The sequence below is a fragment of the Octopus sinensis genome, linkage group LG2 (assembly GCF_006345805.1).
Source record: "Octopus sinensis linkage group LG2, ASM634580v1, whole genome shotgun sequence".
In the NCBI taxonomy this organism is placed as follows: domain Eukaryota; kingdom Metazoa; phylum Mollusca; class Cephalopoda; order Octopoda; family Octopodidae; genus Octopus; species Octopus sinensis.
This window is the reverse complement of record NC_042998.1, coordinates 168,196,886-168,249,322: the sequence shown is the minus strand read 5'-3', so window position 1 is coordinate 168,249,322 and position 52,437 is coordinate 168,196,886. Positions and strand designations below refer to the sequence as shown.

Genomic DNA, 52,437 nt, shown 5'->3' with positions numbered 1-52,437 from the left:
AGACAAGGAGGAAGGGAAGGTCAAGCAAAGGGTTATAGAGTTTCGTGTCATAATTATATATAAAAACTTACTTGGAGGAGACGAAACGAAACGACGCGAGGGCGCTCAGTCATAGAATAGTGTAATAAATAAAATATATATGTGTGTGTGTATGTGTGTGTGTGTGTGTGTGTGTCCCGCCCCCCACCAACATCGCTGGACAGTGGATCCTGGTGTGCTTACGTCGCCGTAACTCAGCGGTTTGGCAAAAGAGGACGATAGAATAAGTACTAGGCTTACAAATAATAAGTCCTGGGGTCGATTTGCTCGACTAAAGGCGGTGCTCCAGCATGGCCGCATTCAAATGACTGAAACAAATAAAAGAATGAAGGAATAACAGAATATAACAAAAGTGAACTACCAGCAATAACTCAGAACGGCCAGGGGTATGAATTTGGACAAGAAAGACCTGTGAAATGCCATACATGGCGAATTCATGATTTCTTGACAATATTTCTGCTTCCAGGGAAGGTAAAAATGCCTGGTGGCAACTGCGACCGACTCCGGATGAAAAGATAATTTCAAGAATGAGAAATTCTTCGGAATTGATATGCCATTAAAAAAAACTGTCGTTTTGTCATTTTTTTTTAAAGAACACTGCATTTGACCCGTGTTTCTGCCTCAATAGACGTCATCGGCACAATATTAACAATAGGAATGGTGAATAATATGTCAAATACACGCAGAGTTGAGTCTCTTAAATGTAATATAGTTAATTATAAAACTTCGATTAACAAAAATGATCCTTTCAGTTAAAGAACAAAAACTCCCAGTAGGGTTATTTAAACTTTAAATACAACAAACATGAGATAACTAATAATGATTTCAAATTTTGACACAAGCCAGCAAATTTAGTGGGAGCTGGTAAGTCGACGACATCGCGCCCAGTGTTTAATTCGTATTTATTTTATCGATCCTCGAAAGGACAAAATGCAAAGTCCACCTCGGCAGCATTTGACCTTTGAACGTAAAACCGTAAAAATGCCATTACGCATTTTCTCGAAATGTACAAACGATTCATCCAGCTCGCCTAATTAGGTAACTCTGATAATATCAGCTATTTCGATTTTGAAGAAAATATAAATAGCACGCTGAGCAGCCGAGTCTGCTGTAAAAGCCGACTGATAAAAGCTAAAAGCCAGGTAGACATAGATTCATTACTTAAATACATGCGCTCGGCTATGTGTACACACATACGCGATGATTCTACGATAAGGACAAGACTTAAAATTTAGGAGAGAGAGGCTATTCGATCACATCGATCCTAGTGCTAATTTTATCGACTCCGATAGACAAATATATATATATTTAAAAAGAATCGATCTCGACGGAATTTGATTTCAGAACATAAAGACAGACGAAATGTCTGTAAACTTTTTATCCGGCGTTTTAAAGATTCTACCAGCTCACCGTCTGACGTCCATACGTAATAAAGCAAGTTAATGCAAATACATTGTATTCTACACTATACAAAGATAACATACGCTTACAAACGGGACCACAAATAAACACTTAGGAAACGTATTTCGCGTCAATTTGCTTTGTCCTTTCAAAAAAAGAACAGGGCGCCCGTTTACTAACCGTTTAAATGTAAAAAGAAGGCTCTCAGGTAAAACAGGCCCTAACGATTTTTTTTCTCTCTTTCAGCTTTTTCTTTCTTCTTTCCGAAACATGATTTAACTAGTAGGATGGATGCAGGACTGAATGAGCAACAGGACTCCTATTTTAACGACAGAAAATAAATGACGTCTGTTGAAAGTTTTGTGATGATGACAGGTGAAAGAGTGGTGATGGGAGGTGGTGGAGAGGGCATGAAGGGTTGTTGGATATCGAGGCTAATAACACTTGGCAAGGCTGGTGGCGGACCGAATTTTCGTTAGGAGAGGGAGGATACAAAGAACAAAGGGGCAAGTTCAATGGGCTCCTCAGGCAGCTCGTCATGCTGAGATGCTGACACGTGTCTTATTCTAAATGTTGTTTCCGAATTTTATGGGGTTGAAGTGAACATATATATATATATATATATATATATATATATATATATATATATATATACATGTATTATCAAAGAAAAATAAAAAGAAGTCTACAAAACTGTGTGAGTGTATAAATGTGTATGTATGATGTTTTGTGTGTGTGTGCGTGTGTGTGTGTGGTGTGTGTGTGTGATAATGTATGTATGTATGTTGTATGCTTTATGTATGAATATATATATATATATATATGTATATATATGTATATATATATATATATTATATATATATATATATATATATGTATATATAATATTATATATATAATATATATATATATATATATATATATATATATATATATATTATATAATATATATATATTACAATCTTTATGTGCATGTGCGTGTATATATATATATATATATATATATATATATAATATAATATATATATATATATATATAATATATGCATATATATACATATATTTACACACGCGCGCACACATACACATTTACATACACGGACATATACATATATACATATGTACTAACATACTTCGCTACATATCGAAACCTACACACGCTCAGACATACACAAAAAAGAACCAGCAACTAAAAAAGCTAAAAACATATGATCACATTATGTGTAGTATTTTCTTGACTTTTTGATCTATTATCATCTTGACACCTTCTATAACCCTTCTCCCTCTTTCACTAGATTTTGTTGTTAATGGGCTGTTGTCGCTGCTAGATAGAATCTACTATCGCTATTGTTTGCTACTTAAATATTAATGTATTAAAATTATATTATTATCAACAATTAAGCGTTGTGCATAAATTAAATGTGTTAGGGCGTCACTCTATGGGACGCGAACCGATGGTAAATGTATTTGAGCAATAATCGATTTCTTTTTCTTCGCTTTTGTTTTGTCTCATCAAGTATACATTTGTAATTTTTAAAATTCTACATATTAGCTTCCCAACAACATGGTTCCAAACTACATGGGATCCTAATCGACCAAAAACCTTGTGAGTGGCTTTGGTATACGACAACTGGAAATTGCACGTCGTATAATATATATATATATTTTATTTACTTGTTTCAGTCATTTGACTGCGGCCATGCTGGAACACTGCCTTTCGTTGGGCAAATCGACCCCAGGACTTATTCTTTGTAAGCATAATACTTATTCTATCGGTCGCTTTTGCCGAACCGCTAAGTTATGGGGACGTAAACACACCAGCATCGGTTGTCAAGCGATGTTGGGGGAGACAAACACAGACACACAAACACACACACACACACACAACACACACACACACACACACACACACACACACACACACACATATATATATATATACGAGACATACAAATACGACGGATTTCTTTCAGTTTCCGTCTACCAAATCCACTCACGAAGCTTTGGTCGGCCTGAGTCTATAGTAGAAGACACTTGCCCAAGGGTTCAGTGGGACTGAACCCGGAACCATGTGGCTGGAAAGCAAACTACTTACCACATAGCCACGCCTACGTCTCTATATATATACAATTGAATAAAGTTACAAAAGGGTCTGGTTTTCATGTTTTTTATTATTGAATTTTAAAAGATTTTTTACAATGTTGAAGTGTGTTAAATATTAAAATATATTTAGTAATGTTCATAAGGTTCAATTAGAGCTTTCATACGCTCGTAGTAATCATCAGATTTCAAAATGTATTAACTGACAGTACTTGAGTGTTTGACAATTGTAGTAAAATGACTGTCTTCCTTTTTATACCTTTTAGAAGGCTCCGAATGCAGTTTTGACCAATCAGTATGTAGCTTAAACGTCACGGTTTGCCAGGTACACCGATATTACTGGAATAGATCCCGCCTTTATTTTGACCAATTAGCTTGCAGTTTACATGTAATGTTTTTTATGAGAGAGCAAAATTAGTTGGTCTCAATCGTTTTTTTTTATTTCAGTTGGTGGGAGTCTTCTGTAATTTGCTTATATTCATATGTTAAAGATATTTTTTAATCCGCATCATCAACTGGTTGTTATATTATTGTTGTTATTCCCGCACAGAACAGGTTTGAACATTTTAATAAAACGTTTTTTCTTTTATCTTTCTTCCAACCTCACTTATGTCATGTAGTTTGTGGAAAGGAAAAATTAGAAACATTTTCTGACCGTCTGTTTGTTCTATGGAATATGGAATTTGGAGAACATTGGTGTTCCGGGTTTGTTGTCTGTGAACTCGTGAGCGTTCCGATAATACATTCCTTGTCTCGCCAATATATAGTCCCCCGAAATTAGGGCATTTAATGCAGTAGATCAAATTTCTGCTTTTGTGAAAATCTGCCCATTTTTTGTTCTAATGGATCTACCAGTATGCATCTATTGACACGTTCCACATCTGTTATCATTGGATACTGTGAATGTTTTATCCTGTTTGTTCGTGTTGAATTTTGCATTTGTTAATTCTTTTTTTAGCTTATGTGGTTGCTTGTGTTTAAGATAAGTGCTTGATTAGTTAAGTTTTTTAATTTTTAACTTTTTTTCGTGACTGGCAAACTTGTTTTGATGATGTTAAAACTGTTTTGGTGATGCGGATTGTGTGTTTCTAGAAATGGTATTGTGTTCCGTTGACGGGTTCGTCTTTCTCGTGTTGCCCTAAGTTGTTCTATAGGTATCTGTTTTGCTCGTTGTATGCTATTTTCTATAAGTAGGAGTGGGTATTTTTGCATGAGCAGAAATACTTTGAGTTCTCTAAGTCGTATGTTCCTAGTATTTGGATCATCTACTATGAACGGAGATAAAAACAATAATATAACAACCAGTTAATGATGTGGATTAAAAAATGTTTAACATATGAATATAAACAAATTACGGAAAACTTTTATTAATATTTAGCAGAACCAAGCGGCGAGCAGGCAGATTTGTTAGCACGCTGGACAAAATGCTTAGCGGTGTTTCATCCGTCTCTACGTTCTGAGTTCAAATTCCACCGACGTCGACTTGACCTTTCATCCAGTTGTTCATCGGGGTCGATATAATCGACTAGCCCCTTTCCCCAAATAAATTTCAGGGTGTATCCGTATAGTAGAAATATCTAAGGTCACCACAGAATTCTAGCTATTAGTTCACTGCTTCTCTGACAGCAACAGTGGCAGGAGAGTGTCTATAACTAGATGCAGATAATATTTACGTATTCGGAAAATTAAGCAGTTTCGTAGGATTACAATTATGACAGACCCATTACTTCTTTGAATACATTCTGAGATCTGAGAATGTCTTCAATGTTTATTGCAGAATAGCTTGTTGCTCGGTAATTGTCAAAGTTTCAATTATAAACTTCATTCTCATGCAACTTCAGCGAAAATGAGTTTTACGTATCAGTTACTTTTAATTCTATATAAAGAAGATTCCCATTTTAAAATAAGTGTCTGCATCTCAAAAAAAGGATCTTGATTCTGCGAATAATTTCCCTGTTCAAAGAAATGTTTTGGTCTTCGATTTGTTTAAGTTGTCAGACTACGGCTTTGTTGTGAAAACGTCTTGGAAGGTTTTAGTAAAAGAAATCGATCTCAGTATTTATTTTTGGGACTCATTGACCAAACCGCTAGATTACAAGGATTATAAGTAAACTAATATTGGTTGTCAAGCGGTGGAGACAGCAACACAAAGACACACACACATATCGGCGTTAGTCTTCTACATAGTTTCCTTCTCCCAAATTCTCTCACATTACATTAGTCAACGTGGAGCAATAGTAAACACTTACTGAGGGGCAGTGCTGTGGGACTGAACCCGAAACCACGTGGCTGAAAGCAAGCTTCTTAACCACACAACTATGCATGTACCTATATATTTTCATTTATAATGAAAATTTAATTCCCTTTTCGAATTTTATGTTTATTTCTTAAGGTTTTGTATTTTCTTTGAAAGTGAGACTTCTGACTTATGATTGTTTCTATATTTGAGTGGATGTATTGAAATAGTGAGTTTACGTATCTGTTGTATCAAGCCGTTATTTTTCAAGTTACTGAGTTTTATAAAACTCCTTAACATTTAGTCAGACATTTGCTTCTGCACTTCTGAGACAATAATCTGAGCTGTTGCTGTTGTTATTGCTTCGCCAAAGATGAGCCCTGAATAAACAGATATATATATATATATACATATATATATAAACATTCCAGCTATGAATCCACGTTTTGTCATGTATGATATATCTAAGACTACCTTATCAAATATTTCTACCCGTTTTTAAGCTGCTTACTGAATCTGAATGTACGTTCTTGGTCTGAATTGTGAATTTTGCCAGAATTAATTGAAACTCGTGTCAAACATCAGCTTAATTGTATAATAGGGAAAATTATGTGGAAGGTACGCACTCGTGATTTGGAATGCATTTGCCAGGAGTTCGGTATATAACCATAGAGTTAGTTTGACTTACACACTCAATAGAACAGATATCAATTTCTATAGCAAGCCATGGTGAATAGAAATCTATTATTTCACAAAATTGTATGAATCAGTATCGATATATTAGAATCAGCATATTTTCTTTCTATTCTATTTTTCATTTCAAAGCTTATGGGTTTTTACCCAGTACTAAACTGACACGGAGCCCTGTATTATTTTCTATTCAATGTTCAGTCTAAAAATTTGCGAAATACATATGATTTAATAAACAATACTATTTTTGTATTATAAATATATAGACTGAAAAAAAAAAAGAAGAATGGCGAGGCCGATGCTTAGTCACATGATCGAGTGCTTACTCATTGTTGTTATTGTCATATTTGTCGTCATAGAATACATGGCAGTAGTGAAAGATATCTCGTTGGTGGTGGAAGCTTACGCGGAGGAAGTTCACGAGGCATGTACCATTGAATACTAGCGTTACTATTCAGCCGGAATTAGAATAAGAACTTCGATTCAATATAGTTAAGCAAAGATGAGTGAGTTCTCTGAGTTGAGACAAAGAAATGGAATGGATTTTCAGGCTCATTAGAGTATTTACACTCAACAAAATACTCATGTATTAAGTAGTGTTCGTTTTCTGAAGTACATACTGTTTAAAACTGTTTCGGTGTAAATATTTACACTTAGGTGTATTAAAATACCCTTATACCTTTATATAATATATTAGAAGAAAGCGATAAAAAAGCTAAATGCCAAGAAAACAAGAAAAAAGAAAAGAAAATGAACAACACTAGCAGTAACAAAATCAACAACAATAACAGTAACAGCAGCAGCAATAACAACAATAGCAACAATAACAGTTTTGAACTGCGTGACTTTATGCGAGCTTAACTCGACAAATTCGAGAAAACGGTTGAAGTTTGTATATTTAAATGATATACGCTACACGCAAACATTAACGTATACACATAGGTTTTCTCAGTCAGAACTAACCTAAGGTCAGGTCATATTCTACGATTAGGTTAACCTCGACAGCCGTCTCGAGTGTAGTATTGATCCATGTAGTCCATTAGTCCATAGTTTTATACAAATGAATCACTTAAAGAAAATAAACGCCAGTGCTCGTAGCAGTTCACACAATTCATTGTTAGATCATAAACACTTCATAGTTTTCGACACTGACTAAATCTTGCTTCGATCAAATGATTTCTTGACGTATAAAGTATTTGGGTTCCGACAGGATAGAGAATCGAAGTATTTCCACTGAAGCATTAAACTCGAACTTGTAGTTATCTACACTCTCGAACTGGAGTATTGAGGCAGATTGAAATTCCTGGCTCATTATCAGTAAATCTAATGTATGCGCTTACGAAGAGCTATATAGAATCGAAATAAGAAGACTAATAAAGGCTTTAGCACATCTCTATTACTAGTTACAGCTGTTTCGTTACCCCTCCGTCTTTAATGTCACTGCATGCAAATGATTTCATTTGAAGAGTTGTATAATATTTGTGGCTGATTCTATTAGAGTAGTACTTCATCAAACATACATCTAAAGGTGCACTCTTACACATAAAGTAGAAAGAAAAAAATCTATCGACTATGTACTTACGAGTTGCAAGAATTTGGGAAAATCATTAATGAGTATAAATAAGAAAGATAGTGATGCTGAAGTTTTGTGCTGTAAACTTAGTAATGGTTCGAAAACTTCAAATATTTTTTGCTATCAAAGGGAGTTCTCTTCATATTACAAAAGAAACGTTTGGCTCGTGTGCCTGTTTTCTTAGCACTAAAGTTCTTCCTCACACTGTTGGTATCAGCAGGATGTTGCGAACATAGTTTTTCAAAGCTCAAACTTATAAAACTTTATGCATGCTCGATAATGTTGCAAAAGAAAACAGTTGACTTCGAAGCGATATCAACTGAACATGATCCAAGTAAAAGCACTTAATCTAATTGAATTGGTGACAAAATTTGCAAAGGAGAAAACACGCAAATGAGAATTTTATTAACCTAAACACGAAACTTTTATGAGACTTGAATTTTAACAACACCATTAACAAGATTAGTGCTTCCGACATGCAGATAACCAGATAAAGTAGAGGCCTTTCTCTTCTTATGTTACTATGTTCAAACTGTTTTTAAAGCAAGACGGTTTTGTTACAGAAAGTACTCTTAAAGCTTATATGCCCTTGGGTGCAAAATAAGAACCTTTCATGCCGCGTTGCTCATGGTGAACGGTGCAGTCCACCGGATACCCTTCACCTGAAACTAATTTTACGCCAAAGTATTTTCTTTTGTATCACAGAAAGATAATCAAAGATTGATGTATTAGTATTTATTCTAGAAAATTTAGTTTGAAATTCGTGGTTTCCAGTTCTGTAGAGTTTTTTCTTCTATAAAACATTTATTTTTTAAAATCGACGACGGCAGTTTTGTTTGAAAGGTGGAGCTGCAAGTAAATACTCACTCATAGGGACTAAAATAGTCTCGTAACAGCTTTCTATCTCAGGGAATAAATCAGCAACGTCAACAACAACTGACTCCGGGAAGACGGTTAGCTGGCAGAATCGTTAGCGCGTCGGATAAAATGCTTAGCGACATTTCTTCTGGCTTTACGTTCTTAGTTCAAATTCCACTGTGGTCGACTTTGCTTCTCATCTTTACGGAATCGATAAAATAAGTACCCGTTAAGCACTGGGGTGAATGTAATCGATTACTTACTCTCAACCTGAATCTCAGGCTTTATACCTGTTGTAGAAAGAAAAACAAAACAAAAATAAAAATAAAAATAGAAACAATTGATAGACATAGATGAATATTTATACATAAACAAGAAATGTTCATATGCGTGCACGCATGTGTATATGCATGTGGTCATTGTGTGTGTGTGTGTGTATATATATATATATATATATATATATATAAACACACACACACACACAGACACATACATATATATATATATATACACATGAACACAACGGACGAAAACCCGCCCAGATATTCTGCAGGGTCAAATAACACATACAATAAGCTAAATATTTTATCAAACGACTAATTAAACTAATGATGTAATACTTTTTTTGTTTTGAATTTGTAATTTGATAGATTGATATATGAATAGCAAAGAATGAAAACAATAGACTTCAACAAGTTGCTATAATTCTTGTTTCAGAAGCACTTGTTTCCCCAACGTCAGTCTTATTGTTAGAAAAATAAGTACTTGAAATTTATTAGGGGCGTTTGGTGGCATAATCGGTACAACATCGGATGAAATATTTTGTGGTATTCGGTTACATGTCTTATATTGTGAGTTAAAATCTCGTTGGGTTTGACGTCGCTTTTCATAAGGTCGATTCACTCGATTACACCACACCCCTGAAGTTTGTGGCCTTGTGCCAGCGTTAAGAAAATCTTTATTCTGAAATTTAGCGCTTGTATGATCATGAGCTTTTGTTTCCCATTGTTCAGCTGTACCTAAACACTGTGTATCTCATAGTCATAACTTCACTTAACCAGATAAAGTAGTCACCTTAACATTCCGCAAAAGAATAATGTGCAGATTTTGCACTGGCTGTAAACAAGTCAAGACACTCAGGTTAATCGGTACGTAATACGAATTGAAAGTTTAGTCATACATATGTTTGATAATTGTATTATAATAATAAGAAAAAATACAAAAGGTATTGAGATCGACCTGAGCGAACGATGAAGAAACGAGTACGTTTATCCATAACAATATGTTTTAGATGCTCTGGCCTAAAGGACTTTTACAAAACTTGGTTAGCTATATCATGAACGTGTAGGGAGGACTAAGTGCAAATATAAAAATAGATCTACCAGTGACTATAAAGGAAATTATGTCATTGTGATATGACAAACTTACACGCGCGCGAGCTTATATGCTCGAAAGCGCACTTACATTCACATACACATGCGCGCGCGCTGACTTACAGCGCTTATAATGTTCTGCTTGACTATAGGTATGTATGCATACACACACACACGTACACACACACATACACAAACCTATTTGGAAATGGATACGTCGCGTTCAATTAAATAATAATAATAAATAATATATATACACGCATATATAACAATAAAAGACAGAAGATGGAATATGCGAGAATATATTATTAATCACAACAATTGTTTCGACGCATCCAGCATCGACTCCTCATGTGGGACACACAAAAAACTGGTACAGGAGCATCCGGCGGTGCAGACGTATCTCGTCGGGTGATATATATATATATATATATATATATATATATATATGTGCATATATGGGTACAGGATATCATCAACGGTACAAACAACATGAATTACATAAACAAACGAGTTAAATACGTAAACGAGAGAAAAAAATGAAAAAATGACGACACAGAGAAAGGACCCTTCATCAGTTGTCGGCCGTCTATCTACGCCTCATTTCGAGCATTCATACATTTACATATATAAATGCACATGTATATATACATGTGCATATATACATACATGCACACATAATACATACATATATATATATACATAGATACATGTATACACACAAACACACACACATATATATATATATATATATATATATATATATATATTATATATATATATATATATATACACGCACACACATATAAATACATACAAATATGATTACATATGTGTTGATATATATCTGTGCGTACATGTGTGTATGCGTGCGTCTGTGTGTGTGTGAGTGTGTGAGTGTGTGAGTGTGTGTATAAGCTTGTGTATTAGAATGGTTTTAATTTAGGCGCAAGGCCTGAGAATTGGGGGAAGGGTTAATCGATGATATCGACGTCAGTACCTAGACGTTACTTTATTTTATCGATCCAGAGGGGCGAAAGGCAGGGTTGAATCGACGTCATTTGAGTTCAGAACCTAATAATTCGTAACTAAATAACACATACATTTTGCCCGACACGTACCACAAATTAAATAAGGAGTCAATGCTTAATGCAGTGGCGTGTAAAATATTTTTTTTATTAAGTATGCGACAAGTGTAAGAGTGGCTTTCGTTATTGAATAGAACTTTTCAGTCGGCTGAAGAGAAAAGGAACGTGTATATATGCGGGCATATATACATACATACATACATACATACATACATACATACATACATACATACATACATACAAACATACATACATGCATGTAATCATAAATACACACACATGTGTGTGTGCGTGTGTGTGCGTGTGTGTATGTGTGTGTGTGTGTTCATACATATATAGGGATATTATCAACTACTGTGGAGAAAGGTGAGTAGTTAGGATTAGAGAATGGGTAGAGTAAAATCAGGTTGGTGGAGTGAGTATTAGAGAAAGGCGGTTACATAACAATTTTGAATGAAGCGACATGTAATAATAATTAGTATAGTACTGGATTGTAAAAGGAGATAACTTTTTGCATCTAAAATATGCAGCTTTTCACAAATAAACGATTGTGAAAATAGAAGGCGAATAAAGTTTATTTAGTTTATCTTTAAGAAAAAAAATTGGTATAATAAGGACGCATTAGGATTAATTTAAAAGAAATATATTCCTAAGAGAAGAAATTGGAATTAAAATAAGATATTAAAAGATACGAGGACGTTATATATATATATATATATATATATATATATATGCACACACACACACATATATATATATATACACACACACTCTCACACACACATACATAAACACACACACACACACATGAGCCTGACCACCTCTTGTACCTACACCTTAGATTCATCAAAGGGTCTGATGTGGCTTTTTAAACCAGGCAATGTATTGAAAAGACACCCACATAGATTGCATATTTGATTTGGACCACCAAGGGCTGCAGTTAAGTTCTGATCTTTGTGTATCATAAAAGGCCTCCGTTAGAATTGCAAACCTTATGGCATACACGTCATGGAAAGGTGTGCGCAGATATACAGGCAGAATAGTTGTTGGAGAGGTTTGAGCCCTGTAAAAGAAAGGCATGGGCTGTCACAAACTGTGCACACAAAAATGTCACTGAAATTCACCTTCTCGATCGCAACACTCTTCTTTAAATCTCTCTTGAATCTTGCATGAGTTATCCTGGCCTCCTCAAACGATTTTACTCGATTCCACACTTTTATTTGCTATCCAGCTCGATCCGAAGCAAGGGTTTCTATGGCCTTTGGATTCATTCCAAGTGACTCCATGGTAATATTTATCCGGTCCTTAAACCTCTTTTTAGATTTACACCAATTGCATTTCCCCTCTGCAAGTTCGCTATAAAACAGCAGTTTGGGTGTGCGTTCATCCGTCATTCGAACAATATGGCCAAACTATCTCATTTGATTTAATTGAATCATTGATTTAATTAAAGACGCAAAGACATCTGTGTCTGGAGTAAAAAAAAAAACATTTAATGTTTTAAATGCGGCAAATGCATTTTTGGTAGAATAATTTGAAATGTCTTTCATATCAATTCCATGTTTCAAAAGAATACAACAGGGATGGTAAGACAAATGATTTGTAAAGAGCCAATTTTGTGTTTTATTACGCCAAACACGTAACTCTAAATCAACAAATGCTCAGGCTGGCCTTTGAATTCGCAGGCGTATTTCTGTATCCAGATTTCCATCATTTTGTACAGATCATCCAAGGCAAATGAAAGATTCGACAACCTCAAGTAACTTACCCTTAACGAAAATCTTAGGTGGGGTTGCAAACAGGACTACGTGCAGATTGAAACATTACAAATGTTTTTTTTTTCAACTTGATGGTCAAGACACTAGCTGTGTGAAATGCAGATACATGAGATTGCAGGCCCGTTACAGAGTGAGTGACTAGATCGAAAATCACATTGTAACTTAGACACTATATTCGGAACTATGAAGGAGGTTAAACATTCTAACAGAATACGGGCAAGTAACCTTCCAACTACAGAAAAGTGAAATCAGACGAAAATTACCGCACAGATCCTTTAGTCCCGATGTCATCATAATGAGACTTTATTGGTGCATAAATACTGCCAACGGTAAGAAACTTAGCTTTTGTCAGTTTTATACGGCATGGTATATCGTTCAGATATATTACTTGAAAAATCTGCAATGGAGGATACTAATGAATTCTTGAGAGCAAACCCAACACCAGATTCTCTACACTGACCCTCAGGTAAGCTTCTCCAGAAGATAATATATCCATAAGTAGGGTCATTTATTTGACCCTCATCGGAGAAACAAGTTTCAGAGACCGCAGCTATATCAAGGTAATATTTTTTAAGCTCACATGCAATAAGTACAGTACGTCCTTCTGGCCTCTTGTTGAAATTATCCTCTAGAAGTGTACGCACTTTCAGAAGGTTTGGACCACCAAGAGCTGTAGTTAAATATGGATCTTTGAGGGTCTTAAAATGTCTTTTGTGGCCTTACGGCACACCACAGGGCATTGACAGGTATGCGCATATAAGCAAAGTAATATATATATATATATATATATATATTATATATATATATATATACTTTATTTAAAGCAGCAGAAAATTCTACAAAGCCTGTTACTCTGAGTTTCGCGTTGCCGTTCATCGGACAGTTTTTGCTAGCAAAAACTGTCCGATGAACGGAAAATTATAAGCGCTGAGCAGCAACTAAGAATAAGAGAATTAGTTATATACATTTGGAGATGAGCTCTGTACCAATATGATTCGTCGTCCCGAGCTCGAATTCATTGCATGACACATTAAGCATCGTCCTTACTAATATCGTGTGAAAGGAATTCGCTTGAAGAAAACTGTGCAGTATCCCGTAATAAATATATTTTCCTAGTTGTATTCTAGAGCACTCCCTTCATTGCAAAATTCGATCATGACAACTCTCAGTAGCTGTTTCAGGTTGGCATTTATTTTAGTTTTCCGAAATTGGATTTTTCATGAACTTTTCATTTTACAGTGTCTTACGAAAAAATACTGAAACTTTGAAAGCTATTTCCACTAGTTTAACTCTTCTTTTGAAAGCGTTTATTTTTATTTTGTAGACATCTTTAGATTTTTTTCAATTTTTTTAATGCTATACATCCTACCTTTCACGCTGGTTGCAAAATAGCAGGAAATTTGGTGGATGTCAAAATGATTTTAAGAACGACGATGTTTTTTTTGTTTTTTATTTTGTTGAACATGTTAAATGTGCATGCTTGATAGTTAATATGAGTCATAAAAGCTGTGCAATTGAATATAAAGAAGATGTGATGATTAACTTCAATTTTCCCCAGTAGCGTATACCGAAGATATTGTAACCAAGTCTGCCGATTTAGTTTTCCATCCTCAGTTTCTTCGGTGTTTTGACTGTCTTAGTATCATTACCCCCGCCTTAGCGAAGGCGGGGGTATTGTTTTTAGTTGTATTTGTTTGTTTGTCTGTGGACAGGATATCTCAAGAACCGCTGAATGGATTTGGATGAAACTTTCAGGGATGTTTGGCCTCGTGACTGGCACGAACTGATTATATTTTAAAATCGATCCGGTACCGGACAAGGATTCTGGATTATTTGTTATATTTACTTTACGTGATTACGATCTTACGTTAACTTTCAAATCTTTCTCAATTATCTCCCTTTAGGTTGGAACTATTTTGAATGGCGAATTTGTTAACTTTGGCTTGTATTAGATAAGGATAAACTATTTATTACTGTTACTAAATTTTCTACAGCCACAGTTACATTCCCTGACTACCATTGAGATCGATCCGGTACCGGACAAGGATTCTGGATTATTTTTCTGGTTTTTGTTACTTAATTTTTGAAAGCAGTCGGGTTCATTTTTAGCATTCTCGTTTGTGGGAACAGTCGAGTTTATTTCAGATGTTCTCATTTTAAAAATTCACCTCTGGCTAATCGTCGAGAGGACGTTGGTGTTGCCTTGGCGGAGGTTTGCGCTTTCTGAGTGCTCTTGTTTACTATTTAGACCACTTGATTTTAGATATACATTTCCGATACTATTATCATCATTATTTATCATAATCAGACAAGTATACAATGTAATTATCGTAATATATTGAGATTTTTGTACTTTTCTACGGCTCTTTAGGTTTATTTTATCCGGTAGGATTAGTAATTTATTTATACTTCTTAATAGAAATTTAACTGTATCCATTGGTCAGAATGTAGCATCACGAGTGAAATAGTTGGTAATTCATGCGTGTAAGGCAGTATTTTCTCAATATGATATAAGTTTTTACCTGTTATTTCGAAATTATTTCATTGAGATGTCAAAGGAATTTCTTGTGAATACAAAATATCATCGGATTTGAAAGAAAACAAGTAAAAATGATAGATCGAAGCATTTGTAGTAGGTAACTATTTTATCTTTGAAAAATAAGAACATGGTGAAAGGAAATTCTTTTCTAACTATTCACGAAATTTGGTAACTGATACATTAGAAATATTGAAAATGCTACAAGCTTTTAACATGGAAGCTTTATATTTAATTAGATATACCAATTTATGAGGCAATTTGTAAAGCAAGGCATTAAGTAGACAGGAAAACAAAAAGAGGAAATTGGGAAGAAATGGAAGTAGAGATAATCCAGAAAGTTTTCGAAGAAATATCAAAGAGTAAGTATGAAAATAATCCTTTCTACTATAGGTACAAGTCCAAACATTTGTGAGAGGGGACTAGTCGATTACACCGACTCTAGTGTTTCAATAGTACTCAATATATCGACTCCGAAAGGCAAACTCGACCTGGGCGAGATTTGAACTTAATACGTTATGAAATAGAGTTAAGCATTTCGTCCGGCATGCTAACAATTCTGCCAGCTCACCGCTTTCAGTAAGCATGAAAATAATACAAACAAAATGTATTAGAGGAAAGTAATAGAAAAATAATAGGAAGCGAAAATTTGCAAAAATGAAAAATTAAAAATAAAGAAAAATCGTGAAAAAGAATATTGAAAATACAAAACTCGCGGAAATATGAATAAGAGAAAACATGAACATGTAAGAAAAACACTTAGATAAAAATAGGTTGTTGGGTGGGAAATGGGAGACTGGAAGGAAAACATGAGAATAGATTAAAGCAAAGTAGAAATGGAAACTTAGTGTTTAAATAAAAGCATCTTAAATAAACGTTTCCCTTACACTGATTGTTTGGAAGTGAAACTTTCATAGCTAAATCTCGGTGGATTTCTTTAAATGATTTTAATATTACTTATAGGAACTAGATACACTTTTAATGTATGAAAGATTTTAGGCATTAAAAGATAAGGAGCTTCAGTCTAATGGGTCTGAAAATTTTTACGGAAATTATGTTTCCTGGGTCTAATTTCTCGTTTTAAGTGCAAATGAAATATCAAATACAAATCAACTTCCGCGTAATACATTTGTTCACTTTATTTCTATATTTGTTTTTTCTTTCTTTTCTTTATTTCTCTCTTTTTCTTTCTCCTATTTCTATGTTCAATCTCATTCTCTATTTCCCTCACTTTGGAACTGATTATATCAATGTCTCTCCTTATACATATCTCTTACACATACATATATGCATTCTCCTTCAAACAATATTATTATTATTATTATTATTATTATCATTATTATTATTATTTAGGTCACTGCCTGGAATCGAACTCGGAATCTTGGGGTTGGTAGCCCGCGCTCTTAACCACTACGCCATATGCGCGGGGTACCAACCCCAAGATTCCGAGTTCGATTCCAGGCAGTGACCTGAATAATAATAATAATAATAATAATAATAATAATAATAATAATAATAACATCGAAAAAATTTATACTTTCATTTGTCACAGTCTTTTATTTCACACTCTTTATATATATATATTTATATATATATACCATATGTTATATAAATGTTTGTTTTTAGGTTATCTATATATATAAAACTGTAGTTGTGTGAGTGTCTGTCTCCTACGATTTAGATTCCTAACTACTCCCACATTTTGCAGTGCAGTTTAACCAAAACCGGGTATCTTATAGTCGTGATTCATATCGAGCCCGTCTGAGTATTAGCGCGCGTCTACGATGAGTCTACAATTTTAAAAATAATTTAACATCATTTTTTATTCCATTTTAATGCATAATTTTTCGTGTGTCGATGGCGGCGGAGTTGGCGTCCATGGTCACACCTGCACCTGTTTGCTTCTCCCCCTTCTTCCCTCCCTCGTGAAGCTGTGGGGAAGGGAGTGTAAGGAAATCAACGTCGTAAAGCGTTGTCAAGGAGACCAGCGTTCTTTTAGAACAACGACTTCATGGCTTGAAGACACCAAAACAGAAAATGTCTACGATGAGTCAACGATTTAAAAAAAAATTTACCATAATTTTTTTTCCATTTTTAATGCATTTTCTTTTTGCTATTTTTTGGCTATAACTCTCTAAAAATGCTTATATAGTTATTTCCCTTACAAACCCGAGCAACGCCGGGCGATACTGCTAGTGTTATCATAAAACAATTTTACATTAAACAGAAGTATTACTCAATATATTTGTAGAGTACAAGTTTATTATTCATTGACAATAATAATAGTATTGACAATGACATCAAAGTTTCAGCGGCCAATCTGATTTTGGTTTAGCTGGCCGAAACTTGGAAGACACTGTCAATACTATTCGTGTGAAAGAACAACAACAATATATATATATATATATATATATATATATATATATATATATATATATATATATACAGGGGTTGGACAAAATAATGGAAACACCTAGCATCATAGCATCGGGATTTTGAAACCGTCAAAAGCTTGTTTACTTTTATGTTTTTATCATTTATCATCTACGTTGCTTAATATGTTTTGCTAAAATTGCTGTTTCTTTTCAGATATCATCAGAAAAGGATAGTTTAAATCCATTGAAATGATAGATCTATCGGATTTTCAAAGATGTTAAATTGTTGGTGCTCGTATGGCAGGTGCTAGCATAACGAAAACAGCTGAAATGTTTGGTGTATCAAGAAGTACTGTCTCGAAAGTACTGACAGCCTTTGAGAAAGAGGGAAAAAACCTCCTCGTCAAAACAAAACACCGTAAGAATACCAAAAGTTTCAGATAGGGACCGTCGGACTCTTACGCGAATTGTTAGAAAGGATCCCAAAAGTACAGCTCCCAAATTTACTGCAGAGCTTAATGACCATTTCGAGAACTCAGTTTCCTGAAAAACTCTTCGCCGGAAGCAGCTCAAAGTCGGATTTCACGGGAGGGCTGCAATCAGAAAAAAACTACTTTCAAAAACTAAGATTTACAAAGCGTTTAGAATGGAGTAAAAACCTACAAAATTGGTCCCTAGAGCAGTGGAAGAATGTTATATTCTCGGGTGAGTCATTCTTTACGTTATTTCCAACCATCGGCCGAGTATAGGTGTGGAGACAGCCAAAAGAAGCATTTGACCTAGACTGCCTTCTTCTAACTGTTAAACATGGAGGAGGATCTGTAATGATCTTGGAAATCCGCCGGCCCAATTGTTTCACTTCATGGCGGAATTAATAGTCAAGACTATTTAAGCATTTTATGTAATCAAATTCATCCTATAGAGGGAAACGTAATCTTTCAGGGTGATAATGCACCAATCCACACAGCTAAAGTTGTTACTGAATGGCACGAGGAAATTCTAGTGAAGTTGAACATCTTACATACATACATACATACATACATACATACATACATACATACATACATACATACATACATACATATATATTTAATGTAGGATAAAATTTTTTCGAAAGAAAAAAATTTTATCAATGGCTAGCATATTAAAAAATACCTTTAACGGTTAAAATTATAAACAACTTATAAATAAGGGCCAACGAAAAAGTTTCTAATGCCAAATATGCCGAAAAATTGGACATATTGTCCATTACCATATAATTTTTCACAATACGCACGCTACTCGAAAAAAAAAAGCCGACAGAAATTTCTAAAAAATTCCATTATTACCATATCGGACCGATTTCAGGGTTAGTTCGTAAGAACCCTCCCTTCGTCAGTGATACATGTGGCAAAGAAATAAATGAAATACTTACTCATACCCATGGAAGAAGCAAAATACTAAGTCATGAGCACAATTAAGTACCCCAAATACATCCAAAATAGAAATACTTTTCGTTTGCCCTTATTTATAAGTTGTTTATAATTTTAACCGTTAAAGGTATTTTTTTAATATGCTGGCCATTGATAAAATTTTTTTCTTTCGAAAAAAATTTTTCCTACATTAAATATAAATTTAAGTGCTCACTTCCGGACTCTCTCACTCTGTGAGAACCTCAGTTCAAATCGCACGTGTCTTGAATGGGCAGGAGTATTTCTATTTTGGATGTATTTGGGGTACTTAATTGTGCTCATGACTTAGTATTTTGCTTCTTCCATGGGTATGAGTAAGTATTTCATTTATTTCTTTGCCACATGTATTTTGCTTCTTCCGTGGGTATGAGTAAGTATTTCATTTATTTCTATGCCACATGTATCACTGACGAAGGGAGGGTTCTTACGAACTAACCCTGAAATCGGTCCGATATGGTAATGATGGAACTTTTTAGAAATTTCTGTCGGCTTTTTTTTTTCGAGTAGCGTGCGTATTGTGAAAAATTATATGGTAAAGGACAATATGTCCAATTTTTCGGCATATTTGGCATTAGAAATAAATACATACATATATATATATATGTACTTACATATAAGAAACCAAAGTGTACGTACGCCGCTATATGTTTTTATATATAATACAAAATGGGACAAGAACGCAAAACATCCAGGCAGTTAGGTGATACAAAAAAGGGACAACAAAACATCCAGACAGACGATACAAAGAAAACAAGGACGGGTCATTCGGAGTTTTATTCCGTCAGTCCAGTTCCAGATTATCTTTGCAATTGCGGCTGATATATATATATGTGTGTGTGTGTGTGTGTGTGTGTGTGTACATAGAGAGAGAGAGAGGTTGTGACGCACAACACGTAAACAAAGTTCTGGCTCAGTTGTAGGTCCTACATTCCACTCCTATATCCAGTGAAATATAACGCGGGACGTCAAACGAGGGGATAGGCTAGTGTGCAGGATACTAGCTACATAATAAGTATTAATAAAATACACTATTTTATGCTTATTAAAACATATACACGCTCGGCAGAATATTTGAAGGATTGCATGATTGCGTGATGTAACCTCATGTAATCTTACCAAATTAACACTTTAGTGTTAAAAATACCATATTTGTTTTTGCATTCTCTTACTACTACTACTACTACTACTACTACTATACACACATATATACACACACATACATACACACACACATACATACACACACACATACACACACACATACATATCACCACATATTTTGTCCATATTTGCGCCTTACCCTTCAGTCCAAATTATCCAAATTCAAAGTCTCTCTTTCTAGTTCTTTAATAACTATTGTTGATATATTTTTTTAATATATTCTTTTATTACTCGCATCTTGGTCATTATTTCTAATTTTGCTTTTACTCGAACAAATTGACCCCAAGACTTATTCTTTGTAAGCACATTTAGCGATCCATCACGAATTGTTTCAACAGTGGAGGCATTGTATGAAGCATTTGGTTTAAAATCAGTATCATCATTACCGGGAAAAGCTAAACGTGAAAGTACCCGAATGGAAGACTTTGACGAAGCAGCTAAAAAACGACTAGTGAAACTAACCAGTACCATAATGAAAAAAGTATGCTCTATCATTAGTGCGTATGATGCCGAAGGCCTTATGAAAGAGGTTGTTATAAACGAAGGAGAAGGTGTCATCGACGAAGGCAAATTAGCGGAAAATATCATTAAAGTACGAGATGCATTGCCGAGAAATGTTATACAAGCTGATGCTGTTACAGCTCCATTAGCGGTATCCTTAGTTCCAAGTGTTTTGAAAGATCGTTTTGGTATTGGTATGAAGAAAGTAGCTTCATTAAGACGAAAGTATAAGCATATGGCAAGTGGAAAGCAGCTTACACCTTCAAATAGATTAATTATACGATACGATCGTGATCAAATGGAAGCTGCAGTGGAGTTTGTTTTGTCGGATGCTAATGTATGCCGAATCCCATGGGGTACCTAAACAGTTACGATTAATGGCGACGAAATACATCTCCTTAAGCTGATTAGGAAAAAGAATACAACTATAATGCTACGTGATTACAAAGAAACCATACCTAAAAATAGGAAATTAGGCTCTACATCATTCCGGAAGATAGTCAAAACGTTAACTATCAAGGATCAAATAATTAAACAAGCGGTCGATTATTTTTGCACGATTGAAGACTGTTGTTGCTACCAGTGCCGAATCAGAATCTTTGAATTCTATTGTGAATGGTTTAGAAGCTTACATTAAGACAACCTATGAAGGGACACATTTCTACATGTAGTGTCACGAATAAAGAGGTTACTTTATCCATCTCTGGAGCGGAAATGAAATAATGTGGTGTTTGTTGCTTCTTCAACCATGTAATACAATACATTAAGCAGCATGTGAGCCCAGAACATGAAATTCTATTGAATGATGCTATGGAAAAATTATGTCTTTCATTTGGTCATCGTGTAAGAGTACTTAAGCAACGCAATAGGATTGATGAAATAATGTTCAATTTACGTTTAGAAGATGCTACGGTTGTTATGGATTTCAAAATGAAATTCGAAGCTATATACTATAGGGAAAAACTACAGATTTTACGGTAAGAAATTGTCATTGTGGCATGGAATCATGATGTATACAAGATACACCGATGAAGAACGGCGTAATCTGAACGATCGAAGTACTGGGGAAATGAAAATGCGTTTACAAGAATAATCGTTTGAATTTAAAAGCCAACGAACAGTTGAAGTTGAAATTTAAGAACGAGTACCATTGCAAATAATGATCATTTAACAACAGCGATCATAAACATCAATCTGCAAGATATCGAGACAGTAGACAGTAGACAGTATACACGCTTGGCAAAATATTTGAAGGATTGCATGATTGCGTAATGTAACCTCATGTAATCTTACCAAATTAACACTTTAGTGTTAAAAATACCATATTTGTTTTTGCATTCTCTTACTACTACTACTACTACTACTACTACTACTACTACTACTACTACTACACACATACATACACATACATACACACACATACACACACACACATACATATCACCACATATTTTGTCCATATTTGCGCCTTATCCTTCAGTCCAAATTATCCAAATTCAAGGTCTCTCTTTCTAGTTCTTTAATAACTATTGTTGATATCAATAATAAATCTCTGAACGAAGTAACAATGAGGATATTGAGTCCAACGTCAACCATTGAACTGGCAAAGCTGCGGTGGTATTCCAGAAAATGTGCGTTTTCTGGTCCTCCAACACCATAGGCTTACATACAAGAATTTGGCTCTTCAATAGAATAGTTCAACCAACAGAACAGTACTACCATTTGAGGAGGAAGAGAAACCGACAAAAAATACTTAAACGGACGCATATGACTGCTTCTTACTGATATTGGTTTCGATTTATTTTTCGGAGGCGGGGGTTAGTCGATTACATCAGTGACCAACTAGTACTTATTTTATCGAGCCCGAAAATGATGACAGGCAAAGTCGACCTCGACGAAATGGGGACTCTGAACGTAAAGATGGACGAAATGCCGCTCAGCATTTTGCTCGGCGTGCTAACGAGTCTATAAGCTCGTTGATCTCTGCTTCTTACAAATATTGAACCGGATGTGGGAAGTTTTAGTTACACAGCATCAGGCCCTTCCTTCATATCAATACACAACTAAAAATAATTTTAGATACTTTTGTAAAATTATACTTGTAGTAATACGATTTATTAAAATTTACTTGCCAATGAATCATCTTGGAGTGTACTGAGGCGTTAAGAGAAAAAGGGAAGTAGCTTGAAAATATTTGGGAAATACTGCCTTAGAATTTACGAAAGAAATATTTGACTGAAGGCAAGATTACAAATTCCGTTAAGACTTAGAAATGATAATTTGAAGTTTTTATTTCTCTATTTTAGCATACGATGTACTGAGGAACGGTGCAGGAAAAAACAACAACGTACAAAGGAGAAAAGCTCGTCAGTTTTCTACCAACACGCTCAATAATTTGAAGTTTCAATGAATATTAAATCAAGCAACAGCTAATATGGATTGAAATGGATTCAATATTTCCAGTGTTTTGCTAAGGAAGAGGAAAAGAATATAAGACCGAGTAAAATTTATTTACAGCTGAAAATTGTGATGATGAAAATAATAATAACAACAACAACAACAATTACAATATTTGAACTCAGAGCGGAATTTGAACTCAGAGCGTAAAGACGGACGAAATACCGCAAAGTATTTCGCCCATCGTGCTAACGATTTCGTCAGCTCACCACCTTAATAATAAGAATAATAAGAAAGAATAATAAGAAACAAGAAGAAGAAAAGTAGTAGTAGTAGTAGTAGTAGTAGTAGTAGTAGTAGTAGTAGTAGTAAAACGAGAACGAAGGAAGAAACAGCAACAAGAGGAGAGGCACTAGAACAAAGAAGTCAACCTATGTATATACATATACACACTCATGTCACGCACACATACACTCTCAAATACAGCGATGCGTGCGCATGTGTACACACAGGCACGCATCTGCGCACGCATGCACGCACGCACACGCACACACACGCGCGCGCACACACAGAAGCATACAAAGGGGGATTAGTTTTCCGTTCGGTGCGAAGGTAATCGTATGCCCAGGTAAAGACAGCTTTGTTGAAGTGTGTCTGGGCGCGTGCTTAGCAAAACGGCTTCTTCCGTTTAAGTTGAGGTATTTCGTGTCGATTAACACCTGTGGTAAATGTCACTTGACTTATCTAGGTGAAGTGTTATGGGTGGGGGTAAATGATGATGATGATGATGGTGACGATGAATAGGAGGAGGATGAAGAAAAAGAGCACCACCACTACCGCCACCACCATCAACTAATTCTTCTTCTGACCACTGGACACGAGTGAAAGGTAGTTAAGTGTGTTCATGCATGTAAAGCGTAGATAGATTGCGCTTGTGAAATGTGTTTCAATACGTCTATGTGCGTATATATTTGTGCACATGTATGTATGCATGAACAAAAGTATATATATATATATATATATATATATATATATATGAGTGTGTGTGTGTGTGTGTGTGTGCGTATATACATGAATATACATGCGTCCATTACACGTATATATATACATACATAAATACGTACGTACATACATACAAACATGCATATATACATATGTATATATACATATACATATATACATGCATATATATATATATATATATATACATGCATATATATATATATATATATATATATATATATATATATATATATACATACAACTTATAAATAAGGGCTAAAGAAAATTATTTCTATGCCAATATGCTGATAACAGATAACTGATAGCAGCATATTGGCATAGAAATAATTTTCTTTAGCCCTTATTTATAAGTTGTTTATAATTTTAACCTTAAAGGTTAATATGCTGCCACATTTTTTTGATGGAATTTTTTTCTGTGAAAAAACTTCATCTTATATTAGTAGTATCTATCTATCTATCTATCTATCTATCTATCTATCTATCTATCTATCTATCTATCTATCTATCTATCTATCTATATATATATATATATATATATATATTTGAATAATTGAATGAATTATCTTATTAAGGATAATTCGAAAGATAACCGATACCTGGGTAGCAAATTCACATCAGAAAGAACACGGTTGAAGCTACGTCCCTAGGGCTTAGACTACGTGTCTTCTTGCGGAAATTTGTATGTTTATTTATAAATGAAACACTCATTATCGCCATGGGCTCCTTGAGAGCGGTCAGCTAAAAGTTTTTTGTGCATTTTGATGTCGACATAAGTTCCTTGATTTTCCTAATGAGAAATATATACATATATATATATATATATATATATATATATATATAATATATATATACATGTATGTATGTATATATACATACAGAGAGAGAGGGAGAGATATTGAGAGATGTATAAAAGTATATTCACACATTCTGATTATATGCAGGTACGTATTTGCTTGCGGATGCTTGAGTGAATGTGCATGCATGCGCGCGCGCGCGCGTGTGTGTGTGTGTGTGTGTGAGTCAGTCAGTTAAAAAATAAGATCGGGGGGGGCCCCCCTTCGGTCACGACACTGACCATGGGATTGCACCTAGAAAGTTACCCTTCTAGTCACAAGTCTGGGCAAGGTTTATGGAAGACCAGCAGTCGCCCATGCATACCGGCCTCCCCTCTACACGCCACCAGTGTTATCCAAGGGAAAGGCAAAGGCCTACACCGCTTGGCACCCGTGACGTCGCAACTCATTTCTACAGCTGAGTGAACTAGAGCAACGTGAAATAAAGTGTCTTGCTCAAGAACACAACACGCAGCCATGTCCGGGATTTGAGCTCACAACCTCACGACCGTAAGCTCGACGCTCTAACCACTGAGCCATGCGCCTTCACTAAAAAAAATAAAATAAAAAAATAATAATAAGATAGACTGAAGGAAATTACTAAGTGTGAGGATGAATGTCCATATGTGTCTTTGTGCGTCGTGTAAATGCGCTTATGTGGCCGCATATATACGTGTGCGTGCGTGCGTACGTGTGTGTGTGTTTGTGTACATGCATACATACATACACGTGCGCGCACAAACTCACACACATATATAACTGCTATATATTTTTAGGAGAAACTTTTCATATGCTTGCACACGAAAATATTTTTAGTCTCTGATTAATTAACTTTTGTATAGCAAGAGTGTAGTATCCAATATAGTCTGCAACTTCTTTTATAAACTGTTCACTCTTATAAGTCAACAATTTCCCGTCAACAATTATAGACTTTCCAATAAGAACAATGTTAAGGTTAGCCACAGGTGCTTCATATCGCATCTTAAATAGCAAACTACATCAGAAGTCCCACAAACAGATATACAAACCCTAGCTACTCGAATGCAATTTCAGAAGCACCTTACATAGGTGTTTTTGCACATAACAATGAAATCAGTTCCTGATGGATCCGTAATGAACTATATTGGTATTACAGAAATTATATTTAAAACCATATAATATAAACTGAGTTTTCTGACTCACTACGTTCTATATGCAGGGTTCTATAATTTATTCACAACGCCCATTCCTTGAAGCTAGAATACATATATTCCGGATAACAAAAACTTATCAGCACCACCTGGTACTGACCTCTTTTCCATCAGCTGTCGCATCCGCTGGGTCAAAAATGAGGGAAACGGGATGGCGTTCATGCCTACAATATGTTTAATAAAGATTTAACTTGTTATTCTGTAAAATTTATTTTGTAACAGTTCACATTTTACGTAGAAAATAATATATATCCATCGTAACTCGTGACACCATTGTCCTCTTTCTTATATCCAAACTCAAACGTTATCTATCCGTCTTATTCTCTCCCCTCATTGCATTTTCTGATCGCTGCAATCACATTATCTCAACGTACAATGCAGTTTTCCGAAACCTTTGAAATAACAACAGCCTTAGCATCGAACGTGCTATACTTCTAATAAATTTAAAACCACTATATAAATGATTAACATACCTCCTCCAAAGTATGATCTCTTTCAAAGCCTTACACCTACAATCATACAACTGCTCAAGCGCTTTATACAAAATGGTTTTGTTGTTCGGTGAGTACAGCGCACATATTTCAACCACTGAAAGAAGTCATTAGCCGTCAGCAACTGAGAGGGGTTGCTCCACTGTCGCAAAGCCTAAAGTTATCCCTCAAGAAAACAAGGAATGTCTCCGTACATTGCTCGCTCAGGAAGCTTTCGTTTCCCCCAAATTGCAAGAGGAATTTTGATACCTTTCCAAGAAGGCCCTTCTAATAATGGAAGCCTTCTTCTTGGCGTTATTTAAATAACATGCACACTATGTAGCTAAAATTACCGCATTTGTGCACAGTAAACAAAACCAATGAACTTCAACTTCTTTACCACCTTATGTATATTTTCACCAGGTGTAAATCTTAACCACTGACCTCCTGCTTAACTAATCTAAAATAATAAAATGAAAGATCTGCAGCAAGATCCAATTCTCACAGATCTTACTACTACATGCTCAATCACCTTTAAATCAACAAATATATGTACGACACCCATAAATACAATCCTAGCATAATCCTAAAAATGCATTAGACAAATATTAAAATTATATACTGAAAAAAGGGCAGTAGTAACAATAATATATGCAAAGGGATAGGATAGTATCTGATGTACTCGGACCGAGTTCAAACTGTGCGCTTCCCCTAAGTTCGTAATCTATAATCACTCAGAGAGATATTTGCCAACCAAGAAAAGAAAATTCAACATGTTCTGAACGGTTGCTGAATTATCCGTGGATGTCGATGATGAGTATTCAATTGTTCACTAACTGAATTCCTGTTCTTTGCACCTTGAAAGAAGTCTTTGGCTAAATCAGCGTGACACAGTGTTACGAGGCTGATCCTTTGATTTACGGGAGAGAGAGAGAGAGAGAGAGAGAGAGAGAGAGAGAGAGAGAGAGAAGAGAGAGAGAGAGAGAGAGAGAGAGAGAGAGTGGGGGGAATCGAATCCATTGTTGAATTGGGACTTTATCTCGATTCCGAAGAGATTTAAAGCAAAGTTGACTGTGACGGGATTTGAACACAGAATACAGAATGCCGGAATGAATATCGCAAAGCATTTGATCCAACATTCGAGTTATTCTGCGGATTCGCCGCTTTTTCAAACTTCTACACTGTATCCCATACACTTAACCACTGTTTGTTAATCAGAATGTGGAGCACGGTCGGCAACTAGACCTAGAATATGACATATACACGTGAATAAACCCGTGGATCACAACTAGTTGTTCGATCGACTATTTATGTCAGCTCGATCAAGGCTGATCTAGGGACACATATATATCCAGCAACAACTTCTTTGATACATGCAGACCATTTGCCTATATTGAACTCAATCAACCCGCTACAATACATGCTTCTATAATAATAAAAATTTTGCTTCTTTACATGACTATCGCAACCAACAAAAATAAGTGTCAGACAAGTGAGTCATAGCTTTAAATAAAATCAAACTCTTTGACCCTGTCAACTACCGACTTTGTGACCTAAATTCCAACGTTTCAAAAGTAATGGAGACAGTCGTAAAGATTTCTTACTCGATCACCTTGAGTCTCTGACCCTTCATAACAACCACCAGTACGTTTTCGTTGGAGCCCAGATATACCGGAAATCTGCTTCTATATATCACACATCAATGAATTTCATGACCAATATTCTATTGATTTAGATTTTAATTATTCCTCCTACATTTTCTTCTGTACATTTATGAACTGATTGTTATCTTATTGAATTGAACCACTCACAGTCTTATGCAAATTGTACAACCTTGCAGTCTTCCATAAACTGTTGCACGTAAGTACCCCTTATATGATTTGCACTGTTTCTACGAACAACGAGTGAAATTGATTAAATCCTCAAATACGAAAATGACGACTTAGCACTTCAACAGGTGCTTATAAAAGAAGTAATCATGAAATACAAGATCCTTCCAACTCATGAACAACGCACAAGTCGCTAATACAATGGCTCACAATTGCTGACGACATTTTGCGAGAAACATCAGCCAAACCGCCCTCAAATACTACCCTTTCAATTTTAACCCTTTGCTTCTTCCGTGCATCACTCGTGATACATACGACATATTTTCTGGCGTCCACGCATAATATATAATACATTTTACCACTTTTTTTAATCACCAGAGTAACTTGGGACGTATGAAAGGAAAGTTTTATATTACTAAGAACGTACAAAACAGAGGCTAACTGAAAGCCTGGAAACAAGCCACAACGTTTTGGAGAATATCATGGAAATGCTTTGGACAGGTAAAGGGTTAAAAAAAGCTTATACGCAAATACTCGACCTGCTAGAAATAGCAGCTAAATCCTTAACAAACTATATAACATTGCCTTCTCTTCAATTAGAGAAGACACATTGGGTAATATAACCAATGTAACTTAATGAAAGGTGGCTGAAATGATTTTCACTATGGGCTTTTTTGTAGTGTGAGTGATCCAGAACTAAAAAGTAGCAAAATAAAAACAAACACGCAAAAAGGAATACATGACATGAACAAAAACAAAACAAGTACTTCAAAAACAAAAGCATTTGATGAGTCATAGAAAGAACAAAAACTAGTAATGACAGTGCTCAGACAAAACTAGCAAAAGACCTACAAAGATTGACAAGTATTCAACCGGTGACTGCCGTTCGCTGACGAGACTCTCGAGTAATTAGACTGTGAAATTTCCCTCTACATATTACACCCATTATATAATATGTACTATAATATAACACACACACACACAAATACACATACACGCACGCGTAAGCACAAACAAACACGCATAAACACGCATAAACACGAACACACATATATGTATATGTATATAATTACAGGGGAAGAATTATTAAAAAATGGTAATTTTTTACTAGTGGTCAGCATGCGTAATTAAAAATCAGAAGACATGAATATTTCTATATAATAGTACATAAGATTTTATACACAAAGAGAGATTAACTATGTGGATTTCTTACATGCTAGAAAGGGCAGTCAAGAACCATATCACGAAAAGAAAGATTCTTCTTTAAAGGCATGTTATTTGTAGGCGGGCGGGATATTTAAATGAATGAAAAAATCAGTTAAGGTTCGCAAACTTTCATCAGAACTCCAACTGTTTTTCGCACAACTGTTTTTGGACACCTGTAAAAAATTGGAAAAGTCAAGAAAACGGATAGGTTTGTTCCACATCAACTGAACAAAAACAGACGCCTCGAAGTGTGCTCCTTATTGCTTTCTCGACTGGAAAAATACCATTTTTGCATCAAATCATTACTTGTGATGAGAAATGGATACTCTTTGACAGCAGCAGGAAAACAGGACAGTGATTAGATGCGGGAGAGTCACCTAAACACTACCCAAACCCACCATTGCATCCTAAAAAGTTAGTGTCACTCTACGGTGGTCTGCGAAGGGAATTATTCATTATTCATTTTTGCAACAAGGAAAAACGGTAACTGCAATATCGTATAGCCAGAAAGTTGATTGTATGCATGAGAATTTGAAAAAGAAGCAACACAGGCTAGTGAATAGAGATGGCCCAATTTTGCTCCACGACAATGCACGTCCTCACACTCCTCAAGCTACGGTCCTAAAGTTGCAAAGCCTGACTTATGGGATTTTGCAACATCCTCCCTATATATCTCTCCTACTGATCATCACTTATTTAAGCATTTTGAGCTTTTTATAAGCAATAAATCATTCTTAAATAGCGAAAAGTTAATTGAAGCATTCGGACAGTTTATCACAGCAAAAGATGAATTTATTTTTAAAGTGGAATATATGACATAGAAAAACGTTGAGCAAACGTCATAAATGAACATGGATCATACTTTGATTAAATAAGACAGTTCTCTAACACTTCTGAAACATTTTATTGTTACCTTTCAAATACGACATTTCATGTAAAGCAACGTAATATTTATATGCATACATACATATACATCTGTATGTGTATGTATGCATCTATATACATACTAACATATATAACTGAATTATATTCACAGGAAAAAGACAAAATGGTTGCAACTAGAATACAATTCCTCTTAGGCTCACTCGATCATGGTTCACATGAGTCAAAGCAACAACACCAGTAACAAACACGTACACGAAGGCATATACAACATACACAAATATATCACACTATAACGTAAAATATTCATACAAAGGTCAGAGGAGAAAAGAAAGAACGCACGGCAGTTCTCGGGGCTTTCGTGACTTCTAGTGGTATTGGCTAATTATTTTCAGGCTAGAATAAACGATCCAATTGTTTGCGATAGAGTAGACACTGTTAAGGCATCCCTGTACCGGGTGTCGTCACTACAGCTGGAGAGGGATTAAGTCTTTCTTTTTTGTTGTTTTGGTTTGATCTGGAGATAACAGCTGTGGTTTAACGGATATGTTAGACTATAGCAGGAAAGAATCACAAATTGGATTCTTCAAACAGCCAATCGGCAGGAGACCTAGAAGTATACAGAGAACGAGTTGGTTGGATAATATCCATAGTCTCCGTTCGTCACGCTTGGGAATCAAGCCGGAAAGTGTTAAGACGATTGCTTCCGATAAGAATCTGCAGAGGAGGTTCCTAAAGACACTATCCCTATGACCTTATCAGAAATAGTTTGCGGAGAAAATGGATGGATAAAATGATCTAGGGGAAAGTTGCTGAGCACCTTGCCTTTGCAGACCCTTTAAAATCGCTGAGATAAAGATTTGTCTTCCATAGCTGTTGATTGCTGCAGTAGAAAAAAAACATGGGCATGAAGGGGATCCTTGAAGATTGATATCTTTAGGGCACAAAAAATAATTAAAAAAAAGGTTTCATATTTTTGCACAAGGCCAGCGGATTTGGGGAAGTGGTTAAGTCAATTACATCGATTCCAGTTTGCAACTGGTACCTATTTTATCGACACCGAGAAGGGATTAAGTCGATTAGTTCGACCCCAGTGCGTAACTGGTACTTATTTAATCAGGCTGAAAGGATAAAAAAAGTAAAGTTGACCTCGGTGGAATTTGAACTTAGAACGTAACGACAGACGAAATAGCACTAAACATTTCGCCCAGTGTGCTACCGATTCTGCCAGCTCGTAGCCTTCAACAGCAACAATAATAATAATAATTTCAGATTTTGGCACAAGGCCAGCAAGATCGTGGTGAATAAATTACATCAACTCCGAAAGGATGAAAGGAAAAGTCAACTTCGGAGGAATTTGAACTCAGAACGTAAAGACAGACGGAATGCCGCTGAGGAATTTGCTACAGCATGCTAACGATTCTACCAGCTCGTCGCAAACATCAACCGGAGAGTGTAATACAGAATGACCAGTATAAGGTCTTACGGTATTTAATGTACAGACTAATCACGAACTTCATTCAAGAACCAGATTTTATTGTTCTGGGCAAGGGGGAAAAATGCATCATCATAGATGCAGCTATATCTGCGAACATGAATGTAGTGGTCAAAGAACAAGAGAAAATAGGACAATAATAGGATTATGCTCGGGAAATGCGAAGACCATGGAGAGATTCTACAAAAGTAATGCCAGTTATAGTTGCCCGAGATTGTGTCACCAACAGACTTGGCAGTTTTCTCATGTGATTAGTGGGGCGACGAAAGTTGCATTAATTCAGAAATCTGGTCTATTGGGAAGAACAAGGATTGTAAGAAAGAACGTCGACATCTAAGGAAGCTGATTGTGACTCCGTATCAAGAACATTGGTTCCGAAAGTAAAACGTTTGTGCACACCATGAAGGACGATGATGATGATGATATGTATGTGTGTGTGTGTGTGTGTGTGTGTGTGTGTGTGTGTGTGTGTGTGTGTGTGTGTGTGTGTGCATATATATATAGAGAGAGAGAGAAAGAGAAAGAGAGAGAGAGAGATATTAATTCATAATTGAATATGAGGATAAAAATCACGTTAATGGTTTTTATCAGGTAGTCAGAATGCTATAAAAATTTATAGGCAATTTATACATTAAATTATAATAATATACATATGTATATAATTATATTAAGCAAGTGAAGGCGAAAATGACCTATCTCCAGCATGCATCAAGTGTAGATACCTTCAAAACACTACCAAAAACTCCAGATAAATATAAACATGGCTGAATGAAAGAATATTAAAAATACCTCACGTTAATTGTGAATTGGTTTCTATTTCTGGATTAAAGGCAAAAATAGGCTTTATTCCTTCGTCAAAACAATTCACAATGAACGTGAAGTCTTTTTAATATTCATTCACTAGCCCACTTTCAGCCATGTGTATATTTATCTGGAGTTTTTGTTAGTTTCTTTTTAAGGTATCGGCACTTCAAGAATGCTGGAGATAGGTCGTTTTCGCTTTTGCTCCCTTAATATATTTATATGTGGAGGCGCAATGGCTCAGTAGTTAGGGCAGCGGACTCGCGGTCGTAGGATCGCGGTTTCGATTCCCAGACTGGGCGTTGTGAGTGTTTATTGAGCGAAAACACCTAAAAGCTCAACGAGGCTCTGGCAGGGGGTGGTGATCCCTGCTGTACTCTTTCACCACTCTTTCTTCTGTTGGCCTGCTCGCTTAGCCAGCGGGGCGGCGTCATTCGAAGGCTAAAACAATGCGAACACATTGTGACCAGCGATGTGTAACTACATCTGATGGACTGGTCGGTCACGTGATCACGTGAATATATTTATATACATATGTATATTATTATTAATTTAATATACATATATACATATATATATATATATGTGTGTGTGTGTGTGTGTGTGTGTGTGGTGTGTGTGTGTGTGTGTGTGTGTGTGTGTGTGTGTGTGCATATATATATAGAGAGAGAGAGAAAGAGAAAGAGAGAGAGAGAGATATTAATTCATAATTGAATATGAGGATAAAAATCACGTTAATGGTTTTTATCAGGTAGTCAGAATGCTATAAAAATTTATAGGCAATTTATACATTAAATTAATAATAATATACATATGTATATAATTATATTAAGCAAGTGAAGGCGAAAATGACCTATCTCCAGCATGCATCAAGTGTAGATACCTTCAAAACACTACCAAAAACTCCAGATAAATATAAACATGGCTGAATGAAAGAATATTAAAAATACCTCACGTTAATTGTGAATTGGTTTCTATTTCTGGATTAAAGGCAAAAATAGGCTTTATTCCTTCGTCAAAACAATTCACAATGAACGTGAAGTCTTTTTAATATTCATTCACTAGCCCACTTTCAGCCATGTGTATATTTATCTGGAGTTTTTGTTAGTTTCTTTTTAAGGTATCGGCACTTCAAGAATGCTGGAGATAGGTCGTTTTCGCTTTTGCTCCCTTAATATATTTATATGTGGAGGCGCAATGGCTCAGTAGTTAGGGCAGCGGACTCGCGGTCGTAGGATCGCGGTTTCGATTCCCAGACTGGGCGTTGTGAGTGTTTATTGAGCGAAAACACCTAAAAGCTCAACGAGGCTCTGGCAGGGGGTGGTGATCCCTGCTGTACTCTTTCACCACTCTTTCTTCTGTTGGCCTGCTCGCTTAGCCAGCGGGGCGGCGTCATTCGAAGGCTAAAACAATGCGAACACATTGTGACCAGCGATGTGTAACTACATCTGATGGACTGGTCGGTCACGTGATCACGTGAATATATTTATATACATATGTATATTATTATTAATTTAATATACATATATACATATATATATATATATGTGTGTGTGTGTGTGTGTGTGTGTGTGTGGTGTGTGTGTGTGTGTGTGTGTGTGTGTGTGTGTGCATAGGTGCGTGTGAGTGAATTGAAACACACCCACAGACACTAAATATGCACGCGTACACACAGCAAGCGTGCACGCAAGTATACTGTAATATAATATCTCAGAACAAAATAACATAAGCATAACACACACACACACACACACACACACACACAGGTGCAGACTCCTGAACTCGTGCACGTGTCTGTGAAAAGTGACCCGGGCCTGATTCAGCGTACGTGTGATAATTAACCCAGCTATGTTCCCCACACTCTACTCATCTATAAAGGGGAATGGCCGGTTCTAGCATGTGCTGAGTTTCGGTTCCCATACTCTGTGTTCTTCTAGCGTTCAATCAAAGGTGCCAGTCAAACTATTATTTGCACTAAAAGCTACTACATCCACAATTACAGCGCAGACAGCCCTACTTAAATTCTCTCGTTTCCATTGACAGCGTTAATAATTCGACGACACGAAGGAGTCTTTTCTTAAAATATTTTTTAGATTATTATTTCTTAAAATTATTCTCCCATTCCCATTTTGTCTTTCTTTTCCTTCTATTGTCATTGCTGAATTTTATAATTATCATCATTATTAAAATCACAATATTTTAACCTCCTTTTCCCCCTCACACATACCTTTTCTTCTGTTATAACAATATTTTTTAGATACACAAAAACGAAAAATGAATTTCCCAGTGTCTGTTCCCAGCCAAGCCACGTTTCTTATTTAAGATTTCCAATTTAAAAATCAAGGCAGTTAGGTTGTGTGGGAGTTAGAGAAATAGGTAGGTCGGTTAGGTGGACAGGTAGGTAAGGTAGAGGGATTAGACAGGTAGATACACTATTCAAATGATATACTCCCTCCTTACTTATTTGAATATTTTGTTTGTGGCAGGTGATCATGTGAAGTTCTTTGTCAACATGACAAATCAGCAATGCAAACTTGTAGAGACAAAGGAGATTTTTGTTGGGCGTGTAAGATGAGAGAGACTAAGAAATATTCTGAAATTCATCTCAGCGGCACACGCCAAGGAAAAAATTAATTTCTATGTTGTATACCATAGCGTGTGCCTGCAATCTATCTAAAAGTCATTTCTCTCCTATCTCTTATAAATATATGCAACCCTACACGGCTTCAACACGTACACGAACTCAGTCACACGCTGAAACACACACACACACATTATATATATATGCGTGTGCGTGTATGTGTTAACTAATTCATCAAAATTAACTAATTCATCAAATTAACTAATTCCTCAATTAACTAATTCATCAAAAAATACACTATGTAGGATGTGACACCCTAAATGACACAAGGTGGCGGAGGCATGCATGCATTTTTACATCTCTTTACGCTTATTCGTTTTCGATCACTTGTTCGTATGTAAATTCAGAACCATGCACATTCCCACGGACACATTCACATATATACAGGTGAACATTTTGAACTCAACGTAAGCGTGCGCATTCTGATATATATATGTGTATATGAGAATGTATGTGTAAGAATATATATATATATGTATATATGTATTTGTGTATAAGTGTGTGGGTGTGCAATATATATATATATATATATATGCAAGAATATACATATATATTCATTTATTCATTTATCTATTTATTTATTTATAGAGAGGTGGTTGCATTGTCTGTATTTATGAGATATATTGTTTTCGCATTTCTATCATTCGTGAATTCATGGGAAATTTGGTTACCCACAGATGATGAGAATTTTTGCAAACTTATTGTGGTGGTTAGTGCAAATTGAACGACTTGCGTATTTCTAAAATTTCTGTGAAAGATTAAATTTCTACGAACCAGTAGTTCTTGGAATGACGGACTTCATATTTAAATAGGTGCTTTAGGATAGACAAATAAAATAGCTTTCACAAAGCATGAAGTGAGTATAAATAATTTCGAGATGGAGGTTAGCGTTTTCGAGAATTCATTAGTTAAAATACAGATAAGACGGAAACCACAAATTTATATTATATCCTGTGGGTGAGATTAGGCAGAAGTTAACTTAAAGCTACATTTTGCTAAATGACTTTGCCAGTATCACATGCAAAAGATTTGTTTCACGATGGCTTTCTTGGATCAATCCTGAGACAACGAGTATAGATGAGAGAGACGTGAACAAACTACCTGACGTGCATTACTTGAGAAGTAAATGCACAACATAGCGTCTGTGTGAGTGTAGTGTAAGCATGTATGTGTGTGTGTGTATAAGTGAGTGTGTAATATATGATGCTTGTATATATATATATATATATATATATATATTTCTTTATTGCCCACAAGGGGCTAAACATAGAGGAGACAAACAAAGGGATTAAGTCGATTACATCGACCCCAGTGCGAAACTGGTACTTTATTTATCGACCCCGAAAGGATGAAAGGCAAAGTCGACCTCGGCGGAATTTGAACTATATATATATATATATCATGAAGTGAAGGCGCATGGCTCAGTTTTTAGAGTGTAGAACTTAAAAAAGTGAGGTTGTGAGTTCGATTCCCTGACCGGGCTGTGTGTTGTGTTCTTGAGCAAGTCCCTTTATTTCACATTGCTCCAGTTTACTCTGCTGTAGAAATGAGTTGCGATATCACTGGTGCCAAGCTGTATCGGCCTTTGCCTTTTCCTTGGAAAACATCAGTGGTGTGGAGAGGAGAGGCTGGTACGCATGGGCGGCAATCCCACGGTCATTCATGACCGAAGGGGGTCTCTTTCTCCTATTATCATGAAGAAGAGGAAAAAAAAAGAAAGAAAAAACCTACAGAAAAAAATCTGTCGTTAGTTGTTCGATGGAACCCAGATCTATGGTAACTTCTTACCATACACCCATGTCAGCGTCTTTGTTACACACCTAGAACAAGTTAAGCTTTTTAAAACGTATAGATGCATAGTAAATTACACACTGCCGCCTTTAGTTGAAGCGTCAAGGTGGTTAGAAACAAAAGTAGAAAAAAGATTATGTATGTTCATAGACAGGCATAACATTAACAGAACACGTAGAAATAAATTTTCAGATCAATTGGAACACTAAATTGCTAAAAGATACATATTTCATGACCGAAGGGGGTCTCTTTCTCCTATTATCATGAAGAAGAGGAAAAAAAAAGAAAGAAAAAACCTACAGAAAAAAATCTGTCGTTAGTTGTTCGATGGAACCCAGATCTAAAAGTACACGTCGCAAAAAAATATGTTTCTCTAATAATCACTCAACAAGGATTATTAAAAGGATGAAAAAGGAATTAATTGCAAATAAATAAAATTGTAGATTTTCATATAGTTAAGAGTAATGAATTTTTTCTCATGGTTATCGTTTCTAAAGCACAACAAACCTTTTGACATTTTACAGAATTTAAAATGACTGCAAACATTTTACCAGACATCATGTCTCTATCAAATGAAATAAATGTCTATTCATGTTGCTAACCATAGCCATTTTGAGAGAGACGTGATGAACACACCGCCTGACGTGCATTGCTTGTGAGGTGAATGTACAACATAGCGTGTGTGTGAGTGCAAGTGTGTGCATGTATGTATGTGTGTAAAACTGAGTGTGTGATATATGATATATATATTATATATATATATATATATATATATATATATATATATATATATATATATATATATATATGTATATATAATATTACACACACACACAAACATACTGATCTTTCCCTAACGGTTTGACTGTTTTTGTATAAACTGTTCGTCATATATGTGTGCGTGTGCACATATACATATATATATATATAAACATATACAGCATGTGTATAATATATTGTGTATATGCGCATACAATATATATGTATATACATACATACACACGCACACACACACACACACACACATATATAAGGATAAGATCGTTATTTAAAATACCGATCATATCAAGCGGTCAGCATGGGAATAAAAACCTGATAGGTAATAATTATTATTAAAATTATAATTAAAGGTATCTAAAAGCTACCACCATAAATATATATATATATATATATATATATATGTATGTATGTATGTATATATTGTATGTGCATAAATATATTGCTACACATGCATACGTAAATGTATGTGTGTGTTTTCATGCATGAAAGCTTGTGTTTAATCAAGGACAAAATACCAGATTGTTCCTTTTCAAAATGAAACTATTATTATTATATTACAAAGCTCAGGTTTGGTCTTATTCTTGGTAGGATTTATGTGGTACCGGGTTACTACATGTAACTTTAGGTATCCACACATTTTCGTCAGTCTTTCAAGTGCTTAGAACCCTCTTAATAATCCTTGCTGTCCCTAAGAGGCAAACTTTCAGTTGGACCTCTACCGGGTATTCTGTTTCAATCTCCTCCAGTTATTTGTCTATATCTTGTCTTACTCCTCCCAACGCACCAGTTATTATAGGCACGACCTTTACTGTTCGCATGCTCCACAATCATCCTATGTCAGATTTTAAAGGATTGTATTTTCTTTGTTTTTCTTCCACTTTCTTTACGATCCTGGAATCAAACGGGCATGATGAGTCGATAAGCAAGCAACTTTGCTTTTCCTGTCTATGATTGTAATATCTGGTCTATTATTTGCTAACTTCTTGCCCGTTTGAAGAAGAAAGTTCCACAAAATCTTACATTTCTCCGACTGTAGCACTCTTTCGACTCGATGAATTTACCATGTGTTCCCTGCTTCAAATCCCTATTTCTGGCACAAAACTGTTACAACCTGGTCGTGTCTCCATTTCTTTTTTTTTTCCTGTGCCAAGTTGTGACATTCTCTCATAATGTGTGCCACTGTCTCGTTCCAAGTTCCACAGGCTCTACAGTTTTCGGACACATTCTCTCCCTATATATATTTTCTCAAGTTGTTTGTTTTAATTGCTAGATCTTGGACTGCTTCAATTAGGCTCTCTCTTTCATTTTTTAATTGCCCCTTTTTTATAAACCAGGCCCAGGATTTTGTTCCACATACGTCTTCAGTGTCTCTCCAAAATTGACCATGCAAAAGCTTCTCTTCGATCTGCCTGATGTCGTCCTCTTCTTCTTCTTCTTCTTCTTCTTCTTCTTCTTATTATTATTATTTTAACTTAGGTTTTGTTGGAACTCCTGGAGTCTCGCATGACTAAGTGGCTTGCTACCAGCAACCTACGGTACAACGCTATTCGTTCTCTTCAAGTACCTAATATTTTCCTGCTGATTCTAGCCGTGTCATGGGGACAAATTTTTTGCAACAGCTTTAGTGGCATTCTTCCACTTCCTTTTTATTCCTCTCAATGCAAAATGACGAAGTAAGTAACAAACTTAAACCAAGTAATAGAGTTTATGTGATTGAGTAAACCCTTTCAGAAGGTGCCGTGGTTTTAGTGCAGCCCAATGACCAAATACTGAATGCTACAATATCAAAAGAACATAACTCGAAATTAGGAAATATTTAAAGAAATATGGCCTTAAAAACATTTATTTACAGTTATAAGGGGAGTTTATTCGAGAATCATTGTAACATATATATATATATTTTTTTCAAGGCAGCTTAACTTAGATCATTAATCTTAATGCAGATGTAGGACAATGTAGCTCGAGATGCATAATCTACGTTTCATGTTAGTTGTGATCTGAGGCAGATTTATTTACTATTTCTATGAGGCCAAATGACTTTATGGATGCTTTTATACGTTTGTGTATGTGTTGATATAGAGTTAGTACCGTTGCTAAAAATTTCTTTGTATTGATGTTATTTATTGTGTAGAAAGTTGATTATGATTCTTTCCTGCCAACTCCTTAATTTTTTATTTCTTGTTTCAGTCATTAGACTGCGGCCCTAATGGGGCACCGCCTTGATGAATTTTTAGTGGAATGAATCGACCTCAGTACTTAATTTTTGTTAGGTGTAGTACATATTCTATCAGCCTCCTTTTGCTGAACCGCGAAGTTACACACCAAAACAGGTTGTGAAGCAGAGGTGGTGGACGAACACATAGACAAAGACGCGCGTGCACACACACACACACACACACACACACACACATATACGGCAGGCTTCTTTTAGTTTCCGTCCACCAAATCCACTCACAAGGATTTGGTCGGCTCGAAGACATAGTAAAAAACACTTACCCAATATGCCACGCAGAGAGACTGAACCACGTGGTTAGGAAGCAAGTTTCCTACCAATCAGCCACGCCTTGGGACATATTTTTTTCTTATTCTTACGGCTTTCTTATCGAAAGTAATTTTGCATTTGAATGAATTGAGAAGATTTTAAGGTTTCCTGTTATAAGTGTATTGAGAAAAACATGGATATTAGGCCTATGTTGCGTTTCCATAATTTTAATTTGACACGTACAATTTGATGAGTAAATAAACAGGTACTTGACTTATATGTTTTGGTAATAGATATAAAGTTAAAACCTATATTCGTGAAGTACATAATTTTTTTTAGGTACATGCGTGGCTATGTGGTTAAGAAGCTTGCTTTGTAAACACGTGTTTCGGGTTCAGTTCTATTTCACAGCACCTTAGGCACGAATCTTCTACTTTATCCAGAGCAGACAAAAACTTGTGAGAAAATTTGGTAGACGAAAACTGTGTTGAAACTTGTCATATAAATACATGTGTATGTTAGTGTGTGTGCGTGTGTGTCAATCAGTGATGTTTGATTACATCCCTTTAGTAAAGAGACCGATAGAATAATTATCAGACATAAGAAAATAAATTATTTGTGATTGATTTGTTCGTCTAAAAACTTCAAGGCGGCGACCCAGCATGGTAAGAGTCCAATAATAAAACAAATAAAAGGAAAAAAATCTCCCACCGGTTATTGCAAGTTATTTATTGTATACAATTGTTTAAGCTTGTTTCATGAGCCTCTCTATAACTCATTTTCATAACTAGTCGGCCTAAGTTTTTTGTGTATTACTTTCATCATGATTGTTTTTCTTCCTTTTCTTTTTTGCTTAATATTGTTATGGAAATTAGAGTCAAGCTATTATGTTTGTATGTGTATTTTAGTATTTGCCCAAGTGAACGCATGTATGTGTGTGTGTGTGTGTGTGTGTGTGTGTGTGTGTGTGTGTGTGTGTGTGTGCGCGTGCGTGCGTGTGTGTGTGTGTATTTTTGTACAAAGATAGCCACGCACATATTCTACTGTTCTCATTCAGTCAATAATCATTTTTTTCTTTCAATTATAAGCACAGGAGGCTAGTCGATTACATCGACTCTTGTACTAACCTGATGCTTATTTTATCGACCCCGAAAAGGATAAAAGTCGATCTTAGCGTTTTGCCAGGCATGCTAACCCTCTAATAATAATAATAATAATAATAATAATAATAATAATAATAATAATAATATTCTGAAAGAGAGCAAAATCACTCTTTTCTGAAAGAGAGCAAAAAAATCACTAATGATTTCTTAGATACCTACCAGATTGATCAGGTTGAAGGAAATGCGCCAACTGCTACTGCAAAGAAAAGAAAATTAATTGCAAAGACAAAAGCAGGATGCTAAAACTTGTTGAAGAACATGAAAGACCGAAAAAACTTCACTCTATTCTGAAAGAGAGCAAAAAAATCGCTACTGATCTCTTAGATACCTACCAGATTGATCAGGTTGAAGGAAATGCGCCAACTGCTGCTGCAAAGAAAATAAAATTAATTACAAAGACAAAAGCACATGAAAAATTAGCTAGCAGATGGAAACAGAAACCTCTGCATGGCAAGTATGTGGCCCATAGCAAACAAACTGATGTCGACCAGAAACACACGCACCAATGGTTACGAAGCTCAGGGCTAAAAGCAGAGAGTGAAGGTTTCCTATTAGCTGCTCAAGACCAAAGCTTATTAACCCGGAACTACCAAGCCAATGTGATAAAAAATGGAGCTGACCCAAAATGCCGATTCTGTAATGATGAGATTGAAACTATAGACCACCTAATCTCAGGGTGTAGTGTCTTAGCACCTGCAGAATATAAAGCAAGACATGACAGAGTTGGCCAGTATTTACATTGGACAATATGACGGCATCATAAAATCAAAACCGCTGACAAATGGTATAACCACCATCCTGAAGCTGTGACTGAGGGAGAAAATGTGTCGATTCTCTGGGACTTTCTCGTACATACCGACAAAACTATAGAAGCTAATAAACCGGATATTATTATAAAAGATCAGATAAAAAATGTGTATTTATTAATTGACATGAGTATTCATTGCCATCACAAAATAGCGGCGAAAGAATTTGACAAGATTAGTAAATATAAAGACTTGCTAATAGAAATGTGGCATCTCAGAGTGACTACAGTACCAGTGATTGTATTATCTCTATGAAAAATAATAAAAAAAAGGTACTGAAACCTATTTGAAAATGATACCAGGCTTACCATCTCTTCAGGAAGTGCAAAAAATCGTGTTAACTGGAACGACTCATGTACTGAGAAGAGCATTATCGCTATGAAAACAACATACATTCATGAATTTATTAATTTTTTAAATACATATTTTACCTGTGAATTTGCGTGTGTAATCTGGGAATGCATACAATGAGCTTCTCTGCCCTAGGTGTATAGAAAACACTCGACGAGAAATGGAAGAAAATTTGAAGAAACAAGGAAAAAAACAATAATAATAATCCCGGCTATGGAAAATGTAGAAGGTGAAGATAGTGCCAGTTATTGTTGGTTCCTTGGGAACAGTATCATTAGGCATCAAAGGGAATATTAAGGAATCGGAATAGAGTGCCCAGTAGAACTGTTACATAAGGTTTACCTCCTTGGCACAGTCAGAATAATCAGGAAAGTATTAGATACCTGAAAAGAATGACTAGCATAGTACCGTAGGCTGCAGGTAGCAAACCCAATATGCATGTAAGACTCCAGAAGCTCTAACAAAACCTGTGATAAAGAGAAACAATAATAACAATCCTTTCTACCAAAGGCACAACGCCTGAAATTTGGAATGAGGGGATTAGTCGATTACATCGACTCCAGTACTCAACGGGTATTTATTTTATCGACAACAACAACAACAACAATAATAATAATAATAATAATAATAATAATAATAATAATAATAATAATAATAATAATAAAATTTTCTTAATTTCTTTTATTAGCTACAGGGTCATAGATGAAGGGGCGCAATTATAACAAATTCTGACATAGGCTTAAAATCAGTAATTTTAGTGGCAGGACCTTTCTAATACATCCCCCTTGGTACTTCATTGACACTTACTTTATTAATACAGGAATTTAAAAATGGTCAAATCGAACTCAATAGGATTTGAACTCAGAACGTAATTAAATATCACAAACTACATTAGTGTTTCATTAATACCTAGTACTAAATAAAAGAGAGACAAACACAGAATTAAACCTGTTTGAGAATACGCACACACACACACACACACACACACACATACACACAGCGGGGTGGGGGTGTACTGAAAAGTTCGTGGTTTTGAGTTAAAGAAAATAGAGGAGGATCAATTAGTTATGATTTTATTCAACATATTCCTCTTTCAGATGCACACACATATTGCAGCGGTCCTTTAACTTTTCTAAGTCCTGTAAAAGAACGCTGAAGGTTGAGCCTTCATCCAAGCCAGGAATTTTTTTCACCCCTCGTACATATATATATATATATATATATAGTATTGATACTACTCTGATAACTTCGGTTAGTTTTTTTGCGGGATATCAGTCTCTTGAATTGAAATTGTATACCGAGACAAATGTTAACTTGAGTGGCATTTCGTTGTTATTTACACATTAAAACACTGGTGAGAGAGAGAGGGGGAATGAGAGAGAGAAGGAGGGAGAGAGAGATGACCTAGATAGGAAGGTTAGCTAGACAAATACTAGCCTGTTACCAAAATGATGGTCTTTTCATCTTGCTGCTCAAGCCACCTGCCATGGTTTCTCAATTATCTTCCGTTTGTTTTCTTTTTCACTTTTTTCTTGTCCCTATTTGTTTCTTTCCCCACACAAACATAGGAACAAGCATAAGTGTAATCTAAGAGAAAGACAAAAACTTGATATTATTACTTACAGAATAATGGTTTCTGGTTGTGGTAGAACTTTATGGGTAGGGTTTTAGTCGATACCAAAGGCCCGAGTACTTGAATGATACTTTATTTTATCAACCTCAAAAGGACGAAAAGCAAAGTTGACCACGACAGCATTTGAACTTAGAACGTAAAATGACGGAATAAATACCGCAAAACATATTTTGTTTTCGACGCTCGCCGCAAGTTATGTTATAAACTTTACAACAGGTAGCATAACTCACTTATTTTCAATTATGTTGTCCTACCGATCAGTGAACAAACACCGAAGGTGTCGTTTCAGCTGGCGCAATCATTAGCGCACTGGAAAAAATGCGTCGCAGCTTTTCGTCCGTCTTTACAATATGGGTTCAAATTCGATCGAGGTTGACTTTCCCTTTCATCCTTTCGAGGTCAATATAAATAAGTACCAGTTGATTACTGGGGTCAATGTAATCGACTTAACCCCTCCTCCGAAATTGCTGGCATTGTACCGAAATTTGAAACCAATATTAAGATAAACATATCTACCGAGTCGACTTTGCCTTTCATCATTTCAAGATCGATTAAATAAGTACCAGTTGAATACCGGGGTCGATGCAATCGACTTGCACCGACTCGCACATCTTCTGGCCTTAGGTCAAAATTTGAAATCATTATTAAGACAAACATATCCGCTGAAGTTGACTTTACCTTTCATTCTTTCGGGGTCGATAAAATAAGTACTAGTTGAGCACTGGGGTCGATGTAATTGATTTACTCCCTCCACGAAATTGCTGGACTTTTGCCAAAATCTGTAACTAATATTAAGACAGCAGAATCAATATTAAGCTAGCAGAATCGTTGGCACGCCAAAGAAAGTGCTTATCGGCATTTCCTCCGTCTTTACGGAGTTTAAATTCCGCCGAGGACAACTTTGTCTTTTGTTCATTCGGAGTCGATAGAATAAGTACCAGTTAAGCACTGGAGTCGATGTAACCGACTTGCCATAATCCTTGAAACTGTTGGCTTTGTGCCAAATTTTGAAATCAATATACTACTAAATGCTGAAGTGGCAGAATTATTTGCATATCGGACAAAATGTTAAGTGGTGTTTCTTGTGGCTTTTAGGTTTGAGTTCAAATTTCGCCGACGTCTACTTTCCTTTCATTCTTTCGGGATCGGTTAAAATATGAACCAGTCGAGTACTGGGTTTGATGTAATCAACTAGCCCTTACCATATCTTTGAAAATTTTAGGCCTTGTATCAATTTTTTTTTTCGCCCTTTTCAAGCCTAGCCAGGCTCATAGGCCCGGTTTCCCGGTTTCTGTGATGTATGTGTTCCCCCCAGCTGGACGGGACGCCAGTCCATTGCAGCGTTACTCAAGAAACAGGAAAAGAGAGTGAGAGAAAGTTGTGCCGAAAGAGTACAACGGAGCCTCGTGGGGCTTTTAGTTGTTTTCGCTCAATAAACATACATAACGCCCGGTATGAGAATCAAAACCGCGATCCTCCGACCACGAGTCTGCTGCCCTAACCAATGGGCCATTGAGCCTCCACCCTTGTATCAATAGCAGGAAGAAATGCATTGCTAATTACTGCAACAATGGTTATTTTAACTACTGCATGAGGGAAAACACTGTCGACTTTGAAAGAATCAGCGAGATTCAGAACTTGGTTCTCTCCAGTATTTACAATCGATACTGGTCTTCTTCAAATACCAAATAATATATTTATTATCTTGATTTAATGGAAAGTATTAATTTCTCATCTGTTGGAAAGCCTATTTTTATTGAGGAAGAATGAACCTTATTTAACGTTGATGAATCTATTGTCGATAATAACCGACTCAGCAAATTAGCTTCGATCATCTATCAAAACTAGTACGTGTTTTTGGAGATAACAAAATACTTAATAAAAAACTATATTTTCTGAATAACAAGTGACTGGATTAACCACTTCAATGCGTGAAGCGGGTATATCCGTTCAATGTGTCATTATTGTTAACTGTAGGAAGCTGTGTAACCAACGGCTTTGAAAAAGGCCTTTCCTAATGTTGCGGGAAGCGGAGAAACCCCTCGTGATACTTTTTTTGTCTACGAAAGAAAATTCTTCAGATTTTTCTAAATTTTTTTCACATCTTTCTTCAAATATCTCTTTTACAGAGCAAGAATCAAATACTTTTTGTGGCGGATATGAAAACCTTACTTACAGGAGATACGGAAAATGTATTGTAGAGACAGAATGTATCAATTCAGTTTTTGGTGGATAATTATCATCATTGCGGGAATGATCATAAAATTTAATTATCAAACAAAAGTTTTAAGCTTTGAAAGTAAATATTCCTTCACTCATGAATAATTGGTGTGAAATAAAGCACACACTCTCATAGAAGTAATACTGGTTTCCAATTTTGGTAGAAAGCCAGCAATATCGGAAGGGGTTAAGCCGATTACATCGACCCCAGTGTTCAGCTGGTACTTATTTTATCGACCCCGAAAGGATGATAAGCAAAATTGGCGGAATTTGAACTCAGAACATGTAGACAGACGAAATGCCGTTAAGAAGTTTATCCGGCGTTTAAACAATTCTGCCAACTCACCGCCTTCTGTCATAGAATTAATATTGTAAAATTATCGCCATTTTTCAATATGTCTAACCACGACCTACTGGGGATGGAATAGTCTTAAAATTTAGAAATTCATAAAAAAGAAAAACCCACTTTAAATGAATTTAATAACCTAAGTCGGTATTTAGAGTACATGTAACTTCTACCAGCCGTAAAGCTATGCAAACAGCTATTTGCTTTCGTATTATATGACAAATAAATGAGATTGTCAAAGTTCCTAGTTAAACATTTGTCAGTTGATCGATAATTTGGACTTTTAACACTGAGGATTATTTGTTAAAGAAATGTGGGTAGATATGAAAAGCAGTTTTAATATATTTGGTTGTTTTATAATTAACATACCATTAGGCGACAAGCTGGCAAAATTGTGAGTGTGTTGGACAAAATGCCTACAGGCTCTTCACCTCTTAGTTCAAATTCCGCCGCCATCGATTTTGCCTTTCGTCGTTTGAGGTCGATAAAATAAGTACTAGCTGAGTACTGGGCTGATGTTATCGATTAATTCCTCACCACCACCACCACCACCACCACCACCACTCCCGACATTGATGGTCTTTTACCAAAATTGGAACCACATATGTGTGTGTGTGTGTGCGTGTGTATGTGTGTGCGTATATATATGTATATACATAAGTTCTTGACGATTCTATAGACGATGACGTCGTAATCATCGTCACAGTCATCACCGCCACCTTCAACAGGAGCAGCAGCCCCATCCCTACACCCGCCTCGTCGCCGTCATCGTGGTAATGTTGATCCGCATCGTTGTCGTCGTCAGCATAAATTACGTCACCAGCATTATTACTATTATTATCGGCAATATCGCTGCCGTTGCCAATGATACTACCATTACCATCTCTATACACTTATTCATATCAACACTATCATTATCATGTTCATGAAAATACCATTTTCATATTTAGAAATTAATTTATGAGTCGTAAGTATGGTTTTGTAATTAAAAGTTTGCTAAACATTGCTGATACTGGTAATTGGGCATGAGTATTTCTTGCATATTCTTTAAATTATTTTACAACCATGTACATTGTTGTGCAGATGCGGTTGTGTGGCAAAAGGTAAGAGGCTTAGTGCCTCATTTTGTAAGGACGTGGAGTCCATTTGTGAATCAATGTAGGACGTTCAACACCTCATTTATGTTTTTTTTGGGGGGAAAAATGAACAATGTTTTCGAGAAGTAGCGATCGGCGGGCGTTGTCTATCTTCTCCCATTAATATCATCTATTTTGTTTCGTTCATCTAATTTTTGTTTATTGTCCAACCCGCATTGCTTCTATGTAAAGCCCTTGTGGCTAATTTTATGAAATAAAGAAGTTTGCTTCCTAACCACATGGTTTCGGATTCAGTCCTTTCACGTGGCATCTTAGGCAAGTATCTTCTATAGTCCCGGGCCACCAAAGCCTTGTGAGTGGATTTGGTAGACGGAAACTGAAGGAAGCCCGTCGCATATATGCATGTTTATATCTATGTGTGTCTGTTTTTGTGGTTCTCTTCAACCATCGCTTAACAGCCGTTGTTAGCTGTTTACATCCTTTTAAGCTTAGTGGTTCGGCAAAAATTGTCCAATCGAATAAGCACCAGACTTTAAAAACAAAATGTACTGGGGTCGATTTCTTTGACTAAACCCTTCTAGCCAGTGCCTAGCATAGCTGCAATCTAACAACTTAACCTATATTAACCCACAGTCCTCGTTTGAGGACAGTTGTATTTGGTTTATTTACCGAAATAAAGGTTAGCTGGAAGCAAAATAGTGTTTGTTGTATTTATTTAACCATTGTTTTTGGTTTATTTACTGCAATAAAGGTTAACTGGACGCTTCCGTATGTTTGTTATCTCTATTTACATGACTATCTTTAAAATTTCGACAGGGTTAACCTGGATTAAAATGGGTTAAACAAGTAAAAGATATATACGTACATACATACATGCATACATACATACATACATACATACATACATACATACATACATACATACATACATACATACATACATACATACACACACATTCACACACATGTATAGATGCAGACAAAGCATCTCCCAGCCACTCACAGAAACACACACGCACACAACACTGCGCAAAAATCCTAGATACATGTACACTTTCACTAATCCTCTTTCAGAATATGTAATGGGTAATGAAATTCTTCGCTCTATTTTAAAATATAGTAATTTTATATAAAATAATTTTCGGTGTGCATTTGATCAAGTATCTGATTTTAAATTAATTCTGTAACTAATAACTGACTTTGCTTGATAAAACAGCTTCAGATCTCTTTAAAATGCTAAGCTGTAATTTGGCGATATAAACAAGTTCATGTGGATGACATTCTGTACCTCTTTTTGGATTTTTGTTTTTGTCTGCTTCTCGGTTGTTCTTTGTTTTAAACCAGTAGTTCTCAACCATTTTTTACCTATGGATCCCATTTGATTCCGCTTTCATTCGGTCGGTCTCTCGAAGCCAGTCGACGTCTAAAAACTTGTATTATAGTTTCATAGTTATATACTATTAGGAACTCTTTTACTCTTTTACTTGTTTCAGTCATTTGAATGTGGCCATGCCGGAGCACCGCCTTTTTTTAGTGGAGCAAATCGACCCCAGGACTTATTCTTTGTAAGCCTAGTACTTATTCTATCAGTCTCTTTCGCCAAATCACTAAATTACGGGGACGTAAACACACCAGCATCGGTTGTCAAGCGATATTTGGGGGGACAAACACAGATACACAAACATACACACACACACACACACACACACATATATATACATCTATACGACGGGCTTCTTTCAGTTTCCGTCTACCAAATCCACTTACAAGGCTTTGGTCGGCCCGAGGCTGTAGTAGAAGACACTTGCCCAAGGTGCCACGCTGGGGACTGAACCCGGAACCAAGTGGGGTTCGTAAGCAAGCTACTCCTACGCCTACAGTAAAAAAAATTGTTAAAATTGCTAAAATATTTTGAGTATTAGAGTTGTATAAACAGTTTATTGCACATAAATTTTTAACAATAAAATCTTATATGGACTCCCAAGGGCCATATGGACCCCGGTTGAGAAACACTGATTTAAATAGTTCCATAAAAGTTTAATAATGTTTACTCTAAGCTTTTAAGGAGACCATATCAACTGTTAAACTTCTCTAGATCCGAATTTGTTTTCCCAAATACGATTTTAGATTCATTGCCGTGTGCTGAAAAGCAAACTGGTTTTCAATAAGACGCCTTCCAGCTGTCAACGCATGCTAGGTTAGTATCCAGCTATATTTCTCAGCATGCATCTATCTCGTCGACTTTTACTAAATTCCTGGCTCCATAAGCTGATACATAACAACGGGCATTAATAAATCATTCACCCATGCTTGATTCTTACCTTTTTATCTTTTATCTACTATTTGTTTCAGTCATTGGGCTTTGGCTCTGCTAGATCATCGCCTTGAAGGATTGAACGGCTAAGTCGAAGAAATCGTTACCGGTACTTATTCTGACGGTCTCTTTTGGTGAATTCGGCAAGATAAAGGGGACGTAAACAAACGAATACCACGACTACTCACACAGATACATACATACATACACAGACACAAATATGTAACCGATATATATGAGGCGGCGAGCAGCTAGAAACGTTAGAACGCTGGGCGAAATGCTTAGTGGTATTTCGTCTGCGGTTACGTTTCCGCCGAGGTCGACTTTGCCTTTCATCCTTTCGGGGTCGATAAATTAAGTACCAGTTACGCACTGGGGTCGATGTAATCGACTTAATGTCTTTGTTTGTTCCCTTTATTGTGGACAATAAAGAAATAAGATATATATATATATATAGTAGCGACAGAAGCAGTATTAATCCCCAATTAAAAGTCGCTGCGGCCATGCTAATGTACCACCGTTTTGCTACACTGTTATTACTGTGCTTGTGTGCGCATGTGTGTGTATCTATATCTATGTTTATATATATATATATATATATATATATATATATATATACTCACGCATCAGTAAATTTATGACAAAAGAACAGGTTTGCGTTATCACCTTCATTAACTTACATCTGCTTCTGCTAATAAGAACCAATGCACTCAAAGCTGGTACTTGTTTTTATAGCAGAAACATCTGAGAATGATCTAGTAACTCCTGTTTCATTGTCATTACGCTCCGTGATCTCCTGACACTTTAATGGAAAGCATAAGTGTTTGAGATATAACGATTGGTTGTTAGTATCATTATCACTAAGCAAAATCGTTATAAGTATGTGCGCGTGTATGTGTATGTATGCGTGTACGTGCACATGTGCCTTTGAGCGTGCGCTTGTGTATATGATTCCGCTTATCCTCAGTAGTACCAATAACCAGTTGTTAGAACTCAGTACATTTATACTTCACAATATTAGTAATGTTTGTGCGGGGAGGAGTTGCATCTTGGTCGAAGTACTCTACTCCTGACTCGTCTATAAACCGGCACATCAGTACAAACCGTAATGCAAAAGCAGAAGTCACGCAATCACTTTCAGCAGCTTTCCTTATTTCAGACCTGTTTCCGATATAAGGAACTGAGTGAGAGTGCGACATATTATAAATTCTTCAGAACTATTAATTAATTCATTCACAGGTAAATATATGTATTTATAGATCAATAAATGGTGGGGTTGTGTTGACCGCACGTGGAGAAATGATAAGCAAGGAAAAATTGTAAAAATGCAGAATGCTAAATTGAAAGAAAATTTTAATGAAATGAGAAATTGAAATTTCTCATTTCATTAAAATTTTCTTTCAATTTAGCATTCTGCATTTTTACAATTTTTCCTTGCTTATGTATTTATATATACATATATATTAAAATACACGGATAAATATAGGTATCTAAACATACCCTATTCGATGCTTGTTAATTCTTTCG

General features: G+C 35.8%; 1 long non-coding RNA gene across 1 annotated transcript; it reads left to right on the top strand.

The window, feature by feature from the left end:
• Positions 1 to 12,401: 12,401 nt before the first annotated feature.
• LOC118762353 lies at positions 12,402 to 30,128 on the top strand. The gene is made up of 3 exons (XR_004998100.1): positions 12,402 to 12,412; positions 13,266 to 13,270; positions 30,044 to 30,128. It is a non-coding gene; the product is annotated as an uncharacterized LOC118762353 (long non-coding RNA).
• Positions 30,129 to 52,437: the final 22,309 nt, after the last annotated feature.